Source organism: Mixophyes fleayi, chromosome 1 (genome assembly GCF_038048845.1).
Source record: "Mixophyes fleayi isolate aMixFle1 chromosome 1, aMixFle1.hap1, whole genome shotgun sequence".
In the NCBI taxonomy this organism is placed as follows: Eukaryota; Metazoa; Chordata; class Amphibia; order Anura; family Limnodynastidae; genus Mixophyes; species Mixophyes fleayi.
This window is the reverse complement of record NC_134402.1, coordinates 51,437,931-51,510,019: the sequence shown is the minus strand read 5'-3', so window position 1 is coordinate 51,510,019 and position 72,089 is coordinate 51,437,931.

Here is a 72,089-nt window from a genome sequence, read left to right as displayed (position 1 = left end):
CCCAGATCTTACTCCACTCATAAATCTCCCATATCTTTATACACTTATATAATCTAATAGATATTCCTACATTCATACATCTCCCATATCTTCATTCCCTCATACATCCCTCAGATCTACACAGATACATCTCCCATATCTTCCTCTACTCATATGTCTCCCAGATCTTCCTACACTCATACATCTCCCAGATCTTCCTACATTCATACATCTCCCAGATCTTCCTACACTCATAGATCTCCAAGAAACAGAACTGCACCACTTGCAACTGGTAAAAATGAAGGCAAGAGCCAAGATTTTATATAACCTGCCACATTCCTGCCACATAACACCTGTTCTCCATTCCCTTCATGGGTGACTGTAAAATGGTTAATCTATTTGGCTTACTGACATTCAATTTCCTACAATGCCAGTGTCGTAGGTACTTGAAGTAGCTTCTTATTCCCTATGGGGAGTTTGACTGGGGCGGTACACCTGTCAAACCGTAACGCAGGTGTCCTAAGGCGAGCTCAGGGAGGACAGAAACCTCCCGTGGAGCAGAAGGTTAAAAGCTTGGCTCGAGGGATGACTTTCAATAGATCGCAGCGAGGGAGCTGCTCTGCTACGCACGAAACCCTGACCCAGAATCAGAGCCCTTCTGCTCCACGGGAGGTTTCTGTCCTCCCTGAGCTCGCCTTAGGAGACCTGCGTTACGGTTTGACAGGTGTACCGCCCCATACTCCCATTCACTTACTTTGATCTGCAAATGAAGGTCTAATAAAAGTACCTATGATATCTCATACTTCTTTTGCGACTCAAGCTTTTAGCATTGCAGCTCTTACTCTCTGGAATTCACTGCCTTGCACAGTCCATTCTAGAAATCTTTAAAAACTGACTGAAGCCTTATCTGTTTACTCTAGCAGGCATTAATGGGAACTACATCACAGAAATGTGAGTGTTTTAATGTTATATTTCTTGGGAATAAATTGCTGTACTTCACTATTTTTGTTCCTCCTTTCTCTTTTTATCCCCCATATTCTATGTATGCGGAGGAAAACAAGGAGACAACATAAGGAGAACATTATACATCTACAAGCCAAGATACATTATACTACATACATACATATTAGATACATTACATACATTTTATTAGATTGATTAAGATAACGTGTTTTTTAGCGTTTTAAATTTCCTTAAGGGTTACATGATTTAGAGACGTGTTTTATGAGACACATTATACATTTAACATCATATCCTAACGCTTTTCAATAATCCTTTCCCAGTGCGCCTAATCCTAAAAGTTTCTTTTTAAGTTTTACTAAATTGGGAGTTGGAGGCACTTCTCTAACTAGGATAGTGGCAGAATCCTAATACCCTTTTACCATCTCTAAAGTAGCGCTTTCCGACTGCATATTCTTCTTTAAGGCATTAATGGCCCTTTATTTTCTAAAAAATTCAAATCAAAAAATAAGTTTAGCTTTCTTTTCTTTTTCTGTATTCTGTTAATGATTTATATGTTTATTTTGTATCCTGTGTTTTTTAATCTGCAAATGTAAAGTGCTTTGAGTCATATTGAGATAAAAGCGGTATATACAATTATTATTATTATTACTGTTATTTTTACTGCTTTATACACTTTCCTAATGTATCTATTTTGATATCTTGCGCTCCCAAAGCTTGTTACAGTGCATTAACGGCTGCCTTTCAGTCTTCTTATCATTCCCTGAGACGCTGATGTAGAGCTGTTCCAAGGCTGTCTCTCGCTGAAATGCAGTACATTTTTCTAGATCTCTCTTTCTTACAATCAGACTGTTTTTGTTTTGTTGTTTCAAGGCATTTTCTTTCAATGCTTCTAACTCTTCAATATGCGTAGCCATGCCTGCCAGTTATATGTCTGCCTTCTTATAACTCTGGATCCGATGCTGTAAAACACTGAAACTGTCTCTTTGTCTTGTTGACTCTGCAGAATGCTCTCTTCAGGCTCTTTTATTATCCGCTCTCTTTCTTTCACAGTCAGATATGTACTATCAAGGTTAAAATTATTCTCTTTTACCGGTTGCACTCTTGAACATTTACTCTGAGCTGCGTAAAATGCCTTTCTTACTGTTCTAAAGTAATACCTTGGGTTGACAGTGCAGTGAGAGCATGCTCCTACTACCAGATACTCTTTCCAGGTCTGTCTTTCAATTTCTAACTGGGAGCCACTTTTAAACAACTCTTGTCTAAGCTGCGTGACTTTATTCTACTTTTTAATTAAGTCTGCTGACAATGTTCTACGCTTTCTAATTTGTGACCCTAAGTATTCTGACTGATGACGTAACAATTGATTTTGTTAATTTTTAGTATGTTCAGTTCTTTTCAGCTTTTTCTTAGAACATCTAGTTCATGTTGTAGTAGTTCAGTTTCAATGTCTCAGGTTTTATTGTTATCTGTATGTTATTTTGCATCTTTTCAATAGTTTGTTATCGTACTTTTGTTCCATGAATAAATCAGACATTTTCTTTTGTTTTCCGACAAACTCAACAAAATATTATCAGCACTCGTTTCATAATGAAAGCGCTAATAACTGTTAGGCTAACGGCTATTCGATAAACTTTCAAAACCAGTCTGGTAGGGGTCTTCACCTTTAGCATCCACTTTTCCCGTAGAATTGGACTTGAGTATCAACCCAACCTAATCAGCCACAGAGGATTGCATTTACTAAGGGGGCCAGTGCACATGAGCGGGGAGCTGCAGAGAGTCCCGGCTGTTGCCCTGGAGACAGCCGGGATGAGTGAGCAGAAGAGACGTCCCGGCTGTCAGAGCAACTGCCGGGACGCTCTTCAATGGAGGTAGGCGCGCTTCAATGGAGATAGGCGAGCCGCCACCTGGTGGCTCGTAACAATAGCACACATATTTACACTTGCATTCATTACTGTAGAATTGAAAGAAAGTATTTCTCTTTAAAACTATTAGCATACAATATATAAAATATCTCTTAGCTTACTTGCTCTAATATCAACTGTAGGACCTTGAGATAAGCTGTGTCGATATTTCCAAACAAAAGTTTACAGTATAAAACGTTCGCTTTATAATGCATAAAAGATGCCACTTCCAATCATTTACATTTTATCTTCATACACACATGTTGTACTTTATAAGTAGTGTCTTTATCACCCTTGTATCAGAGTTGTTCCATAAAACTCAAAACACTTTCATGCAGCACATATGCTGTACATACAGTCTGCATATTCTGGTCCTGGATTTTATCATAAATATCTATTTATGGTTATTTCCGTATCTATCGTTTGCAATAAAGATTCTTCCATGCAATAGTTGTGGTTCAAAAGCACAAAATGTTTTATTCGCAAAGTTTTACAAGGCAGAGTTTGGCATACATGTGCTTGCGCCTGTTGACACCAACACAAGCATCTATAAGAACGCTCTAGTTTCCAAAGCCAGAGGTGACCAATTTTGCACAGTACAGTTGTAAACAGCAGTGACATCACAAAGATACACAATTACAGTATTTAGGTCCAGATTCATAGGTTTCTGGGTCATGACCTCACAAGAACTCGACGTTCCATTGGAGGATTCCCCTGGTCATTGTTCCTTCAGATTGTCGGGTGTCCTTCTTCAGGTTCCCACTTCTAGACCTGTATAAACTGGTTCCTTTATGAACCCTGTGAACTGGCTATTTGGTGTATGAAAAGTGATATTATTAATAACTAGCATTCGCAAGGTTCGACAGCTACATAAATAACACCTGGGGGTAAACGTATGAAGCTCCAATTCCTGCAAGTTGCCGGAAATCGGCGACTTTGCAGGGGAAATTTAAAGCGGCGATGGCTTGCAAAGTCAAATTTGCCTTTACAAGCCATCACCTCTTTAAATTTTGCAGAAATGGGAGTTTCATACATTTACCCCCTGAAATATTCTCATGCAATTGCGAACAAAATGATACCAAACTCGATGTAATGTAAATGTGGAAAAATTAATTAGCCTTATAAATCACATCGCAACTGATTGTAATGTACAGAAATTATTAATTACCACCTTCGTCCAATTACTAAACTTCAGCATTATATAGCGCCAGCAAATTCCGTAGCGCTTTACAATTGGGAACGAACATAGTAATAAACCAAAACTGGGTAATACAGACAGAGTGTAAGAAGGCCATGCACGCAAGCTTACTATCTATGGGAAGTTTGTGTCTCTCCATATGTAGACAGCACTACCAACAAATCTGTGTGAAACCATTCAGCTTTCTTAACAATTGCAAAGTTTGCTTTTTCTTACCAATGTTTTTGTCTGGACAATGTGCTCAGAAATGCTTTCTTGCCTTTACCTGCAGCTTAACCAGCAGCAAACATTATCTTCTCAGCTTTACTGATCCTGCATGAGTTGAAATACAATAACCATAACATTTTGACAGTAGGCTCCTTGTAGCTATTTCTTTACTTAATCAATTAAACTGTGCTATTCTTTAACATAAATTTCTGCACCACATTCAACTTTTATGAATGTAGGTTTACAAATCTGAGACTTCACAAGTGTAAATCTCATGTGAGTCTGTACTTAACCTCTTCATTGTCAACTGCAAGTAAGCAATTTTGAACACTTATCTAGGTTTTAACTTTCAGCAGTTATTTAAAAACGTTTCATTTCTTATTGCTTTAGCTTTTGCAAACAACAAATTATTAAACAGTACTTTGTAGTCACATGGAGAGATGCTTGTATGATCCAAGCCAGTTCCACGTTGGATGAAACTTGGCTAGTTCAAGGGACGCAGACATGTTCCCTGTACTTTGAAGACGTCCCCGCTGTGAAGAGTTGTCTAGACCAGCAGAGAACCTTACCTGGATGTCGCAACAAAGATAGGGATCTCTAGTCGTCTTCCGGCCCTGGACCAAGCAAATCTGTGAAGGTTCTCGTTGGTCGGAACACTGGCTGCCATGGTGAGCCAATTTGAGCACTTGGTAGGCAGTTTGAATGTTAAAGCCACAGCAAGCCAATCAAAGCTCAAGTTTCCATCAACCCACGCATCCGCAATGGCTTATATTTAGCTGCTGCAAGCATCAAATCAGTGCGGCGGCAGAGAGAGAAGACAAGGAGCTCTGGAAGAAGGTCCCAGCCAGGACCAGCAGAGAGCACCGAGTCAGCAAGACTGCAGGCTCAAAGAAGACAGTGGTTGAACATTTTGGATGGCGGCGGTTGGCAAGATCAAGCAAGAAGGCAGCAGGGATTATAATGAACTAGTAATTACAGATTTCCCCTGCTGATGCAAAAAGCTGCCAAAAACAGGTAAAATCTTCGGGCACTATTTTTCTCACTCATATTCTACATTTGGCAACAAGGTCTGTGGGCACATTTTTGGGCATTAGGCCCATGGTAAAGTTAGTTGGGCACAAGGCCCAAGGTCCCTTTAGATGTATGTTAGGTCATATTGGGCAAATTCAGGTGTTTGGTCTGTACTGCAATTATACCTAGGCTTATAGCCTGTGGGCCATCTATTAAGGCTTAGAGCCTGTGCAGTATGTAAATCAGGCTCAGAGCCTGTGGCAACATAGAATAGGCACTAGGCTTGTGCTGGCACTTCAGGCACTAGGCCTGTGAGCAGATAGGGGTTTAGTGTAGCACGTTGAGCGACCATGCCCAGTTCATTCCTGCCACTTTGTGTCAATTTTCATGCCAAAACCCTCGGTGGGCATTTTGTATTATAGATTACAGTCTGACCACCATTAAAGGTAGGCTACTGGTATACACTCTGTGCCTTAGAAACCTCAGTCAATGCAGAAGATTAATCTACGAACAAGGGGAGTTGATATGACTCACACTGAGTAGGATCCATGTTGCAAGCTACTGGCTTGCAATCGCACTTGTTCGAGTAAGGTGTTCATATGGAATACATTTCCATGGCAAACACCTGTAATCCCCCTTGCTCAGGCTTGCAGAAGTGGGACAGTATCAATGAGATATGGCAAAGGTGTACATCCTGAACACACCCAGTCCAGCTCATTTCAGGTTTTCATGCGTGTTTCTAGTTGCAGGTAAGGAGATTTTGTACCTGCGATCTGGTGACAAGTTTAAAAAACATATTGCAAATTTAAAATCTTTAGAACCGGTTATTATTTTTAATGTTATGATTATAGTTACTATTATCCTTTATGTATAGGGTGCCACAAGTGGTCCGCAGTGCTGTACAGTGGTGGTAGTCAGTTTAACGGTACTGACTACCCCGACACTGAAGAAGACGACATGAGGACTCCGATTCCATACCACAGCGACACCCAAAAAAAATACTTATCAGGATGCAGATGACTTGATGGGACGAATCGCTGTGTTGCTGACTCTACAAAATGACGTTAGTGTTAGAGTTAACCCTAACCCAAACCTTAACTCCTAACCCTAATACCCCTAACCCCTAAAATAATACTTACATGACATCAATGACAGGCGAGTCCATCCATCGCCACTTTAACACAAGTCGTCATTTGAGATAATGTCATTTTGTACAGTCGCCAACACAGCGAGTCATCCCATCAAGTCATTTGCACCCTGGCAAGTATTTTTTTTTTAGGTCACTGAAGTATGAAATCGGAGTCCTCATGTCGTCTTCTTCAGTGTCGGGGTAGTCAGTACCGGTAATAGGTACTACACCCCTGTACAGAGGGGAAACAATGAAACATTACATGGTATTACAGGACAATACTGTAAACACATAAGAATATAGTCACAACAAAGGTGCAAGGTATATTTTCAGTGCCAGCTGAAACCATTGCCCACGAGTATAGATGCGGCTAACAGCATCAGAGCCGCTGATTAATGTGCCAAGACAATGGAGGTGTGGAGTCTAGCTGCAGAGAACCCAGAGAAGAGGTGCAAAACATAACTGGTGTGCAGAAGGGATAGGTAATGAAAAGGGAAGGATGTGAGGGAAGAGGGCCCTGCTCACACGAACTTGCAATCTAGAGGTTCAAGATTCAACAACATTCAACAAACTAGTTCAAGAGCAACTATAAACTATTTTGAGCACTTTACTATAGTTCACTAACTGGTTTGACAGCTGACTTAGTGGCTAGCACTTCTGCCTCACAGCACTGGGGTCATGAGTTTGATTTCTGACCAGGGCTTTATTTTTGTGGAGTTTGTATGTTCTCCCTGTGTCTGTGTGGGGTTCCTCCAGGTGCTCAGGTTTCCTCCTACATTACCATAAAAACATACTGGTAGATAAATTGGCTGTGAAACTGGTGACACTATAAAAATAAATGCTGATGATGAACAGGCTAGTTCAAGAGTTACTGAAAAAATTAAATAATCTCACAGATACGTTACTGCTGCTTTTACTGCAGGCCAACCTATGCAACTTGTTATTACTGCAATTTACATACATCACTGACTCCCAGGATTCAGCCACTTCAAGTTGCTTTTGGTCAGTAATCCACGGTTTAAAAGAATTAAAAGAATTAAAGAAAGAATTAGAAAGAGTTAACAAACCTCAACCCCATAGGAAGTGATAACTCATTTATTCTCCCCTCTAACAACTTGGCTGCTTACTGTTGTGTCATAATATAAAATCCCATAATTCTTGTGCTACTGAAGTTCCCTCCTCACCCAGTCATTGTGGCCCCTTAACATGACACCCTCATGTCTTCAACCCAACCAGCCGCTGTAGTAGACTTGGGTCTCTGTAGCACAGGACCTCTCTGAACTCATGTCTGAAGGGAACCAGCTCTTAGGGGACCTTGTCTGTTACCAACTGATGCCAAGCCTGGTCTCCAGATGGGTATGGTCCAAACTGTTTCAATGCTGTTGGTTTATACTATTTTATTTGTGTCTTTATCTCATCTACACGTAGAACTTCAGAATAAAACTTCAAGGTCTTCTCTTTTTTTAACACTGAAAATATAGGCAGGCTGACACTAAAAATATAAAATTGTTATATTTTATACAATGTGTACATTGCTTTAGATTATGTATTACAGTTTATTTTGGGGGTGCCTATGAACATAACAACACATTTTGTTCCTTACATTTTTTATGATGATTTCATTAATAATCATTTCAGCTTATTAGACTCCATGGGGCCCTAGGCAAGACACTGGTTTGGTGCCCCCATCTCTTCTGCTACCCTGCCATATTGCCATAACCATGACAATGCCCTAATATTTTCCACCAGACCACTCTAATTACTTACTCTTGTTGATCTTTATATTCCCAAAGAGTATTCCCTTCCCACAACCCCAACAGGCTCCAGCTATTGTGGAACTAATATGCATAACAGTCCCACAATATGCACACAGTGAGATTATTTATTACTCGTGCCTCCTCAGTTAGGTATAGTGGGTGGCATTGTTGCAGAAGGCCTCAGGTAGTGAATGGACCAGGTACATCCACACCCAAATACCTCAGATATTTATTGCATTTTATTGGGAAGGTTTTAACCTTAAAAAAATGAGATGGCAGTGAGTCTTTTACCATATGTAGGAAGCACCCATGAGTTACAGATTGGAGCACATCTCTTCAGCACTCTGTAGACTCAGGAGGCCCTGCTTTCCTTCCCTCGAATAGTAATCTGGGCCAGCCAAAACTGAGGATCTGGTATCATTGTAATGGAGAAAAAAGGGTGAGTAAACCAAGTGTCAGGCAGAGCGTAGGCAGAGGTCTAGATCACCTGACGTGTGATATGGCTATTGCCCACCACTGCTCTAGAAAAACTAGCTGTTAGTAGCATATGATCGGAGATGAAGATGCCCTGGAGATGCTTCACCTTGCAACCTAATACTATTAATAAGCATATTAATTTGTTCACATGAGTAATTCACCGTATTTTGGTTGCTTTGGGGTATTTCAAAACAGGAAAATTTGTCATTGTCACAGATCTGGGTAAATAATTGTTTCACACTTTGACATTTACAGTGCCACCAATTAATGGGAGAATGGGGCACTACATAAATTCTTACTACAAATCGCATGGAAAGCTGCGAAAAAATATATATTTTTTGTATAATATTTCTTTCCATTTTTTCTTCTGAAACCTTCACTAATTGCATTGAAATTGCATATGGCAGCAGACAGGAAAAATTAGTTTTCTGATTAATGGCCAATTCAGAAGCGCAGTCATGCAAAACATGACCTGATTACACATAAGTCAGTCATATAAAATACATACTGTATATTTCCTTTTCTCTACTGTCTGTAAGAATAACATATCATTTTGTATTTTTCTTTAACCGTTAATGCCTGTCTGGTCTCTTCATTGCACCATCCCTGTGCCTGTAACACAGGACCTGCAAGAGCAGTGGGGTCTTCTACACAGCAGTTGTTCATCATATCAGGAGCCTGTTGATTTCTTGTCAGTGCACTGAACATTTATGTGTTTGCTCTAATGACTCACTGTTGCTGCCATTGTCCTGCTTATATTGCTGTGCAAGTTGGATTTCTCCACTAGTTTGACACAACCTGGCTTCCGTAGGCAGAAAACACCACATGCGTTCCAGCATGAAGCTAATATCTTTAGCACTCTCTGAAGACTCAGAAGGCGCCCCTCTCCTCCTCCTATACCTAGGAACCTGGGCCTGCTGGAGACTGAGGTCCTTGTTTCAATGTAATAAAAAATAGAGCAGCTAAAACCAGGAGGCCCATCGTGTCCTAGACAGGGCCTAGATCACCTAGTGGGGGATGCGGCCCTGCTTATAGTATGAATTGCTGTAAGATCACATGGTATGTTAAGGAAGGTAAGGTCCATTCAGGGTGGAACTTGCGAGCTGTGGGCCCCGGTGCACTTAGGCTGGGAGGAGGGAACCGGGGCCCCCGACCCACTGCATCTGCCATTCAATGGGCCCCATTATCTTCATGGACCCCGGTGCACTAAACCTGCTGCACCAATGGTAGTTCTGCCACTGGGTCCATTACAACACCAGTTAAAATGACATCAGCTGGGAATTCCCTACTACCTGCCTCTAACTTTCAGACATGTCAGGTTATTAAAGGGTGATAGAGGGGACACGTGTGGGGAGGGGTGGGGGAGGGGGTTACAACACTATATGCTTCATGATGGGTAAGTAGGCAAGTATGGCCTGCTGTCAGTAATAATATTTGCCATGGTGACTGAGCCTTTAGCTGAAGCACTAACATCTTTTCCGCTATACAAGACAAACTAATACGTAAAACTGACTTATTTGCTGAGGCTGTCATCATTGCTGTTACATCACATATTACATCAAGTATGTATTTAGAGCTATCCCCCTCATATCCCATTGGATATACAAAAACGTTTCCCATTTTATTTTTGGGGTTTGATAGATGAAGTGCTTCATTCAAGCAAGATTATCACCTTCTATTTATGTTACAGAATAAATTATTCTGAATATTTAATTATCCCTATGGATTCAGCATGGAATTTGAATGGTGGAAAGTTTAGTAAATGCTTAAAATGTTGTTCTCCTAATCCTGTACTACCTAAAGTAAACACAGGACTAGATACCTGACCAATATCTATAATCTGTAAAGGTGGTGGTGGTCAATAAATGAAAAGGCATGATGTCCTCAAACATAATGGAATTAATTGACCATCAAGTTTCAAGCTACTGTGTTTATAATTAATGTTTTATTTTGCTGTTCATAAAAGTTATATATTTACGTCTGATTGGAACCCCTGGATTACTACTACATTCTGTCTAAAAGTGTTGATAACATTTTAAGTAGAGATGCTCGGGCTCGTATTTCAGAAAACCGAGCCCACCCAAACATAGCCCTCGGAAGTGATAACGAGGCAAAACATCATCGATATGTCATCGGATCTCGCGAGTTTTAGATTTTCTAAGTACCGCCTTCCATGGAGATCCGGCGCCTTTTCACAGAAAGACACAGAGGGGTAGCGGGGATGTTCTCCAGTGCAGTTGGGCAGTGTCATAGATAAAACAGAAAAAGGAGTGTAACAGTGTTCTTCAAAGTCTCCAGTGACATTCTATAGAGATATAGCTCACCCAAAACAGGAGAGCTGGCAGTGTTCTTAAGAGTCTCCAGTCACATTCTACTGTGCTGTAGGTCACCCACAAATAGGAGAGGTAGCAGTGTTCAGTGCTGAAACAGCAATTCAATTAAGAAGGCTGGCAGTGTTCTTAAAAGTCTAAAGTCACATTCTACTGTGTCATCAAAATGGATTCACATCAGTCCAGGAGCACCAAGCAGCTGCTGGCACCAGTCATGATGATAGTAATCCCTCTATGTCATCTGCTAAAGCTTATGTTAAAGTGCATAGAGTTTATAAGTCAGGGAAACAAAAATGAAAAAAAAACACCTTTTACCTTGGTAAAGAAAAAAACACCTGTAATCAAGGCAAAGTTAACTGCAGAAAAAAATTAAATTTCCAACATGTCATTCTACACACACAGTGGCAAGGAAAGAATCAGGCATTCGCCTTTCTCTATGACTGCTAGTTCTGCAACTGTCACTGAGGCATCTTCTTGTAAGGTCAGTCATGACGATGCAAGACCTTGCTATTCTGACTCAAAAAGTGGTGTTCAAATACTTTTATGTGTAAAAGCCGAGCTGGAAAAAAACAGTAAGGCATTAGAAGGAACTGGATGTTAAGATTCAGAAATAACACAATAACACAAATTCCTGAGGAGAGTCTTTCCATAAGTGTAAATGTGTAATCCTGACCTTTCTGATACTGTACTTATAAAGAAGCCTCCTTTCTGCATTTCTACAGATGTATGGATCAGCAGCCCAAGTGTAGCCGGTGAGGATGCCACTTTGGAATTGCAACAGGATGAGGGGGATATTTGTGTAGCTGACGACGGCGCTAAGGAGGATGTTGATGTGGATGATGTTGATTGTGTAAGTCATGCATCAGGGAAAGCAGTTCTTGCACGTGATAAGAAGAAGGCTATTGTCATGTCTGGGTATAAGAACCCAAAAATCCACCTCTTATGTGTGGAATTATTTTTACCCAAATCCTGACAACAGTTTTCTTGACATTTGTAATGTTTGTAAAGCCACAGTCAGTAGAGAAGTAAGGACCTTAACCATCTAGGAAATTCATCCATGTTACGCCATTTGAGGCGAGTTCCTGGCAAGCTGTTTGGGAAATCTGAAATGTATGCTAAAAATAAAACAACAAGCAGTCCCGCATCAACTAGGTCCCTTCTCTCAGCTAGATCCCGGCACCTGCAATCTAAACCCACAACACCTTCCTCATCAATATTCTTAGTAGTAATTGGAGTTAGTCCTGCATCCCAGTATCTAAGGCTAGATGACTCCACTATCCAGGATTCCTCAGAAGAATTCTTGAGAGATTGTCCTGCAGCTGGTCCTGGGGGTGGATCTTCATCCCAGAAGGAGACCAAGAAGAAGACTACTAGTAGTTTACAACAATTGACTGTTAAACAATCCTTTGCAAGAGGAAGCAAGTATGAAAGCTGTCACCCAGTCGCAAAGCGGATCACAGACGCCATGGCGACTTTGCTAGTATTAGATCTGCATCCAATATCCACTATTAATGCAGCTGGTTTTAGACAGTTAATTGAGGTCTTGTGTCCCTGTTACTAAATTCCATCAGAACACCATTTTATTAGAAAAGCTATTCCTCACCTGTACAAGAAGGTTCGTAAAAATGTAATTATTGGGCTACAAAATGCCATTCTACCCACTGTACACTTAACCACAGATATGTGGACAAGCGGAACTGGGCAAACTAAAGATTATATGACTGTGACAGCCCACTGGGTTGGTATTTTGCCTTCAGCAGCAGCATGTACCCAAGTACATCACATTTTTCAGAGGTATGCTACTCTATTAATCACCAGCTTCAGTAGGAGACATACAGCTGACAATCTGCTACAAAAACTAAGGGATGTCATTGCAACATGGCTTATCCTGCTTGGACTCTCCTCAGGATATGCCTTTTCTGATAACACCACCAATATTGTGAGAGCATTACAGCTGGGTAAAATCCATCACATTCCCTGTTTTGCTCACACAATAATCTTGGTGGTGCAGAGCTTTGTGAAAAATGACAGGGACTCGCAGTTGATGCTGACTGTGGCCCCTAAATATCTGGACATTTTTTCGGCATTCGGCAACAGCATGTAGGAGACTGTAGCAGCTAAAAGAGCAATTTAATTTGCCCTGCCACCAACTGAAGCAAGAGATGGTAACAAGGTGGAATTCCTCCTCTATATGCTTCTGAGGATGGAGAAACAGCGAAAAGGCATCCACACTAACTCCACAAGCCATGACATTGGAAAATGAGGGGAAGGTAATTTAGTCTAGCGCAGTGGAGAATACTTTCTGTGTTGTGCAAGGTGCTGAAACCATTCAAAGTAGTCACCTGTGAAGTAAGTTCAGACACTGCTAGCTTGAGAAAAGTGATTCCCTTAATTAGACTTTTGGAAAAGCAGCTTGAGAAACGGAAGGAGGAGCTGAAACAATGCATTTACGCTAAGTATGTCGGACTTGTAGATCAAGTACTTCATTTGCTTCGCCAGGAACCAAGAGTTATCAAAATATTGAAATCGGATTACTACATTTTGGCGACTTTGCTTGATCCTAGGTTTAAGAGCTATGTCTTCTCTTTGTTTTCAACTGACCCAGATCTCAAGAGATGCAAGGAACTCCTGGTAACTAAGATACACGCTCAAGTGGTACCTGACACAACGGCGTCTCCTCCTTCAGTTTCTCCGACTACTGCAGCTAGGAAAAAACTAAGCAACTGTCACGGGCACTAGGAGTCTTTACCCAGGGATCACCAGGTGGTAAGCTTACCAGAGCAATGTAGATGGTAATAGTGTGCTCTGGTAGCAGGGTGATCACGGAACAGGCAATAGTAGATGATGAGATGCTCAGGAAAGTCTATGACTAGCAGCACTGGTAATATGGAGGTAATAATACACGAGGAACTGTATGGACAAGGGCAAGTGGAGGTAGTCAGTGGTCTGCGATAGCAAGTTGTACCACTGCTATAGTGAGGCGGAATGTCCAACAGAAACGAGGAGGTGATGAGAGTCAGCGGTCTGCGGATAGCAAGTGGTACCGCTGTCTGAGTGAAGGAATGGAATCCAAGTGGAGGTATCCGGGAAGTCAGTGGTCTGCGGTAGCAAGTTGTACCACTGCTATGTGAGAGGAATGGAACAGGTGATACCGGAACAGGAATCAGTGGTCTGCCTTCAACAAGTTGTACCACTGAATATATATGTGAGGAGGTGTACGGGGAGAGACTGCAACACAGGATGTACACGGGCACATTAAACACGATCCACAGTAATATGCACAATATATATAAATGACTGAACAGGTCTGCAAATGTAGGAAGTCTATGAAGTAATCCAGCACAAGGTAACACAGTCAATGATGGCAAAAGACTCAGCGGATTGCAGACTCCAGAGGAGAACCAACACAGTCCAGCAAGATATGCAATACACCAGCACAGTCAATGAGAAGTATGCATACCGTGGTTCAGAAGGCAGTCAGATAGGAATGCAGTGATACCTGGGCGGCAGGAGGCTGACAGGATGAGAAGTCCCTGGATGTAAGAGGCAGGGGTCTAGTAGGTGCAGCGCACAGGTAAGTAGACCAACAGGGACACGAATCCACAGGAATCAGTAAAACATGGAACTGGACTCATGGAGGGCCCAGGAGAATGGAGATGATCTAGCAGAGGAGTAGCAGATGAGATACGAATCCAATGCTGACAGGAGGGTAGAGACCAGCGGGAAACAGGAAGGCGTGGAGAGCGGATCAGCAGTAGATGGACGATAGTGCTGGCAGCGGCAGCAGGACTCTGCGGGCCCACGGGAGAGATGAGATGAGGCTGACGTGCACAGGAGCAGCGGATAGGAATCAGCTCACAGTCACGATGATGAACACAGGCGAGTTGCAAGCTGGAGACGGCAGTGCACGGAGGCAGCGGCTAGGAATCAGCTCACAGACTTGATGAACAGGTGAGTGGATAAGGAGAGAAGGCTGTAGTGCACGGAGGCAGCGGATAGGAATCAGCAAACAGTCACTATGGAATATAATAGCGTTGAAGTGGTATAGGAGACTGTAGTGCACGGAGGCAGCGGATAGGAATCAGCTAACAGTCACAATGAAATATAATAGCGTTGAAGTGGTATAGAAGACTGTAGTGCACGGAGGCAGCGGATAGGAATCAGCTCACAGTCACGATGATACAGTTGATGGTAGAAGTGGTATGGGAACCACAGTAGTAGAAGTGGTTTGGAAACCACAGAGGTAGAAGTGGTTTGGAAACCACAGGAATCAGCAGCGCTGAATACACGAGGAAACACAGGAACACCTTCAGAGACTCATGGGGAATGAGACTCCAAGATCAGGCAACGTGGTGTTGACCACAGGTGCTTAATATAGGGAGTGTTGCCTGATCTGCCAATTGAGTTAAAGGGACATACACTGAAGTATAGGAAAGGGCTGCGCATGCGCAGACCCTCAGGATGGAGGACGGCCACGGTTTCTAAATGTCCGGGAAGAGGCACTCACGGTCCGGTGAGTGACAGTACCCCCCCCTTTTAAAGGTGGGCACAGAACGCCTGGAACCGGGCTTGTCCGGATTTTTGGAATAAAACTTCTTCAAAAGGGCAGGAGCATTAAGATCTTCAGCTTTGATCCAAGAGCGCTCCTCAGGACCAAAGCCCTTCCAATGAACGAGGAAACGGAGTACTCCTCGCGAAATTTTTGCGTCTAGTACCTCAGTAATTTCGAAATCCTCCTCCTGATGAACTTGAACTGGCTGCGGAGCTGAGGGAGGTTTTAAAAAACGGTTGATAATAAGAGGCTTGAGTAAGGACACATGGAAGGCATTAGAAATCCGAAGATTCTTAGGAAGAAGAAGTTTCACACATACTGGATTGATTACTTGAATGATCCTATATGGACCAATAAAACGAGGGGCGAATTTCATAGATGGGACCTTCAAACGAATGTTTTTAGTAGATAACCAGACACGATCTCCAATTTTTAGTGGTGGAATAGCCCCTCTCTTCCTATCTGCGAAAGATTTATATTTGATAGATGTTTTCTTCAAACAGGTTTTGACCTGAGACCAGATATTTTTAAAGGTCTGACAGGCAGTCTCCACCGCTGGAACTTGGGTGGGCGGGAGGGCAGGAAATTCCGGAAAAGACGGATGGTGACCGTAGACCACAAAAAATGGAGTTTTGGATGATGACTCATGGTACATGTTGTTATGGGCGAATTCGGCCCAAGGAAGCAACTCTACCCAGTTGTCTTGATTGGCTGAAGAGAACATCCTTATAAAAGTCTCAAGATCTTGATTGACACGCTCAGTCTGTCCGTTAGATTGCGGATGGTAAGAAGATGAGAGTGCTAATCGTATGCCCAAGGTTTTACAAAGGGCTCGCCAGAATCTGGAAACGAATTGTACTCCTCTATCTGACACAATCTCAGACGGACATCCATGGATGCGGAAGATCTCTTTAATGAAATGTTCAGCCAGGATAGACGAGGAAGGCAAACCAGACAGAGGGACGAAATGAGCCATCTTCGAAAATCTGTCCACCACCACCCAAATAGTGTTATGATTCTTACTAGGTGGTAAGTCAGTAACGAAATCCATACTAATATGGGTCCACGGCTTGGACGGAATGGGTAGTGGTCGCAGCAACCCTGCTGGAGTTCTGCGGGAGGATTTGAACTGGGAACATAATTCACAGGAAGCAATGAACTCTTTGACGTTTCTCCTCATTGAAGGCCACCAGTAACTTCGAGAGAGCATCTCAAAGGTCTTGTGTTCACCGGCGTGTCCAGAAAAACGAGAGGCATGGAACCACGAAAGGATTTTCCTCCTTAGAGTAGGAGGCACGAGAGTCTTCCCAAATGGTAGCGTTTTGGTGGATGAAGCAGCCAGTGAGATACATTTGGGGTCTAGAATGGTATGGTTGGAAACCTCTTCTATATCAGAGGACGTCACAAAAGCTCTAGATAAAGCGTCAGCTTTTTTGTTCTTGGCAGCTGGTTTGAAGGTTATTATTAATTCGAAACGGGAAAAGAAAAGAGACCATCTTGCTTGGCGAGGGTTCAAGCATTGAGCAGACTGAAGATATGACAAGTTCTTATGATCCGTGAAGATCGTCACCGGATGGCGAGCTCCTTCCAATAGGTATCTCCACTCCTCTAATGCAGCTTTGATAGCCAGTAACTCCTTGTCCCCGATAGTATAATTCTTCTCTGCGGGCAGAAGACCCCGAGAATAGAAGGCACAAGGATGGAATTTTTGCTGTTCAGAGCGTTGGGAGAGAATAGCTCCCAAGCCCACATTAGAGGCATCTACTTCTAGAAAGAAGGGGAGTGTCACATCAGGCTGTCGAAGGATTGGAGCCGAAGAGAAGGACTCTTTGAGTGTTTGAAAGGCTTGAAGAGCCTCAGGCGACCATTGCTTAGGATTAGCCCCTTTTCGAGTCAGGGCCACAATAGGAGATGCAATGGAAGAAAAGTCTTGAATGAAGCGTCTATAGTAATTGGCAAAACCTAAAAAATGCTGAATAGCACGAAGAGTAGTTGGCTGGGGCCAATGTAGTACAGCATTCACTTTGTCTGGATCCATCTTCAGGCCAACTCCGGAAACTATATACCCCAAGAATGGAATCTGGGGCAATTCGAATGAACATTTTTCTAATTTACAGAACAATGAATTTTTTCGTAGCCTGGAGAGGACTTCTGCCACGTGTTGGTGGTGAGAAGGCAGGTCCTGGGAAAAGATCAATATGTCGTCCAGGTAGACGACGACACATTCATATAATAAGTCCCGAAAGATCTCATTGATGAAGCCTTGAAAAACAGCGGGGGCATTACACAGCCCGAAAGGCATTACCAGATATTCGTAATGCCCGTCTCTGGTGTTAAACGCTGTCTTCCATTCGTCACCGGAACGGATTCTGATTAAATTGTAGGCACCACGAAGATCCAACTTAGTAAAAATACGGGCTCCCTTGATGCGATCGAATAGCTCAGTGATCAGCGGAATGGGATACCGATTCTTGATAGTAATGGCATTGAGTCCACGAAAATCTATGCAAGGGCGTAATGATCCATCCTTCTTTTTGACGAAGAAGAACCCAGCACCAGCGGGAGAGGTGGAAGGTCGAATAAACCCACGCTGGAGGTTCTCCTGTATATACTCAGATGTAGCTTGAGTCTCAGGTAACGAGAGTGGATAGACCCGGCCCCTGGGGGGCGTCTTGCCAGGTAGAAGGTCGATCGGACAATCCCAAGAACGATGAGGAGGAAGACGTTCAGACTGAGCTTTATCAAACACATCGGCAAATGAAGCATACTGAGGAGGGAGTCCCGGTGAAGTAGATGAGATGGAAGATTGCTGTACTTTGAGAGGAATAACTTGGGAAAGGCAACGATGGTGACATTCAGGCCCCCAAGACGTGACTTGAGGGGTGCGCCAGTCAATCTGGGGAGAGTGACACTGAAGCCATGGAAGGCCTAAGACAATCGGACTTGTCGTAACAGGAAGGATTAAAAACGATATTACTTCATGATGCAGGGCACCAATCTGAAGTGTTACTGGAGACGTACTCTGAGTGATGAGACCGTTGATGAGACGTGATCCATCTATAGCCGTCACAGTAATGGGTGTTTTTAAGGTAATCACTGGTAGAGACCATTGATTTACTAATGATTTGGAAATAAAATTTCCTGCTGCTCCGGAATCAATTAATGCCTGTGACTCAAAGGTTTTGGTAGCAGAGGAAATCATAACATCAAAAGCGCAGACTTTAGATTTCATGGAAGATGGAGAGGACTCCAGGGACCCTAACTTCACCTCTCCGGAACTAGTTAGGGCCTGGCATTTCCCGATCTCTTAGGGCAGGAGCTGAGAATATGAGTGGAATCAGCACAATAGATACAGAGTCTATTCTTTACTCTTCGTTTTCTCTCCTCGGAAGATAATTTGGAACGTCCTATCTCCATGGGAATCACAGAGGGTGAAACTGGACGAAATTGAGGGTTAGAACGAAGAGGTGCTTTAGCAGAAGTTGTTTTCTCAGCCTCCCTTTCACGAAATCTCATATCAACACGATGGCATAGAGAGATCAAATCTTCAAGTGACGAAGGAAGCTCTTGAGTAGTCAGTGCATCTTTAATTTTATCGGAGAGCCCCTGCCAGAAGGCGGCAACTAGGGCTTCAGTATTCCACTGAAGTTCAGAGGCTAAGATCCTAAATTGAATGACGTACTGTCCTACTGTATGAGGTCCTTGTCGCAGGCGGAGGATGCTGGAAGCAGCGGAGGTCACACGACCTGGTTCATCGAACACACTTCGAAATGTAGAAATGAATTTGGCACTATCTTGCAATATAGGATCATTTCTCTCCCACAGAGGGGAGGCCCAAGCCAGGGCTTGTCCTGAAAACAAAGAGATAAGATAGGCCACTCTGGAACGATGGGTAGAAAAATTTTGAGGTTGGAGCTCAAAATGGACTGAACATTGGTTAAGGAAACCCCTACAAGTTTTGGGGTCTCCATCGTACTTTGACGGAGTAGGCAGGTGAAGCGTGGAAGCTGTAGACACCTGGGATGGCACTGGGGAAACGGAGGAAAGCACAGAAGCCTCAGGAGTAGCTGTCACAGTCTGTCCAGATGTTCCTAGGGAGGTTAATGACTGATAACACTGAAGTAACAGCTGTTGGCGGGCATCCTGTTGCTCCACACGGCTGACCAGATGCTGCAGCATCTCTTTGGCGGTAGGTTCCGTATCTGGGTCTGTCATGGCCTGATCTTACTGTCACGGGCACTAGGAGTCTTTACCCAGGTATCACCAGGTGGTAAGCTTACCAGAGCAATGTAGATGGTAATAGTGTGCTCTGGTAGCAGGGTGATCACGGAACAGGCAATAGTAGATGATGAGATGCTCAGGAAAGTCTATGACTAGCAGCACTGGTAATATGGAGGTAATAATACACGAGGAACTGTATGGACAAGGGCAAGTGGAGGTAGTCAGTGGTCTGCGATAGCAAGTTGTACCACTGCTATAGTGAGGCGGAATGTCCAACAGAAACGAGGAGGTGATGAGAGTCAGCGGTCTGCGGATAGCAAGTGATACTGCTGTCTGAGTGAAGGAATGGAATCCAAGTGGAGGTATCCGGGAAGTCAGTGGTCTGCGGTAGCAAGTTGTACCACTGCTATGTGAGAGGAATGGAACAGGTGATACCGGAACAGGAATCAGTGGTCTGCCTTCAACAAGTTGTACCACTGAATATATATGTGAGGAGGTGTACGGGGAGAGACTGCAACACAGGATGTACACGGGCACATTAAACACGATCCACAGTAATATGCACAATATATATAAATGACTGAACAGGTCTGCAAATGTAGGAAGTCTATGAAGTAATCCAGCACAAGGTAACACAGTCAATGATGGCAAAAGACTCAGCGGATTGCAGACTCCAGAGGAGAACCAACACAGTCCAGCAAGATATGCAATTCACCAGCACAGTCAATGAGAAGTATGCATACCGTGGTTCAGAAGGCAGTCAGATAGGAATGCAGTGATACCTGGGCGGCAGGAGGCTGACAGGATGAGAAGTCCCTGGATGTAAGAGGCAGGGGTCTAGTAGGTGCAGCGCACAGGTAAGTAGACCAACAGGGACACGAATCCACAGGAATCAGTAAAACATGGAACTGGACTCATGGAGGGCCCAGGAGAATGGAGATGATCTAGCAGAGGAGTAGCAGATGAGATACGAATCCAATGCTGACAGGAGGGTAGAGACCAGCGGGAAACAGGAAGGCGTGGAGAGCGGATCAGCAGTAGATGGACGATAGCGCTGGCAGCGGCAGCAGGACTCTGCGGGCCCACGGGAGAGATGAGATGAGGCTGACGTGCACAGGAGCAGCGGATAGGAATCAGCTCACAGTCACGATGATGAACACAGGCGAGTTGCAAGCTGGAGACGGCAGTGCACGGAGGCAGCGGCTAGGAATCAGCTCACAGACTTGATGATGAACAGGTGAGTGGATAAGGAGAGAAGGCTGTAGTGCACGGAGGCAGCGGATAGGAATCAGCAAACAGTCACTATGGAATATAATAGCGTTGAAGTGGTATAGGAGACTGTAGTGCACGGAGGCAGCGGATAGGAATCAGCTAACAGTCACAATGGAATATAATAGCGTTGAAGTGGTATAGAAGACTGTAGTGCACGGAGGCAGCGGATAGGAATCAGCTCACAGTCACGATGATACAGTTGATGGTAGAAGTGGTATGGGAACCACAGTAGTAGAAGTGGTTTGGAAACCACAGAGGTAGAAGTGGTTTGGAAACCACAGGAATCAGCAGCGCTGAATACACGAGGAAACACAGGAACACCTTCAGAGACTCATGGGGAATGAGACTCCAAGATCAGGCAACGTGGTGTTGACCACAGGTGCTTAATATAGGGAGTGTTGCCTGATCTGCCAATTGAGTTAAAGGGACATACACTGAAGTATAGGAAAGGGCTGCGCATGCGCAGACCCTCAGGATGGAGGACGGCCACGGTTTCTAAATGTCCGGGAAGAGGCACTCACGGTCCGGTGAGTGACAGCAACCCAAGGATGATTCCGATGATTTAGCAAAACATTTTCACATCTGGTCTGGTCTAAAAGAATTGCCCAAAAATCATAGCACATCTGCCGTAAAAACAACTGAGCCTACAGTCAACATCAAAAGATTGGTGGAAGATTATTTTAACGACAGCATAGAAATAGACAAGTCAGACAGTCCCTTTACATACTGGGAGGAAATAAAGGGAATTTGGTACAGAGATTTCTGTAATAGTGGGATCCAGCAGTGATTAATTATTATTGTGAGAATGATGTACACACTGATGAGGGTGACGATGAGGCTGAGGATGATGACAACAACGTTACCTCAGGTGTCTTGAGTCCATTGTTAGCTTGTTTTGTGGGGGCCCAAACAAACCAAACACTTCAGCCACAAAAGTGGCACTCCTTGTCGCTGAAGTGCCAGGCTTGTTAAAGTGTGCATGTCCTTTTTAAGACCCAACAAAAGAGTAGGTAGGAGGGCTCAAGGACAATTCTATCTTGCACCACTTTTCCTTTCAGCTACAGTTGTGTGCCAATGTTAAATACATGTGCTAAATACTGTTGTGTGCCTTGCAAAACTAATAGACACCCATTGATGATCCAGATGACTCAGCACAACATTTTCAAATCTGGTCTGGTCTACTCTAAAAAAATTTACCAAAATTAGTGACACCTCTGCTGTAACTCCACCTGATCCTACTATCAACTATCAACATCCAAAGAATGGTGGAGGATTATTATTAATTTTTTTTGAACGGTATAAAGAAAACAGTTTTATTAACAAAAAACAACATTGCTTAAAGAAGTAATGTAAGCATGGATGCCTAAATAGACGTGTATATGCATAACTCAACCTTACACTTGTTTCATCGGTATTGCACAAAGTGTTTGTAATCTGCAGTTTACGTGAATGATACCTAGAAATATTTTTATTTTATGGGAATTGGGGCCGATTCGAAGCTCAGTGATGACCTTGCTTTTTGCTGTGAATTTCAATGACTCTTTTTAGTGCATTGTCCGGAACAAGATCCGATATACTCATGTCAGAGTGATCACAGCCAGTTTTTTGAAACCTGGCGGATTTACCCTTCTGAAGTTTGTTTATAATCAGTCTTTCAATTGCTTCTTTCTCGCACCTGTGACCACATACTTTGTTTTTCACTGGGTTCACCATCTCCAACTGTGCTCTGAGTGACGGCGATCTCCTCGTCTTCTTCCAAAGCTTAGTCTGCAGGGGCCAGTGAGACACCCATTTGTTTTCTCAGGTCTCTTAGCTGGTCTTTAAGCTGGACATATTTATTGTCCTGTCTCAGGGCCTCCTCTGTATTATTCTTCTGAAGCGCAGTGTATCTCTTGTGTACAAGCTCTCTTAAATCCGGGGTCTCATTCAGTGGGTCACATTTTAACTTAAGTACGGTCTCCTTAACTGCATCTATACATTGGTTTAAATCTCCATTCAATGCAGCGTATTTCAACATGACGGATTCCATGCTGCCCACATGTTCTGTGCCACAGTCTGTCTGAAGCAGATCTAATGCCACTCCCAGTTGTAATATCCATTTCTGTGTCTACATAAGTTTGACAGTTCTTCAGAAATGATAGGGAGGTATCCACAGAGAAGGAGATTAAAGAGCCAGCACGAGCAGACATGGTTTAATAATGTAGAGTTCATTGACAGAACTGTTGGGCTTAAGGCAGCTAAGATAATGGTAGCTTGTTTTGTAGGGGGCCAAACAAATCAAGCACTTCAGCCACAAAAGTGGCACTGCTTGTCGCTGGAGTGCCTGGTTTGTTAAACTGTACATGTCCTTTTCAATATCTTACATAAAGGTGGTGGGAGGGCCCAAGGACAATTCCATCTTGTACCACTTTTCTTTTCTGCCACTGCTGTGTGACAATGTTTCGTAGATGTGCTTTGAACTGCCGTGTGTTTGTGTCGTTGCTCTGTCGCTTAGCATCCAGCCAGCACACTGCAGTCTATGTATGAAAGTGTATGAAAATAATATTGTCACCTGTGAGGTGTTCAAAATTGACTGGAAATGACTGGAAATTAGTGTTACTGGGGTTAATAATAATGTGGGAACAAAAAAAAGAGCAAAATTATGTGATTTTAGCATATTTTAGCTATTTTTCTTAAAAATACAGATCCAAAACCAAAACCAAAACACAAATTTAATCCAGATCCAAAACCAATATCAAAACATGGGGGTCAGTGAACATCTCTAATTTTCAGACATAATGCTTAGCATATAGACAGGCTCACTGTGACAAATTTGTTCAATTTAGGCCTGTTTTTGTTCTTTTTGGTTTATATAATATTACTGCTGTTATTAATCACATTGTTCCAAAGCGTGCAGCACTTAGTGACAAGTGTACTTCTATTTAAAATATGCAAATCTAAATTTAAAAATAAAAAAGATTACAGTATCTATGAACAGATTTGTTTGTATAGTAGAAAATATTGACTTTATATTCAAATTTGAATTGATATGATTCCAACAGACCAAGAATTTGTGGTAAAATGTAAAATACTTACAAGCGCTCTGTAATGACCTTTTTAGAATTACCATATTGGGCGTAAAAAGGTCACATTGAGGGCATTCACCTTAGGTAAAGTTATCATTGCTGTCTCACAGAGCGGGGTCATGGTTTGTATGTTCTCGTGTGTTTGCATGGCCTTCCTCCGGGTGCTCTCGTTTACTCCCAAAAACATACTGGAAATTTTAGTTGATGTTAGCAAAATTGTCCCTTGAAAGCTGACCCCTGAAAGCTCCAATAGGGCAGGGTCTGATGAGAAGGATTAAATATTCCCTGTAAAGTGATATGTAATATAGTGGCACTATATATCTTATACATATATATATATATATATATATATATATATATATATATATATATATATATATATATATATAAAAGAAGAAGATTTTATGTTTGTTAGCTGGCGAATATCTTCCACAGCTCTCAAGGTAAAGCTGCCAATTCTTATGTAGTTATTTAGCATCTAAAAGGTAAGCTATTAGACCACATAACAACAAGGCAATAATGCAACAAAGGGCAGAGCAACAAACATTAAAAAAACATAAATTTTGGTTGTAAACAATTGTTTAACTGCTTAAGGAAACCTCGCACACAACACGACATAACGACAACGCGACAAAGCAACAAATCTTATTTTCTAAATACCATTTGGCTAATATATAAAAACTGCTACACAGTAGAAATTGGACCAACGTAACGCCGGGTTGGATTACATATAAAATTCATTGGTCTGTTTGTCTGTCCGGTTCTGCATTTCGGACACCCTAAAACGATTGGGATGAAACCAACAAGAGGTGGTTCGGTTGGATCCTGCTCAGATTTTAGGAGGGCTAGCGTCCCGGTCGGACCTCCCGTTGCTGTATGGTGTGCAGAACTTTGACTCAGGGAGCCTGTTCTGAGCCTTCCATGGGATGAATTTGGATGAAAGTTTTACAGAGGGGTGGCAATTGGTCTGGGATGCCTAATGGAGTGGTTAAGGTCCCGGTTGGACTCCTGTTGGTGTACGCTGGGCAGAACTTTGACACAGGGAGCCTGTTCTGAGTCTTCAACTAGATGGATTTGGATGACATCTTAGCTGCTAATTATTTTTAAAATGCTCACAGTTACTTAATAAATTCTTAATAAATTGAAGATTTAAAGTGAAGATTTAAACCCAGGCAACACCGGGTACTTGAGCTAATATATATATATATATATATATATATATATATATATATATATTATTTTTATTTTACATTGTATCCATATCAGTGTTCTTAGCCTACTTCAGTTGGAGCACAAATTATGTCTGTCAATCAGCTTCACAAACCAATATTTAGTTCTTAATTATTGCTATTTCTTCTCGTTACTTTACAAATCTCTTCAAAATAACTATATTATAGCTAAATGTGTAATGAATAGAAAATTGTGGACTCTATTGTGCTAAATTTAGGTGAAAATACTCGTTTTGAATCTTTTATTTCACATAATTAATCTGATTCAGTAAACAAGGTTTGGAAAGTGTTCTGAAATACAGAAGGTAATGGCAGAACACTAAGTAAACTCCACTTTTATTTTGCTTTATAAAAGGTTTGTAGCCTCACGTAAGCAGGGAAACAATGAATGATTTTCAAGTTCTTTAGATTCTCCAATACCCCATGCATCAAGGGGTCAATATGCATCAAGGGGTCAATAATTAGATGACAGAGAAGACAGAAGACAGAACCAACAGTGGAAAAGAATACCAATAAATCCATATAAAGGGACTTAGGAGAGGTGATAAATATATCTGAACAACAGTATTGATGGTCACTGTGGAACAAGGAGAAGGGGTCAAAAAGAGTCAACACTCATTCAGCTGCAGAAAATGGCTTAAAATGCAATAATAACTCAGTTCATATGGTCTAGAATCAACATTGGGTCCGTTTTCAATGGGAGTATTTCTTTGACATTGTCACTGGCCCTAAAATGATGTGAATCGATAACCTTTGATCCTCACATAACTCCCTTTATTACCATAGCCCTGGAGTAATGGCAAAACTGGTTCTTTGTTGGTTTTTCTTTCATTTTTTTTCTCTATAATGGGGTGAGAGAAAGAAATATACAATTTTTTTTATTGCAGTGAACCAACAAAGAAGCAAGGAGTTTGATCAGTCTGGTTCTTTCAGAGTATTAGATAGATAGATATAGATAGATAGATAGATAGATAGATAGATAGATAGATAGATAGATAGATATCCCATTAAGGAATGGATCACTATAGATCCTTATATTATATTTAAAAAAAAACTCCTCTTTATAAAACATATAAATCAAATGTGAGTTTTCCAATGTGAAATGTGGCACGATTATAAATAACTTATGGCCAATATAATGGATACAGTTCCTAATGGCTTGCCACTTAAAATTTTATATAGATACCAAAGGGGATACATGAAGCATATGGCAAATTGTCCCGTTAAACCTTGGGGTTGCACTTTTAACCAATTTGATGCTCTTTCTTGAGCTTTTATGACCCCTTAGCGTTCTCTGCGTTCCACCAGGTGACACGCATATTATATTTCTACATCCGAGTGAGCTAAAACGCACTGCTCGAACTGTTTCTTAGGCTGGAATTGCATGTCCACACTTCCGGTTTCTGCGTTCCATGATGCTCCAATTTGCATATCGTGACCCACAGCTGATACACATTTGGTGCCAATAAAGAGCCAGGTAAGTATACGTTTTATGCATGCCTTTTCTTCAATGTTATACTTACTGTATGTGTTGACAAAGGTCCATTAGACTGACTGAAACATTGACATTTGATTAATCTGTTTGATACAAATAAAGGACTGACTTGGTATGGTCCTCTCTTTCTATTATATATTTTGACAAAAGGAGTGGTTTTCCAGAGGCCTCTAAGAAAAAAGTTAGGTATTCAGATGACATTCTGCAGGGCAAGGCTGCAGACAGGGTTACACATTTGTACAGCAGTGCACCTAGCTTAAAGATATACTGGTGGAGGACATATGTGCAACAAAGTAAAAGTATAAAGTGTGATTTAACTTACATATTTTGAGGTGGTTTGGATGCATTTTTCTTTCACAGCTAACAGCACCTGAAAGGGTGTGACTACAGTGAGACTCATCACCTGAAGAGCAACTGAAGAGACCTCTTCTATTAAGACCAGGTGGGAGTGTCACCAGTCCATCAGGCTAAGGGGGGGGGGGGGGGGTAGTGTAAACTATTTAAACATGCATTATTGTATTGTAAGGTGCAACTGATGCCGAGCTAGTTGGCCTGTGGCTAGGCAGGAGGCTATGTCTAGCCAGGGAAGGATTGCCTGGTATCATCATGACAAATGTGTGCTGTGTATTTTTGGTGACATATACAATAAAAGCACTGCTATTCAAGAGCGATGGCGCTGTGTCTGTCACCTGCGGGGTGATATAGATAGATATATATATATATATATATATATATATATATATATTCCTAAAACATCAAAAAAGAAGGGGCGCTTCCATGGTGTGTTATCCAAGTTAAAAGTTTTATTCCAAACAATAAAATTGCACGTACCAAATGGTAAAAATATTCAGGCATAGATAATACAACAGCTCAATTCTGATATCCACATACGAACGGCTCTATCTGAAGCAGCTCGAAATCAGAGAGTCCTCACGATCACCTCTACGCGTTTCATCACTCAGGACTTCATCAGGAGGCGTGGATTATTACATCACAGCTCACCTATTTCATAAAACACGTTGCTTCCTTAGTCACAGTTCTGCTGGTTACAGCGACGGGTCTCTGGTGTCTGCAGTTGCCACACTGTCAGCTGACTGTTTGTCTGTCTGTGTCTGTGTGAGTGTGTGTCTATATTAGGGAATTTAGACTGTAAGCTCCAATGGTACAAGGACTGATGTGAGTGAGTACTCTGTACAGCGCTGCGGAATTAGTGGCGCTATATAAATAAATGATGATGATGATGATAGATATATATATATATATATATATATATATCTGTATCCTTTATCTCATTGATGACTATGGACCATTATACAGTACATGGAGATTATTTTCAATTTGGCAAGCACTTGCTATTAATATGAGGCGGGCAGGCCTATTTCCTGTTCATGTTTGTACCTAAGATGCTCTCAAGTATAATGGCATAATAGTTGTAATAATAGGCTTAATGGCTATAAAGTTTAATCAAGCCTGCTCATTGACCTGACATTTGTAATAACTCAAAACGAACATATTGGGCCTAATTCATGGTTTGTCCAGGAGAAAACGTACTCATTTTTTTCGCCTTACTTTCCTTATTGAATCAGGCTCAATGTGCACATTCATCGGGTATATGCACGTCCATATTCAACTACAAGTGGACCTGAAGAAACGTCTGCTGTTGAAAATGGGTCTAGGACCGTCTAGGAATGCTTTGTCAAGCATTACATTGCAGGATACGTATAATACATATGTGGAATATAAAGTCCCATGAGAATGCACAGAAAAACAAAGTATTCAATTACTCTGATCTGTCAATAATACAGTCATTAATGAAAAAACATAAAAAAGTGGGAGGGGTTTTACCCCCGTCCCCGCCATGACATACATTAATCAGGATGTTATTAATGTCTCCTTCATATAAAATGCATTTTTACAGTTGCTCCTGATCGCAAACACATGTTATAGCATGCATACCTGAGTGTCATCACTATGACATTGTACTTACATCAGTCCTGTTGCTGTGACATGACTGAAAATCACATACCTTAGAGATTAGAAATTGAATTGGATGCTGTTGAGTGTGCTCGGGCACTCCCTAACTGTACATTATTATTATTATTATTATTATTACCATTTATTTATACAGCGCCACTAATTCCGCAGCGTTGTACAGAGAACTCACTCACATCAGTCCCTGCCCCATTGGTGTTTACAGTCTAAATTTCCTAACACACACACACACACACAGACACAGAGACTAGGGTCAATTTTGTTAGCAGCCAATTAACCTACTAGTATGTTTTTGGAGTGTGGGAGGAAACCGGAGCACCCGAAGGAAACCCGCGCAAACCAGAGCCGGATTTAGACCTCATAGGGCCCTAGGCAAGATATTGGTTCCAGAGCAGCCTCCATCACACATGCCCCCCCCTGTGCCAGAGCAGCTTACATCACACATGCCCCCCCTGTGCCAGAGCAGGTTCCATCACACATGCCCCCCCTGTGCCAGAGCAGCTTCCATCACACATGCCCCCCCGTTCCAGAGCAGCTTCACACACACACGCCGCCCCTGTGTCCTGCAGCTTCACACACACATGCCCCCCCTTGCCCTGCAGCTTCCCACACACATTTGTAAGGTCTGTAGAAGAGCGGTGGCTCACAGGGTGACTAGCTCCTAGTACCTAAGAAAAACCTACAACGATTCGTGTGGATGACTGTATCCTGCCTTGGTTCTGAATCGGGGAGCTCTCCGTACACCCACTGGTATCGCCTACGAAGAGAAATGGACAATTAACCCGAGCCTATCAGGAAAGAGCTGTCCGAGAACACGGCAAAGAACGAGGACACTCTCAGTCCAAGCTCACTCGCCGCCTTCTCGCTTTGCTCTTGCCAAGGCACGGGGGACTACAGGCACTTGAGACCAGGACTGGTCCCGCCTCAAGTACCTGGACCCTAAGGACCGGCTACTTTAAGCCCGGCTGAGGCTCAGTGGAACAGCACACTAACCCGCGGGCCGACTGCCGCACGGAACTGAACCGCCCGACTGCCTGTACTCGGGTATCTCACACGTGTCCTTACGTCCGGAACCACAGGTCCACCTGCACGGAACAGGCCTGTGGGGCCCTCAATCAGAACCACGAGCCGCCCCTGGAACTGCCTCAAGGTGTGCTGCACTGCCACCAACTCACTCAGCCACCCCCTCTGGGAACCAGCATGACCCCGGGGACCTAAGGGACAGGAAAACTACGTGTGGTCTCCCCTGACTATGTGTATACTGGTAATCTACACTTGTCCCCACAGCACGGGTTAGCACAGAAAAACACAGGAGCAAGAGCCTACCTTTAATGGGGGCCTGACGTCTTGCCCCTGAACACAGTTATGTAGCACACCCCAAAATACAGTAATACAAACAATACTCGCCGCACAGACAAAATAAATGCAGTGTACAGTACTTTGCACGCTACTCACCAGAGCACACCGCTGTTAGCCAACCAGCCAGTTGCAACAGCACCACAGGAGCCTCCGCTCTACTGTACCTCCTAACTCCGTGTGCTCACCTCACACAGGACCGTGCCTACACTCACGAGGCTCTCACGCCTCTATCACACCACCACCAGGGCCATCTGCCCTTCACACCATGGGCCTCTGCCCAGCTACACACAGAGCCTCGTGCTCTGTTTAATGGGCCTCAGTCCCCTCTCTAACTCAGGGCTCTGAGCCCACTAACTGAGGGCCTTGTGCCCGTAAAAGACTATGGGCAATCAGCCTACTGGCCCACTACTTATTCGGGGCCTAGTGCCCAAGTCCCTGGGCCTTGTGCCCCTAATTTAATCCGTCCCACGGGCCTTGTGCCCGACCGTGGCCACGGGCCTATTGCCCGACTCTAGTAGGTGTGCTGCGGGCGGGGGCCCAGGAGAGAGGTTGCCTGACACAGGCCTCACCTGGTGCTGTCTTCGGGGAGCTTCTCCTGGACTCCTTCCCCATCTGCCGCTGCTTCCACACTCTGCCGCCGGCTTCTGGTCTTGATCACGCCGGTCTTCAGGCAGCAGAGGCGCTCTTAGCCCTAACAAGGGCTCTCTGCCGCCACTGCTGGTCTCCGCTGGCTTCTTCTCTTCTGATCTTGATCCCGCAGCTCTCCGCGACACGTCCTGCTCCCTCTCACTCCGCCGGCGAACTGAAGATGGCGACGCGCGCGCCGACTTATATAGTCGGTGGCGCGCTAACGCCGTCACGTAGCGTCGACGCAACACTACGTGATGACGTGGCGGGTCCGGATTGGCCCGCCGCCGTTGTAGACTTTCAAATGGCCGGGAGGTGAGCCCTGATTGGCTCACCTTCCCGGCCGAACCGAGGGGACCGCCGCCGCCCGAGGAACGACGACGGCCCCGGACAGGTAAGCCCTCCACACATGCCCCCCCGTACCCTGCAGCTTCACACACACATGCCCACCCCCCTGTACCCTGCAGAGACACACACAAATGCCCCCCCCCTGTGCCCTGCAGACACACACACATGCCCCCCCCTGTGCCCTGCAGAGGCACACACACACACACACCTTCTTGTTCTTACCTTTTTTTTACAGGAACAGAAATGATGGAAGTTCCTGCACAACTGCCATAGACTTCCAGCAGCCCGCTGCGATCACATGGTACACTGTGATGTCATATTGCCGTGCCAAGGTACCTAGGCTGAAGGGGATTTAGCCACTACAGCCTCTAACCCTAGCTCTAACACCAGCCCCTCCCCCATCCCCCCCCCCAGCGGCTCGTGGGGGGGTTATTTTATTTTTTTTTCCTCCCTTGTCCCCCCCATCTGGGCCCCCAGAGAGCCGCTAGGCCCTAGGCAGGTGCCTCGGTTGCCTAGCGGTAAATCCGGCCCTGGCGCAAACACGGGGAGAACATACAAACTACATTGACTATGTGCATACGCCCATTCCTCTCCCTGTACTGCCCTTGAAATCATAGCCTGTCTTAATTGTCCTTTTGTGTTCAAAGATTAGTTGCATACACTTTTATTCTCTGGAGTAATGTTCGTTTCTGGGCATGCGCAGATCAATTTATTGCAAAATACTGCAAGTATCAGCATTTACGTTTCCGCAGTGTTTTGCTTTCAAATACAGGGCCGTCTCTTCCATAGGGCACGATGGGCAGGTGCCTGGGGGCCCTGCAGCCCAAGGAGCCCGTCAGAGGCAGCTAAAAAAAAAAAGTTCCTGAAAAAAAAAAAGAAGAAAATACTTACCTTGCGGTCAGCTGGCGATTCGGCTCCCTCCCTGTTCTACTCCTCCGTGCTGCGCTCGCAGTACATGTCAGGGCGTGACATCATCACGCCCGCCCGACATCCATTGCGGAGCGCAGCACGAAGGAAGACACCAGGGAGGGAGCCGGATCGCCAGCTGACCGCAAGCTAAATATTTTCTTCTTCTTTTTTTCAGGAACTTTTTTCTCTCGCTGCCTCTGACGGGCCCCCTGGGCTGCAGGACCCATATATATAATCATTTTTTATTTTTTTTATATATATAGGGGCCCCGGTGCACTGCTTTGCCCGGGGGCCCCAAATGTTGTTGAGAGGGCCCTGTTCAAATGGAGACCATCTTGCTAATGATTAAAGGCCTCATACTGTATCAGTGTAAATTTAAAGCATTGGAATTTAATGAGACATCTGTGGTATTGTATAATACACCTCAGAACAAGAGCCTAAAGGGTTTTAAAAAACACAGTAAAGTGTTTAACATATAAAAAAGCACTTAAACATCCTCATAGGTTTTGATGTAATCACCATTCACCACTGAAAGTAACACCAAGTACATTTTTGCTAAAATGTTCTTTAGAAAGAAATATTTGCCTTACTTGAAACAAATTGAAAGGCACGATCAGATTTTGGCAGACAAAGAAATTGGCATCAGTACCACTAACATTGACATCTAACAGAACATAATTGGTCCAGTGGCTATATTAAATAATTCACAAATAAAATACAGTATATTACTGTTATTTTTTTGAGCAAAAGCAAGAAAATCATAGCAATATTTTATCCTGTGGAGTTTTATTTCTTAACTTACAGAGCGCTGTGGTGTTGAAATAGTGATGTGCAAAATTTTCAAAACTGTTCTGCAGAGAATTTGTCTCATTCTGAATTTGGACTCACAATTTTGCACATTGTTCTGGCAGAATTTGACCTTAATTGTTCCACACAGAATTCCTCCTTACATTTTGTTCTGCTTGGACTGCCTTACGTAGCCCTCACATCACCAGAAGCAGCTAAATTTCACACTATTTTAGTCTACCCCGAGTTCTTTCTTTGGGGTTGCAGATCTTCACAAGGTCTATCACAGGTTGATTTAAAAACCTTTGCTCGATTTACAATAAGTAACTAGGGATGACTCACACAAACATACACACACACACACACACACACACACCAGGTAAAAAGGCAAAAAGCCCATTGGCACGCTTATTAAAATGTATTTATCTAGTGTACAGATATTGGGCCTGATTCATTAAGGAAAGTAAGGCAAAAAAATGAGTACGTTATCTCATGGACAAAACCATGTTACATTGCAAGGGGTGCAAATATTTTTTTTATTTTGTACATAAGTTAAATACTGTCTGTTTTTTCAACTAGCACACAAATATTTGATTTATAGCTTTATTTTGACACTGACATTTGAAGTTGATGTAGGGCATGCTCTATCCCAACTATAAATCTGTCCCCACATTTTAAATTTACCTCCTGCTTCCAATGCAACATAGTTTTGCCAAGGTGAAAAGTTACTCAATTTTTTTTGCTTTCCTTTCCTTAATGAATCAGACCCATTGTTTTGTTTTATCAATTGCCTGCAACCACTGCATGCAGTCCCATTAGATTTGATGTAAAATAAATATTTAATTTAATTGGATTATCCCTTTCATTTACTATTACACAGATTTATTGATATATTGATAGAGCGCTGGTTGAGTTTGTTTTTATTTTTGTGAATGTCACCATTTTGTAGAGAGGCCATATCTCTCTTGTTCCAAAAGTCTCATCGATGACCATTATTAGGTGACCTGAAAGTCTATTTATGGAGTCACAATGAAATGGAAAAACACAAGAATTTAGAAGAATTAAATGTTTAGCATGAACCCATTCTCTGAGGTAGAAAATGATGAGGGAGGCACATGAAAGGATGATGAAGACTTACCTTGAGTCCCTTTATAAATAAAGCAATGAAGAAATGGGACTTTTCTCTTGAAAAATAAGAATAGTGAAGTAGTACCAAAAATAATGCTTATTATTATTAAGGAGAAGCTGATGGTGATGTAGGTAGTAGTTCCAACAACCGTAATAACTGTTAATAGGAAGAAGATAATGATATAGGGAGCAGCCACATCAACAGGAATAAGCACATGTTTGCATAGAATATGAGTGGAGTTCCAGCCTGGCATTGTTAGGCCATTCAAGGCCAGACTCTAGCTCAGGCTGGCTGCAGAACCGCTAATGAGCTCCTTGCATGGTGCAGTGCAGTATTTAATTGGTTACTCATACTTGCCGTGGACACTGACCAGTTTAAGAAACCTGAAGGACTGTTGAAATGCAAATCTCAAGCCTTTATGGGTCCCCAGTAGCTCTCCTCAATAGACTATATGGCAGAAATAGTAGCAAAAGCAGGTCCCTAGAACAACTGGAACAAATGGGGACACTCTGCAAATAACTGTATCGGTTCCAGATTCCCAACTGTAAGGGTTCCAGACTATCTGGACTGAACCTGGACACCCTCTTGGCTTCTGGCAGCTCGCAATCCACCTCTGACAGCTTAATCTCTGGCAATGCAGACTTCCAAATTGAAATGGCAGTTCCCTCTGTGATTCTGACCACCTTATCTGGTAACCCCGGCAGCTATACCGGTTAGATTGTTATATTGGCAGCTCTCATGGCAAGACTGTCAGTTCTCTCTGCTACACTTTCAGCCTTCTCTGTTAGCCTCTCAGTTCTTTTGAAATGGTTTTCAGCCCTCCTCATCGCTTTCAGTCTCCCAGTAATGACACCCTTTTCCATAGTACTCACTTTCCCAGCATCTCTTATACTCCATGTCAGATTCTGTGGACTTAGCTGCAGTGCATCTCTCCCTCCATTGGCTACACTTAGTAGGGCTCCAGGCTTGGCAATGTCTACTCTCCCACTCTCACTCAATGTGTAGAGCAAATCTTCCTGAACTGGCAAAATCTGATGTCACTTCCCGAGTCTCCACTCCTCCTGCATGATGGGAAGTGTAGTTTTCAGTGCCTGAGGAAGCATTGGGCTGCACCTCAGAACAGAATTAATAGACACCATCTTCCCAACTTTAAACACTATGAATTCCAAAATTTGAATGTAGTGCTTACAAATACATTGCCGTGAACTTACCAGTATAAAAGATGCACTTTTAATATCCATATTGTAATGATTTCAATGTACGCTAATTAAGATCATTTGCAAAAACTCTAGGAGACTCAAAAGAAAAAAGATTGTTTCTGTATATGTCTATACTGAACATGCACAACAGCACAACACTAATGAGAGGCTGTCTCATTATCTCATGTGAATTAAAATGGCACAGATACTATGCCAGATAATTACAATAAAAGCAACGATCACAGTCTCTTCATTACACAATGTTTACACATGCAGACACAATGTCAGATATCCCATTACATTTTCACTGATGTAACTTACTCCTTTGACATCTGGAAAATTTAAAGCCAAATACATATTGCAAAAGATATATTGGTATCAATACAATTATTTCATGACATTAAAATTATTGACCCCGTGTGAAAGTTAAGATAAGTCTGTAGTGGCGTAATGACTGTTGTAAATTATCCATATGAATTCGCTAATTTAATGCAGAAGGCCACGTCAGTTCGTAGCATAGATGATGTAATATGTTTTTGCCAGTTTTGTAAACTATGATTAAATGTAATTGGATGCTTTCACTCGATGGAACAGTTAAATGTCTTAATTAACTCTCACAGTGTAATGAATTAATGTTTAATAAATATTGTAATAGTAAGGTCAGGTTACAGAGGTCTTGTGATGGGGTGACTATATAGATTTACATTGGTTTGAAGTTAAAAGTTGTGACTAGGGGATACGGAATGCCTGCATCTTGGAATGCTTTTGATTGGTTTCCCTGGTAACTTCTATTGCACAATCGGAGGTTCATACATAGCAAAAGTGAAGTAGCATTTCATCTCCGATAATTACTTCATTGCTTGACATCTGATCACGGTGTATCATGCATAGAGCCAACACCACTTTTCTGGGAATAGATTGGAGAGCATAATATCCCTTAATATCTTGAGAATCCCTATTTAGTTAGTAAAGGGTTATAACAATCAAAGCACAGTCTCCAGTCCTAAGAGTTTTTGTCCCATAACAACAACCTCTTTAAAAGTTGTGTATTCTATAGCATTGAATTATTGACACAGATTACCCTTTGTACTGTATTGTACAGGGTAAGTGCAAATGTTATCACTCTAATGGAGCACTTTTATTGTAGATGGAGCAATCCAAAACATGATGTATAAGGTTAATATGCCAAATCAACTAGTTCCGCCAAGCCATATACAAGCATATATAAGGCAGCGTGGCTTGAAGTAGGTGGCCGATCTAAATCAAAGAAAGTTACTAAACCTATATATCACTTTTCTATTGTACATTTGTGGTTCCCCCAAGTTCTTTTGTTGGACTTTCTGTCTTTGCCTTCCAAGAGGTAACACCGCTGACTCAGAGAGAGGCAAGACCTCAACCAAAACAAGAACCCAAACAAGCTTGAGACTTTTAAAAGGGATAATGCTTTTATTTGTCTCGATAGGGATAATGATGAGATAGGGAAGGTCACAAAGGATAGGTAAATTGCAGAAGCTGTACTTACTAAGTTCAATAGATATTTACTACACCCTCCCCAGAGTGCTGCCTGTCGGCTGTAAACCCTAACTCCTAACCCTAATATCCCAAACACCCCTAACCCCTGAAAACAGTACTTACTTTACATAAATGACAGGCGGCTCCGTCCATGGCCGCTTTAAGCCAAGTCCCGTTTGCTCATGAAGTCATTTTCTCCAGTCGACAAGACAGGGAGTCGTGATGTGAAGTCATCTGCATTCCGGTAAGTAGCTTTTTTCATAGGTCGGTGTAGTCTTCATTCGGAATCCTCATGTCGTTCTGTTCTGTGTCCGGGTAGTCAGTACTGTTAATAGGTACTACACCCTCCCCAGAGTGCTTCCTGTCCGGTGTAAAACACTAGGCTGCCCATTAGAAACCTCCCTTCCTCTCCAAACACTGCAGCATGCACCAGTAGCAGGTGCTCTACTCATTCTCCGCTGCTCTGCTGTGAACAGCAGCTACCTCCCAACGACACCATCCCATGTGGGACAGCGGACAGACCCATACAATTGGGACAGTCCCACCGAAATTGTGACATTTGGGAGGTATATTTTTTGGTATATCATCTGATTAACTGTCCTTAGATGTCAGTCTTTCCTATGCTTCAACTGGCCAGTACTCAGGTATGTACATTAAGGGCTTAATACATAGATGGTGTAATTTTCACTTAAAAAAGCAGCACATAAGAGTAGTGTATTATCCCATATGCTGAGCCGTACGCATCTTAAGATCCATGCAGGTTTGTACCAGTAGTATATGTGCCTAGTTTAAGCCAAACACATGTCACAGACATTTAAGTCCTGCTTGCACCCATGTTTTTATCCATTTTATGTGCAACAAATTAATTCACCAATAGACATCAAGAAAACTTAAAAACCATCCAATGCAGCAAAAACAGCTCCTCATGTACAAAAAAAAACCCAAAAACATTTTAATTAAACACGCCCACAAAAGCATAATGTATGTCCAAGGGACAGAGAAACCACCAATCACCATCAGCAGTGCAATAGCCAATTACAAGCGGTATCATCATACACTATTTGCATGTGTCCTTGACCTATAAAATAATAATCTTACTTAAATTACCCCATCATTTAATGCCACGAGCTGAGAGAGACTGAAGCATCGGGCACTCCTGGACAAAGGACAATGCACATAAGTTGGGTGTAAGTGTCTCGTCATAGTCTCACATATAATAACATGCCTTAGCGCTGCTTTAGTATATCCTGGCTACAGATGTGAAGTGTTTTATTGGGAGAGTCCAACCACTTTAAGTTTGTTTGATTAGGGACAGATCATCTAATAAATACACGAGACATACATATAAGATTAGATATGGATAAGGAAACAATGGTAGTAGCATAATATTTACAGTTATCAACCAGGGATAATAAGATAAACTAGTACCAGGCATAAGGGGAGATCCAGCCAGAGTTATGTGTAGGGGGGGACAGGGGGCATTTGCCACCAGCCCGGTCACATACTGGGCTACCTTGGACTGGGTCACTGGGCTACTCCCATTTTGTTCCTTTAAAATGTTCCTAATAGGCAGCTGAGCTGATTCTCCAGGCGATGTTCAGTCTGAAATCTCTACTCATTTCCCATAGAGGTGTGCAGAAGAATGAGTGGAGATTTCTTACCGCAACAGGCAGCAATATGTGCATCCGAACATCGCCTTTATATTTGACGGCACCTTACACTGAATTGAATAGGCCCCAAAGAGTATTAGTGAGCAGTATTATTTAACCCATAACCATATCCCGCCTTAAGCTCCAAGCAGGTTACTGACCCCCTCCGCTTCCCAAACTAATTAAATACTAGAAATTCATAGTAGAATTCAGGTTATATTATAACATTTATATTACAAAATCTGCTAATAAAGGGAGAGAGGGTGTAGAAAAACACAGCCAGACAGCAAGCTTCCAGTCATTCAATGTTAAGACACACTCTACCCAACACGCCAAGCCAATAATTTTAGCCTTCCCACATAAAATGACTATCCTGTTGCCATGGTTTCAGCTCTCATGGTTTCTTCTCACTTATACGCAAGGAGAACTCTTTCTTTTAAACAGTAGACACAGAGATGAACAGGAGATAAAGCATATTTATCAACTTTTCCAGAATGTCTGGGAGACTCTCAAATTCCAGGAAGATAGCTGGCAATCCTCCCACATCCTGCTCGTAGTGAGCCTACATGATGCGATTCGTAGTGAATGGCGTCATTATGGCCCCGGCACAAATAACCCCCCATGACCCACCGCCTTCCACCCTCCCACCACGCCCCCCTCCATGACCTCCCGGAGTCCACCAGCAGAAAGGTGGCAAGTATGAGATAAAGTAAGTGAGGCTAGAATAACCTGCTGCCAGCAAGGGTATAAGAATTATAACTGCTTCATGGAATTAACCCAAAAGTGTTTGCAATTTTGAATTGGGAGGGGCTAAACAAGCAAATACAAGCACCCAACAACAAAAGCACAGTGTGAGGGTACCGTGAAACTGATGGAGGAAGACCTGTAATGTGAATAGCAGTCTAGATGAATCATATACATCCAGCGCGTGGAAGTTGAGATTGCAGTACTATATCTTCTGGAAACAATACAGCAGGTCTGGCCAACCTGTGGCTTTCCAGGTGCTGTAAAACTACAAGCCTCAGCATGCTTTACTAGTAGATAGCCAGCCAGCCGCTGGCAGGGCCTGCTGGGACTTGTAGTTTCACAACACCTGGAGAGCCACAGGTTGACCAAGCCTGGGCTACAGTGTGCTGGGCCACTCTGGTAGGTCCTGGCTGCAGAAAAGCCCTACTTGAGATGCAACAGGGGACATCTGTCCTATTTATGATCTCTGCTATTTCAGCTTCCTAAAATGGATCTTTGGTACTATTCCTTAGCTGAATAAGCAAATAATTCTTTGCAATATTTCATGTGATTTTTTTACGTACATATATAATTAATGGGATACATAGGAAATTTTGCACATGAAACAAGGCCAAAAAATGAGCAAAATACTTCAAACATGACAGTGATAAATAGATGCCTGAAGGGCCAGGCAAAGAAGAGGAGCAATACACATTCATGCATTGCTATGTTTATTCTATGAATAATTACAGATCAAGTGGCTTTTTCTGCCTCTCCACTGCCATAACACGGTTAGACTGTTCCACTTAACACAATCATAATCACAGGGTGCATGAGAGATAAAACAAGGGAGTAAAGATGGTCAGACATAACAACACTTTCTATTAGCCCTTAACAACTAAAGCAGCACTCCAAAATGTGATTTAAAACAATACAAAAACAGGCTTTTATTTGCCATTGACATGCTTTGATCTTTTCTAATGGTTACAGAATACTGCAATATTATAAGTGTTCCTGTAACAATCAGCAAAGGATCACTAATAAGTAACGGAGGGAGAACAGAATACTAGGGCAGTTCCACTATGCATGCGGAAACGGCTAGCTGGGTCATCTACATGTCCCTACGCTGGCCTGGCAAAGCAGGAAGAAGCCTTACTGCTCCCAGCCAGTATCATCGGGCAGCGGAGTATCAGGATAGTAGATTTTCTATCACAGCGATAAGCCACAAATTAATAAATAGGGCCTGAGACTGAGATGCAGCAAGCGCAGATCCAAGGAGACAAAGCAGAGCTGGGCATAGGGACAGTCCATAATACTACAGCAGCTCCAGTCTTTTTTTAGCATCCCTTATATACTTCAACAGGTTACAGAGAACTCATTACACTGAGCTTATTAGGGAAAGAAAGTCAGATGCAGAGAGAAGACACGCGAGAGAATATGTAGGGAGATGTACCACAAGACCTTCTCCAATAGTCTAGTGCAGTGGTGGGCAACAGGTAGCTGTCACCGAGCCTCCACCTGCGGGCCCCCAGCCATTCTGGTCCTGATCTTACTCTCTGCTTTAGATATCATTTTAATGCAGAGCTTTGGAAGGTTCAAAGAAGACAGAGTTGCCCATCACTGGCAGAGGTACATGATTGTAAGCTTGTGAGCAGGGCCTTCTCTTTGTCTGTTTTACCCAGTTTGTTTATTAGTTTACTGTGTTTGTCCCCAATTGTAAAGCGCTACGGAATATGTTGGCGCTATATAAATAAATGTTGATGATGATGATGAGTGCAGAGGTCCTGGGCCTAATTCCTGACAGAACCTTACAGTTCCTCAATGGTTTTAAATAAAACAAAGAATTTGATTAACCAAATAAAGATCAGTAAAATATGACAGCATCTGACACTACTAAAATACACATAGCCTTCGTTACACCAATGAGATGGCACCTAAATAGAGTTAAGGAACCCTTTAAGGCACCTAAATAGAGTTAAGGAACCCTTTACCCATTAGAACCTACTGGCTTTAGTTTTTTATACACATTAAAATTACATAAATAATGTTTCAGTGAAAAATGTCTGTCAGCATATTTCTTTTTTATTATCAGTAAAATATATTTTAAAGAGTTTTTGTCCATGGGACCAGCTCTGTTATCAAGTGTTTCAACTTCACATTGCATAAAAACCTTGAAAGGACTACAAACACTTTTCAGTCTATTTGGGTTTGGCTGAATTTTCAGGGATCAAAGGGCCTATGTATTAACATTACATTTACTAAACTGCAGGTTTGAAAAAGTGGAGATGTTGCCTATAGCAGCCAATCAGATTCTAGCTATCATTTTGTAGAATGTACTAAATAAATGATAGCTAGAATCTGATTGGTTGCTATAGGCAACATCTCCACTTTTACAAATCCGCAGCTGAGTAAATATACCCCTTAGTGTGGTGATAAAAAAAAGACTTATCACCACAATTTAATGCTATTTTTTCTCAGTGGCAGCTGAGTAATACAAAAAAAATCCAGAGTGATAAGAGTAACTCACTGTACTGGAGTCCTAGCTCTGCTATACTGAGTTCAGTTTGAGCTTTCAGTTCCACTGTTAGAGCAATAAAAACAAAGCTTATATATATAAAAAATATACGTTAAGTATCATCCATAAGTTATATTGTATTTGCCATTTTGTTTTTTTTCCTTAAAATTAAAAAAATGTATTTACTTGGGTTGAGGCGATAGCATAATTCATTTTAAAAATTAGCAGATTAAGAAAAAAATATGTGTTGCATCAATAAATAAGTACCACAGAAATACTTGATTAATTGGCTTTAATTGTAATGGTGCTTGATAAATTGACAGTAACCCCTTACATCTATAGTGCAAGCAAGAAGCCTATTGCCAATGTTGTACTTCTTCATTTTCAGGGAATATAACAGCACTGCAACAAAACAAGCATTAAATAGGATATTATTAATATTGTTATATGCAATTGCCTACAGAAGAACATGCCTGTAAAATACAGTTACTGAAAATAATTTAACACCATAAATAAAGTAAAAGTGGAGAATTTTTTTTTTTTAGCCAACACCCAAATCTTGCCCACGTTGACATTAATGAGCTACAGGTAGGACTTGAATTAGGACTTGGGCTAATTTTGTCAAGGTAAGAGTTCAGGCTAATAGGCCTATATATTAAACATGGAAAATCCCTATCTCAGATGGAGAGATCTCTCCAGTGAATGCTCCCCCATACAATGCATGGGGGAGCCTATTTAATAAAGATCACGGCAGTACAGGTAGGGCCACAATCCTCTTTTTGCTATCAATATCTCAGGATGGCAATAGCAAAAATTAATGAAAGGAAAAACAACTTTATTTTGTAAATCAATCATTTTTCGAAGGGTAAATATTTTAAAATTATATATTTTTAAATGTATTTTTTTATATATTGTTATAAAAAAAATCTAGGTTTTTTTTCCCCACTGAGTCTGAAAGCCCAAGTCTGGCTATCAGTTCCACCGCGCAAATGCGAGCAGGCTCGCCAGGTCACGCAGGCCTATGTCTTCCCCCGAGACTGGCCCGACAAAGCAGTAAGTGAAGCCTTAGCACTCCTAGCCAGTATTGTTGGGCAGCTTAGTATCACTCAGCTGCTTCAACGACATTGTAATAATAAATTGCAGCAAATGCATATTTTCTATTGCTGCAATATACAGAGATCGAAAATCTACGTTATCGCAGATTAATAAATAGGGGCCAAAGATTATTAGGCTGAAGTTTAAGGGATTTTTCATATCCAGATACATTCAGTGTTCCTCTACACGCCAACCTGCAACTTTTTCTAAATCAACTATTTTATCTGTCTGATTTCCTATTGTGCTTTTTATCCTTTTATTTATATTACCATTTTTTTTTATTGCTCTACAATACAACACAGCTCTGCTTATTAATTAGGAATACATGTCTGAAAAGCACAGAAGTGTTTTTTATTTCATTTATATTTTGTTCTAGTCCTCTTAGGGCAGCAGGGGGTCCCATTAAAAGCTTTCTAGAGCTCCTCCAATTCAGACTTCATTGCTAGTAAGTCCAATGGTGGTTATCCTGTCCTGTTGCGCTTAAGACTAGTTAGTGCCTTACACGCCCTTACGCCAAAACTTAAATATTTTTGTTATTTCGTTACAATTTTCTGGATGTGGCAATGTTATTTTTCTAAGTAGACCATGATGTTATATAACCCTTCTTGGCAGGCATTAAGACCTACAAAGCAATCATTTACTGTACCAAAGGGGATAAACGATCTTCCAAAGTATTAAACGGCTGAAATAAAGTCATAATAATCTCTCATCAATAGAGATAAGGTTTCAGAGGACACAAACTCCAAACAACAAGGTTACAGGCTTTAAACTTTTAAAAGAAAAAGTTGGGAAGCACTTTAAACAAAACTCTGCTGGCATTTACCTTTTATCTTAAAAAGAAAAACTTACCATAGTGTTTTCTTCTACATTATTGAACCAGTCTACTTTTGTAGTGTTTGAAAAGAGTACATTCAGAAAACCTTGTCAAATGCTTCCCAAAGTACCCAGGGATACATCTTTGGTTAGGATTTCACATGGCTTATCATGCCTTAAGATGAAAACGCTTTTTTTTTTATATATATTCTTATTGTTTAGTTTTTGCCCAAGAAAGCTTGTTTGATCTAAGCATATTGAGTTGAGCTTCATTTGTTGAATTGTAATGATGAGACCCAATTGGTTTCTCATTCTCTCTTCAGTACTCTGTATCTTATTTATAGAAAACTAATATTAGTGTTCACAGTAACCTAGAAACTGCTAGACTTTCAGAAAGAATCAATTAGCAAGATTGTATTTTTTTCTGTGCAAATAATTAAATCTACAATCAATAGCAGGCTGTGGTTTTATAATGCTGTTTTGCCACAATAGATTTGTAAGTTATAATAAAGATGTTTAGCAGCGAAAATATGATAGCGTAAGAGTTTTTACAGTTCTAACCTAGTATGAATTAATAGTAGTGCATAATGGAGCTGACATAATAAGAGTGTGTTTCTGTGTGCTTTAAAAAAAGACAAAAATGTATGACAGTAATTATTACTGCCTGGTATACAAGGCTTTTCACCTGGCCCTTTAATTCACTTCAAAACAAAAATAATATTAAGCACACCTTTACAGTATGAATGTTAGAACACTTTATTATTGTCAATAAACCACGAGCTTTTGCAAATCTCAAACCAAATCCTCCTCAACCAGACACACAATGCAAAAGAATATATATATATATATATAAGCAAGGTCAAAAGTACAGAAGAATTCTTCTAAAAGTTTCACAGTGCTCTTACCGTAATGTTTTAGAAGTTGGCAGAGCAGAACTCAGGCTGCTGATGAAAAGTCAATGTCTCATGCTTTAAACGTCTGTGTTTGTTCTGCCAACTTCTACTGTCTATTCTATTACATTAGAAAAATGCCAAACGTCTATACCTTATGGCACTCAGTTACTTATTATATAGTGTGTGTATATTCATGCACATATACATAATTGAAAACAAAGTTGCTAAAGGTATACTTAAGGTTCATCCAAACAGAACAAATATTAACTTTGGACCGTTAGAGTTCCGTGTAAGTCTTTCCTGTTGATGCCATTAATAAACTTGGTTAATGACAGAATTAATCATGTTCTGGTGATCACTCTTAGAATACTTTAAACATTCATACAAACATCGCTGATAGCACATCACATGCTTTATGACTTCTCTGGTTACAATGCTAATCACCTTGAACAAACAGGACGTCATAATAAAATGTTGTTCGGAAAAGGAAAGTACAACCTGTGCAGTAATGTGCACCATGACAGTTATTCAGTAACATCAACAATTAGCTTTTACCTGTTTGCTGCCGGTTGGACAATTACAAGAAAATATCTAAGTGGTTGCTATAGAGTTGGTCAGATTTGCACCTTTAAGCTATGTTAGTAAATAGAGGTAAAATATAATGTAAATGTTAGTTCTTACCACTGCATGTTACTACGGACTCAAGTAAGTGTAAGGACAGGGGCAGCTTGAAGTCAGAGGACCTCATTTAAAGTCGGACGCAAAGTCCGATTTAGGCGCATCTAACCAAAAAACACTACTGCGCATGTGCAGAAAGCTCCAAATCCGCCTGCATCTTAGACGCAATTAACACTTGCGACAGCTTGCGACTCACTACGAGAGAATGGGAGGAACGCGGAATTGTGAAGGCGGGACCATGTAAATACATCCTAGTCGCAGTGAGGCGCAGACGCAACACACGTCAAAACAGAGCTAAAGCTGTGCGGCAGAAATTAGGTGGCGCAAGAGTTAGCTGCAGGAACTGCTCGCAGCTCGATAGGGTATTACGAGTGGGACGCAACTGGGTTTTGCTTGCAACTCGTAATACCCTACCAAGCTGCGGCACACTCCCACTTCTACACTCCTTACACGGACTTGGCGTCCGACTCTAAATGAGGTCCAGAGAGTCTCCCAGGCGATCAGGGAGAGTAGACAAGTATGTGTGTTCTGCAAATACAAAAGGAAAAGTGCTACAATCAAATCACTCAAACTAACTCTGAAATGAGCAGCTCATAGGTAGAATTCCCAATTCAGCAGAGACAATATGACAACAACCCTAAAGCGCTCAATGTCAGATATAGAACAACACATTGTTTTATTTTTTATTTTATTTTCTTTTTTTCATTTTTGTGTCTTGTGTTGTTCTATATCTGACATTGAGCGCTTTAGGATTGTTGTCAAGTATGTGTGTTCTGCTCCTATAGATTCCACTGTTAGCTTTTACAGTTAAAGGATCACAAAACCCAGCATTTTCTAGATCTGAAGCTTGAAAGCAAAATGCACGGCTCAGTGTTACATTCACATGCATCTCTGTTAAAAAGTAATGTATTACCTTCCCACACCAGTACAGACAGCTACAGTTAAACCCCACATCTTTAGGACAGTGTCAGACATAGGTCACAAAGCTGTCAACGCAGTCACATGCGCTACTATGACACCGCTGGTCCTGCTGCTATACACGACTCAACCAATCCGCACAGTGCATTTCTGTAAAACAAACTGCAGACATCCATTGGCAAATATTCAAAGTGGATTTTCTTGCTCTTGATCTTTCTCATACTTGGAAAAACAAACATAGGGGTCCATTTATTAATAGGTGAAGAGTCCTAGATACAGCAAAAACAGTAGCCTTCAATAGGGGTCTCTGGTGAAGCATATTTATCATGAACAGCGGCAGTACAAGTACCACAGCTGTCTTCCTATAGCTATCGCCATCTCAGGACAGCAAGTGCCAGTGGTCAGCAATGGAAAAAAGATGCTTTATTATTAAAATAAAGATTTTTTTTAAATAAAGTTTATTTTATTTTTCTGTTTTCTTACCTTTTTCATTTCCATAATTTTATTTTGTTTATTGAATCTGGAGCTGGAAGTCCTGCACTGCCTTAGCGAGCAGTAAGCCTCCTCTTACTGCCTGTCAGTCAGAATCGCCAGGGAGCTGAGCGTCACTCAGCTGCCTCGGTGACATTTTATGGATACATTGGGTGACCGAACATTTCCTATTCCTGCGATAGGAAGCGAAAGAAAATCTTCAAAATACCTAGGCACACAGTCTGACACAAAAGCTTCATTCGTGCCAAGTTACATAGATAACTTTTCTTACAGTCTTTAGTTTGTAACTAAGTTTCAATAGGAAAATGTGCTGAAAAATCCCCCTCTATTATTAAAACTGTTCTTTCTCAAAATTGGCTGAATAGATTCGCTGAAAGAATCACCTTGCCAATATGTCTCTGCAGGTCAGTCTTCATGCAGCTGAGATTTAATATTCAAGGGTTATTAGCAACTACACCTAGAGAGTTATAATAGAGGACTCAAACCTTAACTAAATTGATGGCTACCTCCGTCATTATATTAGACATGTGAGTATATGTAGGCTAAATAGTTGTACAACCTGAGCTTAAAATGCTTTTCTGCCTTTATTATTAATCGGAAATGAAAAATAAAAAAGAATAATATATGAAACTAGAACATACACAGTGGCTTGCAAAAGAATTCAACCCCCTGATAAGTCAACATATTTGACTGTATTACAACACTTACACAGATTGTTCCAAACAGTATTTTTTCTGCGAGCCTGTAGGCTCTTAAGGTAAACTTGTAATTCATTATTTGTCTACAGATTTAAACAAAAATCTGAATGGGGCTTGCATAACTATTCATCCCCTGCAGGCTAGTATATGGTGGAACCCCTTTTGCAGCAATAACAGCTTTAAGTGTGATTAATGGTTAGGGTTTCAAATGAACAGTTATGGAAAAAGAAGGGTTTTCTGTAAATTATGAATTATATATGTTGAATTTGCTGTGGTTCCCTTCTTGGGAAAGGCACGCTAGAAATAACAAGAAACAAAAACGGTAAAAAATTGCTGTTATTATTACTTTTTGATGTAATGTTGTAATATCCTCTAGGAAAACAGGGGTATAGTACTTGTGCACAGGGAGAAAGGGGTTAATTCCCAACATGTGTTTATTATTTGTAGTCTGTGGGATGTATAAAGGACTGTTAAGTTCACTACTAACCATATCTCTGAAGAAATCACCTTTAAGGGGATGAAACGCGTCAGTTGGAACACTATAGCAACATAGTTGCCATTTACCTATCAGTGCCTTTGGTCCAGTAGGATTTTTTCCAAAACAACTTCATACTCCTTTTACAAAGAAATCGCAACGGAGTTTCAACTGGTGCGCACCACAGTGACGTCGGCTGCATGCTGAGAGCAAGCGCCTTCCACCGCGATCAGCGTGGAACAGTGAGAGCACACTACGGAGCTCTGGCTCTCTGAATTAAGAACAAGGAAAATACTCAACTATAGGATCCACAATTATTTGCAAGTATTGGTCTCTTTTTACTACATCGCCAGGGATCTGGTAAGAGACTTTATATCTTCATCTACACAGAATTATATGAGATCCGCTATACAGTGTTGTAGTTTTTCTCCTCTGAAACAACAACTACAGTCTCATACTGCAGTGACTTATGCTAAGTGAGAATATCTTGGTTGGTGGAGACCCTCTTGCGATTATATATTCAGTACAGGAGTATGTGGCTGGAACTAGCTGGATTGCACAATACGTGAATAATATAAAAATATATTTGGACTATTTTTGTAGGTGCACCTACTTTGAGATTTGTCCCATGTGGCACTGATGCAAGTTTACATGGTAACATGTGGTTTAAATTTTAATACCAATTTTATGTGACCAAATTATGTGGTTTATATATTGTTTTAATAAATCAATTTAATAATCTTTGTGTGTGTAACCCCCTGTCACTGTGTGTAGTGTGGGGTGCAAAGGGTACACAGTGCACCTCCTTCTCAAGCCCTGGCTAGCTGATGGGCATGGGTGTAAATGATCAGGGGGTCCCTGCACATGCAGGTGTTTCTTTGTAGTTAGTGGGACACAGGTAATGTCACTTTGGTGCAGTGTAATAGAAGTCACAATAATTTGGGCGCCAGACCATCTCTATAACAAACTCAACTCTTTATTTACACTCTTTCTCCAGCACGATAATCATAATGGTTGCAGCAATAAAGAAATATATGTACAGCTCCTTACTCTCTCCAGCACAGTTCTTAATGAGCAATACGAATATGGTTGCAAATATATCTCATTACTCCTCCTGCACAGTTCTTAATGTTATCCAGATGTTATGTAACATAAATCATTGGTCTCTCTTACACTCCATACTCACTGCAGATACCCTTTCTGCAGGGGCACATGCATGGATGCTAATAGGCAGGCAGCCTCTCCTCCATGCAGCTCTGACACACTCTGTGTACCTCTCAACTGCAGCTCACCCCTCCTCTGCGGGGATGATGTCTCCTGTGCTCTGACACGTCACTCTGTGTACTCTCAGCCTCAGGATCTGACACTACAGCTACCAGGCCTCTTGTAGCAGCCCTCACTCCAGGGCCTCTTCCATGCAAAGTGTCCCCCTCTCTCTTGGGTTCTCTATAGTGGCATGGAGTTCTCCCCCTCATCCAGTGCACACATTCCTTGCCCTGGCTCAGTCACCATGCTCAGACTTCCAGGCAATGCTGGGGGAGCCTGGGAGCTTCCACCCCAGGTCCCCAGCTACAACTCTCCTCTTGTGTCTCCCTTCTCAGTTCCTATCCCCCCTTAATGACAGCCCCTCCTTCCTCTCACTTAGTCTCACTGGCTGGGCTGGGTTATCACCATGGTAACCAGTTTATGTAACTTTTCAGAAACTTCTATCTTACCCTCTAGGTGACCCCTCCTCTATTCACTGAGGTAAAGGTTTAACTAAAACACCACTAGGGGGGTGTTACATGTGCACAAGTACTTTTACGGCAGACTGGGTATACCATCGCAATTTTGTGGCTGTTGGGGTAAGTATCTGTCAGGTTTTCACACTGTTTGAGAGTGATTTTTGCCGTTCTTCCTTGAAGATTTTCTCCAGGTCGTTCAGGTTGGTTGGATGAAGTTTGTGGACTGTAATTTTCAAATAGTGCCATAGATTCTTAATTGGATTGATAGCTGGAGTTAAATGTATCAAGCTGTCATTTTTTTCAGCGATTTTAAATTGCTGCATATCGCACTAGATCACTGGCGATTTGAACCACCAAGTCGCCATATGTATAAACTAGCAATGCTTAGTCTCAAATCAGAAATCGCTGTCAATCTCGAGCATGTTGAAGCCGTTTTACAAACTCTCATATCGCCCATGTTTAGTTTTAAAATCACAATTTCCAAACCAATACTCATTTCTGATTGGTTAGAAATTTTACATGCAACACTCGCGCCATTTTGACCTCACCCATATTATAAAAAGTAGGAAACTTACTTATTTGAACTGATAGGGGTTTTAGGAGTAAGAGAGAGTAGTAGAAAGAGCAGGAGATTTTTGATTGTTGGTAAAGTACTGTTGAAAGTGATATTTGTGGGGGAGTTTCTTATTTGGTTTATCTGCCCTTTATCTCATAGTCTGTGTGTTTGGATGTACTTTTTTTTGTATTTCACCTGTGTTTTGTTTGTGATTCAGGGTGGTGAGTGGAAAGAGAGGTGAGGAGTCTAGGGAGAGTAGGGAGGAGAGAGGAGCAGGAGATTGAGGAAGAGACAGAGACTTAATTTGGCAAGACGAAGTCTGAGCGCAATATGCGCTTTAGTTTTGCAGAAAATTGTGCACTGAAACACAGCTTAGTGCCAGTTTATGGGCAGTCTAGCTGCAAAAACAGTTTTTGCACACAAAAAGCAGCAGTGAATTATTTTATGTGATGCGGTAGATGCAGTGGGCCCCATCAAAAGGTCCATAGAAAACTGCCGCAAAAGAATACTTGATATCAAAAGGTAAGTGAAGGAGAAGATGTCAGAGGAGAGCAGCTGCAGGGAGACTGGTGGTGGGCTCGCTCTGGTGGTAACATGCTCCTCCTATTTAAGCAGCTCATCCCAATTGAGCTCCTAGAAGGTACAAATGTGTGGGACATGGACAGACCTCTGTCCCACCCTCAGGCTGGTGAGCTGGTGTATCGTGCTTAAACTGTTATTCCTTTATGGTAAAACAGTAATTCTGCAGCATGTAAATATTTGATTGTTCTGCACATTGAAAACAGAAGCCTGAAACTTTTTTAATAATGTTCTAATGTTTTTAGTTTTATTTTTTGTTGGTCATTTTTTTCCTCAATCAAAATATATTAATATCAAACATGTCCAAATGTTCAACACACAGAGTCCTCTCAAACACAGACAGAACCAGCAGCCACTAGCCAGTAAGATGATAACCCCATAGAAGGTAAATTCACCTATGTTAAAGTGGGGGGCGGGGGAAACACTGACATTACACTCTGCCTATAAGCAAAATCACCAGTGACTGCTTTTGTCCTGATAATGTTTATTAATTATTATTTTTTTCCATTTACTAAGGAACATTACAAGGCCCAAGGGAGGCCAATGTGGACACAGCACAAACAGAGGCACCAGACGTTGAAAGTGAGGCATATATAACATTAGAAACTGTTCTAGCTTCCCAGAGGTTCAGGAGTGTGTGCGGCCTACACCAACAGCTAGTCCACCAACTTCAACACCCAGCCATGCTCAACCGGCAGCAGTAATACATTTGGCAGAATCAATTCAGCACTATAGTGAGGTACAAACGAATATGGTGGCATTCCATCAGGACTCCATGAGTTTTAGATATTTGCGCAGACTCTACAGGATGCACAACACAGGATGTGTACTCCGTTGGAAAGGATAGATGCAATCTTAATCCAGCTTAAAATAGCTAGTTTAACCATTTACTATAAATAAGTGTCCTCACTTTATTCCTTACACTGATAGCGGCAGATTTGACAATGCACTTTGTTGTACTAGGCCTGGTATGTGTATGCACTACAAACGCGGTATCCTCCTCCAAGTAAATCTTGAAATAGGGATACTTCGAATTTGATTGTCATATGTCATGAATGGCCAAACCCTAATCAGGTTCACTTCATAGAATGGATACCTTTAATGCAGGTCATTGAAGAAGCACACACTAAACCATACAAATAGTGTGGCAAGTAAAAAAGGTTAAACTATATAAAAATTATATAATATGATGAATATGTCAGAAAAAAACACAAAAAACGCCCCTAGCTTAATATAGAAAAATAAATTTATATAAAACCATTCACTATATGTTATAGAACTTCAATGCAAAACTGTATGAACATGAGAATTAAAACTGCATTATAAGGGGATGTATTACAGATTAATCATCCATATTAGTATAAAAAATAGCACTCTGAGAACATGAATAGCTAAATATCTTGTTATAGGAATAATCCAACATGCACAATCAATTGAATGCTGTTAATACTCAGAGAAATAGTCCAAACATTTGGAAGTGAATAAAACTGATATTGTAATTGGCTGTTTGTAACTCAGGAGATACACAGCATCCACAAAGCCCTCAGTTATGCAAGTGGTAAACGGTATATCAATACTACGCAGAGGTGGCGAGGGGCCAGCTCACCTCACTCTCCGCTGCTTGTGATCTGTGGGCAGATGTTAAGTTCTGTCGCGACACAAGAAGAAAATTACTTTTTAGGGTCAGCTCGTCCCCCCCCGTTGTGAATAGTGAATCCGCACTGTCTTACTTCATCCTACGCTGTCAATTCCTGAGAGGGGAGTTTGAAATTAGCTGCCATGGTATATACTGCATCTTCACTGGATAATTAATCTCTTACTCCATTCTCCGTTAATTAGTATCTCGATTGTGTTTGACAAACGTGCTGTTGATATTCTCAATTATAGCAAAAGAGACTTCCAAAGGCAGTATTAGATGTCAGACTCCCCTGCAGATTTGTCCGACAATTCACTGACGCGTTTCATCACATCTTTGAATTTTTCAAAGATACATTTACACAACACACAGAGGGGCATATTCAATTGACGGCGGAATCCCGCGCTCTAAAAATATTACAGTTAATACGGTAATATCTCGCTGAATTTCAGCTCGCAGCTCCCTGAGCTGCGAGCTGAAATCTAGCGAGTAAATTACCATATTAACGTTTTTTACGCGCAGGATATACCGTATTAACTGTAATATTTTTAGAGCGCGGGACTTTCGGCGATCCCGCCATCAATTGAATATGCCCCAGAGAGTTGTATATTGTCCGTAGCCCACTAGTCAACAGGACTGAGCTGAGCAGCTAATTAGTGAGAGTTATATATTGTTCGTAGCCTACTAGTCAACAGGACTCAGCTGAGCAGCTAATTAGTGAGGTTCTGAAAAAAAAAACTGTTTTAATTCCAAACATAAAAAGTATATTAATTTAAAGGATCTACAGAGATGAGCATCAATTTATGGTTTTTAGTATTTGCCCACTATTTGGCTCTCCTCTGTTGCTGTCTATTAGTATAATTAATTTTGCATATATAGAATACATTAACATATACAAATAAATAGAGAAAGATCTTGATTTTCTATGTCATGTACATTACCTTCCTCTATTTATTTGCATGTGTTAATGTATTCTGTAGATGTAAAATTAATTATACTAATAGACAGCAACAGATGAGAAACAAGCAATGGGCAAATACTAAAAAAAATAAGTGGCTGCTCAATCATTAAGCATTAAGCTGTTTATTTAGTAAAAGCTTATGGGCAAGAGGGTAAGTGAGAAAAAAGCTGGTTGGTAAGGGGGCTTGTAAGAGGAAAGCAGTTTGAGAAAAGCAGGTAGGAGGGGGGGGGCATTTAAAAAAAAAGGTGATGTTATATTGTTATCAGTGCATCAGTGGTGTTATATTGTTATCAGTGCATCTAAACTTCAGCCTTACCAGCCAGCCAGGAGGAGGTCAGAGTTATTATTTTATTTTACAAATGTCAAGCTTGTGAGGGGCTGGGAGGTGATTATTGGGGGAGGACGGGACAAAATAGGCTGAAGCTTTGCCTAGGCCATGATATAAAGTGCTAATGTGAATACAATTGCAGTGAATCTGCAACAATCTATGCTGCCACTATGACTTATATATAACAATTGGTATTAATTACATAAAACTTCCCCGTTTCGTTTTTGGTACCAATCTGTAAATTCCACAAATAGTATGGATTTCTAATAAAACCCAACTATAAGGAGACAAAGACGCAGCTATATTGCTGTGTAGATATAGGGTTGCAGAGACATCTATATTGACAGTCTTGCAGTCAACATAAGGGTGTATAATGATATCCCACCCTAAGAAGTCCCCTAATAGTGCAATAGTAACGGTTATATCCCAATGATCATGGGTATATGTGAACATTCCCTGCCTATGATAAGACTGGGGATGATCATGGGATAAGTCTTTGAGGTAAAGATCAGTAACCTAAATTCCCACACCTTGATAAAGTATAGGTTGGTAGCTATATCACTATGGTCAAAGGTAATGTGAAGGTCCCTGTCTATTATAAAACTGGGGATGACCAGGGGATAAATATAGCTAATGAGAATATAGAAGAGAAAGCTCTTGAAGCGAAACGCGAGTTGGCGTTCACGCTGCTGCCACTTATCCCCGCTTCTATATTCTCATTAGCTATATTTATCCCTTGATCATCCCCAGTTTTATAAAAGGTAGGGACCTTCAAATTACCTTTTACCATAATTGAATTTGTATCAGAGTTCTACCCAGAGTGCCCCGATTTAAACACTCCCTTTTCTCCTTTTTGATTTGCAGCTGTGTAGCGAGAAGAGCTACTATTACTGTTGTTTTAATTAGTACTTGGAGCAGAACTGCAGCCTCTAGCTTGCCAGCTGCTGCTCAGTGTGTTGTTGAGCCTGATTTAGGGCAACAGGTTGTGAAAAAATGCAACTTGGTGGTATCACATGCGGTCCCGGTACCTGCTCCACCCAGGGGTACATGCATTGGATTTGGGTCTATGCATGTGCAGACCTGATCTTCTTTTAAAACCTCCTCTTCTTTATTATTGGTGCCTTTCTCATTAGCAGGGTATTTAAGGCACTTGAACCTGCAGTCAGGTGCCTGTTCTTTGTGTGTCAAGCCCTAACAGTGCACAGACATGGTTCCTATTGCTCCTGCTGCTTCAGCTCGCTTTTCCAGTGTTTCTTCAGTTGCTGTTCAGTGCCTCTCATCCACAACCATCCTCTCCTAGTGTTCAGTCCGCTGTTCCAGTGATTCCTCAGTTGCTGTTCAGTGCTACTCATCCTCAGACATCACTTCCTCATATTCAGCTCGCTGTTCCAGTGATTCCTTAGTTGCTGTTCAGTGCTACTCATCCACAGACATCACTTCTACATGTTCAGCTTGCTGTTCCTGTGATTCCCTGGTTGCTGTTCAGTGCTACTCATCCACAGACATCACCTCTTCGTGTTTAGCTTGCTGTTCCTGTGATTTCCTGGTTGCTGTTCGGTGCTACTCATCCTCAGACATCACTTCTCCGTGTTCAGTGCGCTGTTCCAGTGATTCCTTAGTTGCTGTTCAGTGCTACTCTTCCACAGACATCACTTCCACATGTTCAGCTTGCTGTTCCTGTGATTCCCTGGTTGCTGTTCAGTGCTACTCATTCTCAGACATCACTTCTTCGTGTTCAGTGCGCTGTTCCAGTGATTCCTCAGTTGCTTTTCAGTGCTACTCATCCTCAGACATCACTTCCTCATATTCAGCTCGCTGTTCCAGTGTTTCCTCAGCTGCTGTTCAGTGCTACTCATCCTCAGACATCACTTCCTCATGTGGAGCTCGCTGTTCCAGTGATTCCTTAGTTGCTGTTTAGTGCTACTCATCCACAGACATCACTTCCACATGTTCAGCTTGCTGTTCCTGCGATTCCCTGGTTGCTGTTCAGTGCTACTCATCCACAGACATCACCTCTTCGTGTTTAGCTTGCTGTTCCAGTGATTCCTCAGTTGCTGTTCGGTGCTACTCTTCCACAGACATCACTTCCTCATGTTCAGGTCGCTGTTCCAGTGATTCCTCAGTTGCTGTTCGGTGCTACTCATCCACAGACATCACTTCCTCGTGTTCAGTCCGCTGTTCCATTGATTTCTCAGTTGCTGCTCAGTACCACTCAAACACAGCTATCTCCTTCTCAAGTCTTTTCATCTATCTGCAGACTATTCCTGTGTTCTCCATACAGGTTTCGTCTAACGCGCTCCCTGAGGGCTGCGACTTGCGGTGCAGTGTCTACAAGGCCCATGCCACCTTGTAGGGGTTCTTGGTGAAGCCAACTGGCCCGTTAGACTCCACACCTCTGGGTAGAATAGTACCAAGCTAGTCAGACCTGGGGATCCTATATTTCATTCGAACCGTGACAGGTGGATGTTTTGCCTCCTTTTACCTTATCCGCCGTTTTTGCTACATCTAGAAGTAGTGCTATTTTGAAGGAAGTGACAGCTTTTCAGGATAAGGGCCGGGCAAAACAATTTTTTGGCCTGGTATGCAAATTTATTCTGCTACTGTCAATTGTGCCATTTGGCACATTACTCCCTGTAATTGATACAAGCAAGCCCCTCTACAATGTAAGGCTTTGTCTTCCAGCCATGTCCAGTGACACATCTGTCTGTAAAGGAGCCATAGGCTTTAGAGGCGCTGACTCTGGTGTGACAAAAGTTAATAAAATACTGCCATACGTTTTTCCATACTGTGTATGGGCAGTAAAATGGCATATGTCTAAGTCTGCTAGTTGCGTCCCTCTATGTGCAGAGAGGAGGAATGAAGGAGGAAAGGAGCGGGCTAACATAGCCCAAGTACAAAAAGGATGTTCCATGTACCTTACCTGTAGAGTATGAAGCAGCTGCAGATACAACTCTTAGGAGGCGTATGTATTATGGCTGCTTCCCCCGTATGTATTATGGCTGCTTCCCCTGTATGTATTATGGCTGCTACATGAAAAAAACAGTCAATATTTAGCTTATGTGCAAAACAGAATACTAATTTGCACCCCTTGCATTGTAACATGGTTTGGTCCAGGAGACTTAAATAAGAAGCTTCTTAAGTTAAGATCCTTAATGAATCAGGCCCCAGGAGAGTAAATCAGTGATGCATTGAACCTTCAAGAATCTGTGCTTGTAGTGGACCCAATGACTGGTCATTTTGAGCAGACTAGCTGGCACATGGGTGGGTGAGATAAGGCATAGTCACTAGGATTATAAATGCTGTTGCAATGTAAGAGGTTAAACTAGCATCCATGGAAGTTTTAGGGGGGTCTGGCACACATAACTTTGCTTTTGAATTACCGTATTTGCCGGCGTATAAGATGACTGGGCGTATAAGACGACCCCCAACATTTCCACTCAAAATTATAGAGTTTGTTATATACTCGCCGTATAAGACTACCCCCTCTTCCGCACACCTTCCACACACACACTGCATGAAGTCACTGGCCCCCACACACACACACACTCATATATGCTGATCACACACACACTCATATATGCTGATCACACACTCTGCATTGACATGACATAACATAAAACAAACATAACACTTACCTTCTTCTGCTGTCACTCTCCTCTGTCCCCCTCCTGTCACTCTCATCTGTCCCTCTCTCCCTCTCTCACTTTGCCCCCTCTGCCGCGCCCCAGCCATAAAAAAATAAAACAGAAACACTTACCAATCCGCGCGGCGCCGGGACCCAGCATCCTCCTCTCTCACGCAGCCTGTCACTGATATATGACAGGCTGCGTGAGAGAGGAGGATGCTGGGTCCCGGCGCCGCGCAGATTGGTAAGTGTTTCTGTTTGGTTTTTTTTATGGCTGGCCCGCGGCACCCCTGAGACCCCTGAGTTTGGCACCCGGCGTATAAGACGACCCCCCCCACTTGGAGGCATGTTTTTCAGGTCAAAAAAGTCGTCTTATACGCCGGCAAATGGTATGTACATTACATGCTTCTTTGTAACACTTGAAATAACAATTCCCCTCTTTCACATTCACTCTCTTATCTATTTAAGCAAGTTTGTTATGTAAATGTTTCTGCACTTTCATATCCAGGCTCCCACACAAAGGAAATTGACGTTTTGATCTGCACTTGTTAATTCATTCCGTCTCACTACATACTTCAGCGCAGGCATGCTGTGCAGAGTACTGACTTGTTTTCTGCTTTCAGTCTTATTCTCTGCTTCATAAGAAAGCGGAGAATAAGTCAACGCGGCTTCCACTTCACGCGATCACCTCTGCACACTGCGGCACATCCCATTGAAGGGGGAGAGAGTGCAGTGCATTCTACACCACATGCTCTCCCTCATTCCTCTGTGGACTGTGGTCTCCGGACTAATGGTAAGTATTTTGACTAAAGATCACTAGATAGGCTAGTGAGCGGTGAAGTTTGAGTGACATTTGGAATGGTCCGGGTGGTATATCTGGAGGTCTGGGTGGCATGTGGGGAGCTATGAGTGGTATATGGATGGCATTTAGGGAGGTTCAATTGTTAAGTGCGTATTATGTGGGGAAGTCTGAGTGGTATATAGATGATATGTGGGGAGGTCTGAATGGTATGTGGGGTCCATGTTAGGTGGTCGGGGTGGCATGTGGGGAAGTCTGAGTGTTATATAGGTGATATGTGGGGAGGTCTGAATGGTATGTGGGGTCCATGTGAGGTGGTCGGGGTGGCATGTGGGGAAGTCTGAGTGGTATATGGGTGATATGTGGGGAGGTCTGAATGGTATGTGGGGTCCATGTGAGGTGGTCGGGGTGGCATGTGGGGAGGTCTGAGTGGTATATGGGTGATATGTGGGGAGGTCTGAATGGTATGTGGGGTCCATGTGAGGTGGTCTGGGTGGCATGTGGGGAAGTCTGAGTGGTATATGGGTAATATGTGGGGAGGTCTGAATGGTATGGGGGGTCCATGTGAGGTGGTCTGGGTGGCATGTGGGGAAGTCTGAGTGGTATATGGGTGATATGTGGGGAGGTCTGAATGGTATGGGGGGTCCATGTGAGGTGGTCTGGGTGGCATGTGGGGAGGTCTGAGTGGCATGTGGAGATCATGTGAAGAGATTTGAGTGCCATGTAGGGAGGTCAGAGTGGTACGGGGGAGTCAAGTGGAGAGATCTGAGTGCCGTGAGTGAGGCGCATATTGGAGGTCTGAGTGGCATGTGTGGAGGTGTGAGTGGCATCTGGGCAAATATGACCCTTGAAGCATGTCAGGTTGCCCATTACTATTCTAGTCTGTACTAGAATAGTGACAGAATCTAATTGGCTGCTATGACCGACATGTTCTTTTCTGCCTAGTTACCTGTAAAACAATTTTTATAACTACTCCAATAATGTTTTAATATAAGTATAATCTCAATACATTGTTCCTTAAAAAGGGTTGTCTGGGCAAACATTTGTCTGGACTTCCTTTACAAATTGACACTGTTCTTGGAAATCAGGGACAGCTGACAAATTAAGGTTGAGTTGCTAATTGCTGCAACACTAATGCTTCCAGCCCTGTTGAATAAGGAATGCATTTCAAAATCTGCAGCAAATGATATTCACCTAACAGTGCCTCCAGCACAGAGACCAAGTTCATACTGACAGCATATTATCACTTTAGAAAGCCAGGTTTACAAGGCAGTCATTGTTAATTGAAATGGAGTTAAAATACTATCAAGTTTAATGTATTGGGGCTTGCATAATCTCAAGGCATTTAAATATTTACAATTTCTAACTGGTGTGCAATATATTGCACGAAAAAAGTAAGCTATGCCTGACTGGTCAGGGAAGACTGAGGCTTATACTATAAAATAAAAAGCGTAAAATAAATGAAATAAATAATATATTTTAAAACATTTCAATACAGAGCTTTGCACATAACTTTGATAGGATTGCTGTCTTTTTGGAAAATAATACCTGCTTCCTATATCTAATCTGTCTGCCCTATCAATGAGGTACAGAGTCCAATTTTAATAACCAATCAATAATATACTGTCCTGGTGGCAATCCTACATATTAAAATCGTAAAACTAGGCTTACACATTGTATTGAGAGCTTTACACCAATGCTTCCATAAGCGATCCAGCTATTGCTTGGTATGACAGTGTTATTGTAAGTGTTAAACCAGTAATGTGACAAATTGTGTCTTTTTTTTGTGTATTTGTAGGAAAGTGTTTCCCTTGGTTTGCAAATATGTATGTATGCTCCATGTGTCCACATGCAACTGTATTTCCCTGTAAGATTTGTTAAGTGTGTTATTAATGTTTGTGTGTGAATACATACAATGTGCATGACATTTCATACCCAACAACAGTTCTTGGGTATGTGCAATGTTGGACCAGGCTGCCTATGGCCAAATAGTCAATGGCCACTACTGTGAGGCAAACAAAGAATCCCCAGCTGTCCCGATTGTGTCTAAATTAATAACTGGTACAGCCATTGACTATCTTCTACCTGCATCACAGAACTGTGATGCCGCACAGTTACTGGGTATGCTGTCATACACAGTAGGCAGCTGCTAGTTTGCTGATTGGAGGATGACGCTGGTCGTTCACCAACCAGGGTGTCCAGATGTCCCCACATACTGATTGGTGGATGGCTGTAACTATACAAAGCTGTCTGCTGAGTGTGACAGCATCCTACCCTAGGGGCCAGGAAGGTAAGTTATTGATTTGGGTCACGAACAAAGACCTGGGGGTAAATGTATCATACCCCGGTTTTGTCAAGTCCCGCGAGTTCGGCGTCTTCGCAGCTTAAATTTAAAGCGGCACTGCCTTGTAAAGGGAAACTTCCCTTTACAAGGCAGCGCCGTTTTTAAATTTAAGCAGCGAAGACAGCGAACTAGCGGTACTTGACAAAACCGGGGTATGATACATTTACCCCCTGGGGTCTGATTTTGTCACCAACAGAGATTAAAGGAAGTCAGGGTGTGTGCATTATGAAGCCCTCAGAGATATAGGGTCTGATTAGTAAAGTCACCATAGGACTGGGGTCTAAGATGCCCTCTGTATTTTATATTGGTTACTAGGATTGGCCACGCTTTATATTTTGTATAGAGATCAATAGAATACTTTGTATATTGTATGTCAATCACTAGAATAGTCTCTATTTACTCATGGGTGTTGTATTTGATTATACCCCTTCAACATCATTTTTCATATATTTCATTGGCTATATGTAGCGCCCCAGTCTGGTATGAGCTGAGGAGAAGTATGTGATGAGAGAGACAGCCAGAGATCTTGGACAAATAGGAGGGGGGCCCAAGATCCCCCGGCACATTTGGCAGCGGGGCTGTGGCCTGCTGCCAGGAGAGACCAAAGTACATAATGACCGAGAGAATATGAGGGAAATGGGTCAGATATGAGAGAGGAATGACCTCAAATGGTGGCTGCCTATATAGAGAGGAAGGAGTCCCCAAGTTCAGAGATTCACAAGAAGGGAAATGAGTCAAACGAGACAAATGGGGGACATGAATAAAGATGAGGGTTAGTGCCAAAGCCGTGTGAAGCCAATAGCGGCTAGAGATGTTTACTGACCCCCATGTTCTGGTTTTGGTTTTGAATCTGGATTAACTTCATGTTTTGGTTTTGGTTTTGACAAAACCACTCTTGCGTGTTTTGGTTTTGGTTTTGGATTTGAATCCTAATTTTTTTCTAAAATCCCTATTTTTTGCTAAAATAATTTTGCTCTTTTTTTCCCCACAGTATTATTAACCTCAATAACACTAATTTCAAGTCATTTGCAGTCAATTTTGACCACCTCACAGGTCACAATATTATTTTCATACACTTTCAAACAAAGACTGCAGCGACCTGACTGGATGATAAGCGACAGAGCAATGACACAAACACACGGCAGTTCACAGCATATCTAGGAAACAATGCCACACAGCAGTGACAGAAAAGAAAAGTGGTGCAAGATGGAATTGTCCTTGGGCCCTTCCACCCACCCTTTTCTAAAATATTGAAAAGGACATGTACAGTTTAACAAAGCAAGCACTCCAGCGACAAGCAGTGCCACTTTTGAGGCTGATGTGCTTGGTTTGTTGGGCCCCCACAAAACAAGCTAACAATGGGCTTAAGGCACCTAAACAAACAGTGCTGTTAATGAACTCTACTGTGGAAAGTCATGCACCAGTAGAAGCAGTTCTTGCACGTGATAAGAAGAAGGCCATTGTCATGCCTCTGGGCATAAGACCAATAAATCCACCTCTTAAGTGTGGAATTATTTTTACCCAAATCCTGACAACAGTTGTCTTGCCATTTGTAACGTTTGTAAAGCCACAGTCAGTAGAGGTAAGGACCTTAACCATCTAGGAACCTCATTCATGTTACCCCATTTGAAGCGAGTTCATGGCAAGCTTTTGTGAAAATCAGAAACTTATGCTAAAAAATAGCAACAAGCAGTACATCATCAGCTACCTCCATTCTCTCAGCTAGATCCCAACACCTGCAATCTACACCCCCAATACCTTCATCATCAATATCCTCACAAGTAATCGGAGTTAGTCCTGCATCCAAGTTTCTAAGGCGAGATGACTCCTCGCCTATCCAGGACTCCTCAGAAGAATCCTTGAGCGTTAGGCTCACTGCTGCTGCTCCTGCTGCTGGGGATGGATCTTCAACTCAGAAGCAGACCAAGAAGAAGACTACTAGTAGTTTACAACAATTGACTGTTAAACAATATCTTTGCAAGAGGAAGCAAGTATGAAAGCTTTCACCCAGTCGCAAAGCGGATCAGAGACGCCATGGCGACTATGCTAGTATTAGATCTGTGTCCAATATCCACTACTAATGCAGATGGTTTTAGACAGTTACTTGAGGTCTTCTGTACCCGTTAAAAAATTCCATCATGACACCATTTTACTAGAAAAGCTATTCCTCACCTCTACCAGAAGGTTTGTAAAAATGTAATTATTGGGCTACAAAATGCCATTCTACCCACTGTACACTTAACCACAGATATGTGGACAAGTGGAACTGTGCAAACTAAAGATTATATGATTGTGACAGCCCACTTGGTTGGTGATTCACCTTCACCAGCAGGGAGAGCAGCAGTAGGTACCCAATACCAGCACATTTTTCAGAGGCAGGCTACTCTGTGTATCATCTGCTTCACTAAGAGGCATATTATTATTATTATTGTAGATTTGTAAGACATCACATTGCTCCACAGCGCCATACAGTAGGGAAGACAAGGACATACATAAAACAGGACATACGTAAAACAAGGACAGGCAAGGCAGACAACATGAACGGAGACATGAAAACAAAGGGTATGGAGGACCCTGCTCATTAGAGAGCTTACATTTTAAAGGAAAGAGGGCACAGCTGAAACAAGAGTAGCGAGTGTGGCTCAGAGTGGAAATTGGGATAGTTGTGAGGGTGTATTAGTGTGAATAGTGTTATCGAGGATAAGGTCATCTTTAAAAAAGAGATGGGTTTTCAAAGAACATCTAAAGATTTGAAGGCTGTGGGAAAGTCTGATTGAGCATGGTAGGGAATTCCATAAGTGGGGAGCAGCACGGGAGAAGTCTTGAAGGCGGGAGTGAGAGGTGGTTATCAGAGACGAGACAAGGCGTGGGTCAGAGGTAATACCGCTGACAACATGTTTGAATAACTAAGGGATGTCATTGCAACATGGCTTATCCTGCTTGGACTCTCCTGAGGATATGTGATTTCTGATAACGCCGCCAATATTGTTAAAGCATTACAGCGGGGGAAATTCCATGACATTCCCTGTTCTGCCCACACAATCATCTTGGTGGTACAGAATATTTAAAAAAAAATGACAGTGACATGCAGGAGATGCTGTCTGTGTCCCAAAATATTTAGGGTCATTTTCGGGATTCTGCAACAGTACGTAGGAGAATGCAGCAGCTGCAAGAAGAATAGAATTTAGGGGGAATGTACATTAGTCCAGCACAGTGGAGAATACTTTCCGTGTTGTGCAAGGTGCTGAAACCACTCGAAGTAGTCACCTATGAAGAGAGTGCAGACACTGTTAGCTTGAGTCAAGTGATTCCCCTAATTAGACTTTTTGAAAAGCAGCAAGAGAAATTGAAGGAGGAAATAAAACAAAGCAATTCCGCTAATTATGTTGGACTTATAGATTAAGTACTTTATTCACTTCGCCAGGATCCAAGAGTTATCAACATCTTGAAATCGGATCATTACATTTTGGCAACTGTGCTTGATCCTAGGTTTAAGAGCTATGTCTTCTCTTTCTTTCCAACTGACCCAGATCTCAAGAGATGAAATAAGCTCCTGGTCAGCAAGCTGAGAGCTCAAGTGTTACAAGACCCAATGACGTCTCCTCCTTCAGTTTCTCTGGAAATTGCTTCTAGGAAAAAACGTAGCTTTTCCAAGACACCCAGTAGTGATGCAGATGAGTCTTCACAACATTTTGATATTTCGTCTGGTCTATAAGAATTGCCCAAAAATCGTGACAGCTCTTCTGTAAAATGAACTACAAATTCTACGAGGAAGGCCATTACTGGCAATTACATCAAGGTACACAGACTTCTGTGATGGTGGATTCCAGCGGGGATAAATTAGCATTGTTTGAGGATGATGTACACACTGATGAGGGTGAATATGATGACAGTGTAGATTGCAAGTGCTGAGATCTAGCTGAGAGAAGAGAGCTAGCTGATGCTGGTATGTTTGGAAATATTTTGGGTAGAATGGCATGTTGGCAATTTTATGTTTTTCTACAGTAAACTTTCACCTTATTAGAGAGGTGTTTTTTTTCTTTAAAAAAATACAAGTTTTTTATTTACATTTTTGTTTTCCTGACTTAAAACCACTATGCACTTGAACATAGGCTTTAGCACATGAGGTAGAGGGAATAGCATCATCATGACTGAGACTGGAGAGTGACAAGAACAATGTGACTGAAGACTGGAGAGTGACAAGGACACTGCCAACATGACAATGACATTTTGCCTCATTTTCAATTTCGAGGATTCACAAGAGTACCGAGCCGGACATGTCTCGGTACTTGGATCTGCTAAGTTCGGGTGTGATCGGTTCTCGTGGAACCGAGCCTGAGCATCTCTAATATAGGGAGGGAGACCCTTTTAGAGAGAAGCCCAAGAAAGAGAGCGGGAACTCTGCATGTAGCAGTGTGCCTGCAATAATGAAGCCTATCCTGAGTGAGAGACCCTATGGAGAGGGAAGCTGCAGTGAAGCAACATCTCATGTGACCCAGAGGGGCAGAAAGGACATCAAAGAGGGTGTTATAGCCCAATAGGTAACTAAAGAGGCTGCTAAAGCACACCAGTGAGTGTGAGATTCCCAGGAGAGGCAGAGAGAGCACAGCAAGCATGTGTTATATTCCAAGGAATACTGACCCCGCCGAGGAGAGGCGGGTTAACTGTGCTGGAGTGGGAAAGGAGATGTACATATTTATTTTAGCATTCTTTGCAACTCAAGTAATGTGCTGGAGTGAAGAGGAGTGTAAATAAAAAGTTTTTTTTATAGAGGTGGTCTGGCACCCAAATCATTGTGAAATCTGTTTGCACTGCACCCTAAGTCACCACACCTGTGTCCCAACACCTTTCAAAAGGCTTTGTTGAAAAACCTGTATGTGTGGGGCTCCTCTGGTTTTTTATACCCATCATCATCATCACCATTTATTTATATAGTGCCACTAATTCTGCAGTGCTGTACAGAGAACTTATTCACATCAGTCCCTGCCCCATTGGGGCTTACAGTCTAAATTCCCTAACATACACATACAGACAGAGAGAGAGAGAGAGACTAGGGTCAATTTTGAAAGCAGCCAATTAACCTACAGTATGTTTTTGGAATGTGGGAGGAAACTGGAGCACCCGGAGGAAACCCACGCAAACACGGGGAGAACATACAAACTCCACACAGATAAGGCCATGGTCGGGAATTGAACTCATGACCCCAGCGCTGTGAGGCAGAAGTGTCAACCACTAGGCCACCGTGCTGCCCATACCCATACCATAAAGCTAGCCAGGGCTACTGAAGGAGGTGCTGAACCTAGCCCATGCTCCCCAGTACCGCACACACAGTTACACAGGATTACCTATTAAAAAAAACAAAAAAACACATCCACGTTTGACAATAATCTTCGGGGTATATTTACTAAACTGCGGGTTTGAAAAAGTGGAAATGTTACCTATAGCAACCAATCAGATTCTAGCTGTCATTTATTTAGTACATTCTACAAAATGACAGCTAGAATCTGGGTGGTTGCTATAGGTAACATTTCCACTTTTTCAAACCCGCAGTTTAGTAAATATACCCCCTTAGTGTTTGCCTTATGTAATTATGTACTTTTGTGAGTATTTATGTAATTATGTAAGTATTTTTGAATTTAAAACATTAGGCCTCCTGCTTGTGTTTGTAACCCAGGCCTAAAATTGCCAGCCAGCGCCTGGGCAGGGGATCACATCCCAGTCTGTCACCCAGGATAGCACTTATGCACAGGTGGCCCCCAATCATTCTGGTCACTGGCCAATCAGAGCAGAGGATATTTTAAGTGAAAATGTATGGCAATGTATGATAATAAGGCAAAACGAACGTGGTTGAGATTAGAGATGAGCGGGCTCGGATTTCGCTAATCCGAGCCCACCCGAACAGTGCGGATCCGACGGGATCCGAGCACTGTTCGGGAACTTCCGGGCGCCAAATGAAGCCAAACCGAGGCTATGACATCCAAGTCTCGCGTCGGATCTTGCGAGACTCGGATCTCATAAATGTCCCGCTCGCGGCCGCCATCTTCATTCTCCCTGTGGTTAGTGAAGAGGGAGGTTGATGTGCTCTGTCCTGCTGGTAACTTTACTAAAGTGGTGCTTTGTCCTGCTGAGTGCATTAGTACTTTGTCCAGTGCTCTGTCCTGCTGATTTATTTAGTCAAGTGGTGCTTTGTCCTGCTGAGTGCAGTAGTACTTTGTCCAGTGCTCTGTCCTGCTGATTTATTTAGTCAAGTGGTGCTTTGTCCTGCTGAGTGCAGTAGTACTTTTTCCAGTGCTCTGTCCTGCTGATTCCAGTGGTGCTTTGGCCAGTGTCTGTGCTGCTGAGTCCAGTGGTGCTTTTGTCCTGTATTTGTTTCTGATAAGTCCATAGCAATTTGTTAAGCAGCCAAAAATCTTTTTAAAAAAAATAAAAAAATCTCTAAAAAATATTTAAAAAAAATATATTAAAAAAATAATTGAAAAAGTATAAAAAAATATTATAGAGCAATATATTCTTGCAGTCCAAAAAAAGAGGACCTGCCATTTCTATTACTATGTTCATTGTTTCTGTAGTTCCCAAAAAATAGGAACTGCCAGTTCTATTACTACGGTCATTGTTTCTGTAGTTCCAAAAAATAGGAACTGCCAGTTCTATTACTATGGTCATTGTTTGTGTAGTTCCAAAAAATAGGAACTGCCAGTTCTATTACTACGTCATTGTTTGTGTAGTTCCAAAAAATAGGAACTGCCAGTTCTATTACTACGGTCATTGTTTGTGTAGTTCCAAAAAATAGGAACTGCCAGTTCTATTACTACGGTCATTGTTTGTGTAGTTCCAAAAAATAGGAACTGCCAGTTCTATTACTACGGTCATTGTTTGTGTAGTTCCAAAAAATAGGAACTGCCAGTTCTATTACTACGGTCATTGTTTGTGTAGTTCCAAAAAATAGGAACTGCCAGTTCTATTACTACGTTCATTCTTTGTGTAGTTCCAAAAAATAGGAACTGCCAGTTCTATTACTACGGTCATTGTTTGTGTAGTTCCAAAAAATAGGAACTGCCAGTTCTATTACTACGGTCATTGTTTGTGTAGTTCCAAAAAATAGGAACTGCCAGTTCTATTACTACGGTCATTGTTTCTGTAGTCCCAAAGTGTGTGTGGTTTAGGGGTACGCTCTCTTGTGCTGCACATAATGGAGTACAAAAATTTTGAGGATAAAGTAGGGAAAGATCAAGATCCACTTCCTCCTAATGCTGAAGCTGCTGCCACTAGTCAAGACATTGACATAAACGCTGAAATGCCATCAACGTCGGCTGCCAAGGGCGATGAGCAATCTCATAGTACAGGGTATGTAAAATCCAAAAACCCAAAGTTCCCAAAAATTAGCAAAAAAAGAAAATTAAAATCATCTGAGGAGAAAGGTAAACTTGCCAATATGCCATTTACGACACGGAGTGGCAAGGAACGGCTTAGGCCCTGGCCTGTGTTCATGACTAGTGGTTCAGCTTCACCCATGGATCTAAGCACTTCTCCACCCCCCCCTAACAAATTTAAGAGACTTAAGCTGTCATCAACAGCTAGTCCAAGTCCAGCGAATCCAAGGGCTTTTGTGGTTGCAAAGTCTGACCTTCCCATCACTGTACGGGAAGAGGTGGCTCCTTCAACCATTTCTAGCACACCCTCTGCATATGCTGGAAGGATCACCCACAGTCCAGTTACAGATTTGGCTAATGAAGGTGTGAATGTTGTACACCGGGAGGAGGATATTGATGTAGCTGGCGCTGAGGAGGAACTTGACGAGGAGGATGCTGATGTGGTTATCATAAATGAGCCACCAGGGGAGGAAACAGTTGTTGTCCATGGGATAAAAAAGCCCATCGTCATGCCTGGTCAGAAGACCAAAAAATCCACCTCTTCTGTCTGGAGTTATTTTTATCCGAATCCGGACAACAAATGTATGGCCAAATGTAGCTTATGTAAAGCTCAAATAAGCAGGGGTAAGGATCTTGGCCACCTAGGGACATCCTCACTTATACGTCACCTGAATAACCTTCATAATTCAGTGTTTAGTTCAGTACCTGTAGCTAGGACCGTCAGCAGTCCAGGGACACCTAAATCCCTTGGTCCTGTTGGATACATACCACCAACACCCTCCTCGTCAACTTCCTCCACGATCTCCATCAGATTTAGTCCTGCAGGCCATGTCACCAGCCAGACTGAGTCCTCTTCAATACGGGATTCATCCGAGGAATCCTTAAGCGGTACGCCTACTACTGCCACTGCTGCTGTTGCTGCTGGTAGTTGGTCATCTTCCCAGAGGGGAAGTCGTAAGACCGCTACGTCTTTAACCAAACAGTTGACCGTCCAACAGTCATTTGCCCTGAGCACAAAGTACGACAGTAGTCACCCTATAGCAAAGCGGATAACTGCGGCGGTAACTGCTATGTTGGTGTTAGATGTGCGTCCGGTGTCCGCCATCAGTGGAGTGGGATTTATACGGTTGATGGAGGTATTGTGTCCCCGGTATCAAATCCCGTTGAGATTCCACTTCACTAGACAGGCGATACCAAAGATGTACAGAGAAGTATGAACAAGTGTCCTCAGTGCTCTGAAAAATGCGGTTGTACCCACTGTCCACTTAACCACGGACATGTGGACAAGTGGTTCAGGGCAAACTAAGGACTATATGACTGTGACAGCCCACTGGGTAGATGCATTGCCTTCCGCAGCAACAGCAGCAGCTGCATCAGTAGCAGCATCTCCACAACGGCTGCTCGTGCCAAGGCAGGCAACGTTGTGTATCACAGGTTTTAGTAAGAGGCACAACGCTGACAACCTCTTAGAAAAACTGAGGGAAATAATCTCGGAGTGGCTTACCCCACTTAGACTCTCCTAGGGACATTGTGCGGGCATTACATATGGGTAATTTCCAGCACGTCCCATGTTTTGCCCACACCGTTAATTTGGTGGTGCAGCATTACCTGAAGAGTGACAGGGGTGTGCAGGAGATGCTTGCGGTGGCCCGCAAAATTGCTGGACACTTTCAGCATTCTGCCAGTGCCTACCGCAGACTCGAGCAACATCAAAAAAGGCTTCACCTGCCCTGCCATCACCTCAAACAAGAGGTTGTGACGCGCTGGAACTCCACCCTCTATATGCTGCAAAGGATGGAGGAGCAGCAAAAGGCCATTCAAGCCTACACCGCCACCTACGACATAGGAAAAGGAGTGGGGATGCGACTGAGTCAAGCGCACTGGAGACTGATTTCCGTGTTGTGCAAGGTTCTGCAGCCGTTGGAACTTGCCACACGAGAAGTCAGTTCCGACACTGCCAGCTTGAGTCAGGTCATTCCCCTGATCAGGCTGTTATTTTTCTGACACCATCCAAATAGACATGTCAGACAGTCCATATTGTTACTGGCAGGAAAAAAAGCCAGTTTGGAAGCCCCTGTACAAACTGGCTCTATTTTACCTGAGTTGTCCCCCCTCCAGTGTGTACTCGGAAAGAGTTTTTAGTGCAGCGGGGAACCAGGTCAGTGAGCGGCGAAGGAGGTTGCTTCCGCAGAACGTTGAAAAATGATGTTCATAAAAATGAATTATCAATTCCTCAATCAAGTACAGCACTGGCCTCCAGATACTACAGAGGGACCTGTGGTTGTGGAGTCCAGCGGGGACGAATTGATAATGTGTGAGGATGAGGAAGTACATACTGAAGGGGGAGAAGAATCAGAGGATGAGGATGAGGACGACATCTTGCCTCAGTAGAGCCAGTTTAGTTTGTACAGGGAGAGATGAATAGCTTTTTTTGTGTGGGGGCCCAAACAAACCAATCATTTCAGTCACAGTAGTTTGGTAGGCCCTGTCGCTGAAATGATTGGTTTGTAAAAGTGTGCATGTCCTATTTCAACAACATCAGGGTGGGTGGGAGGGCCCAAGGACAATTCCATCTTGCACCTTTTTTTTTTCTTTGCCAGCTCGTTTTGTGGGGGTCCAAACAAACCAATCATTTCAGCCACAGTTTAGTAGGCCCTTTCGCTGAAATGATTGGTTTGTTAAAGTGTGCATGTCCTATTTCAACAACATCAGGGTGGGTGGGAGGGCCCAAGGACAATTCCATCTTGCAACTCTTTTTTTGGCATTATGTGCTCCTTGGGGCCTAGTTCTATCTCCATCAGAGATATTCCTGCAGGCCATGTCACCGGCACAGCTATGTTGGTTTTAGACGTGCGTCCGGTGTCCGCCATCTGTGCAGTGGAATTTAGGCTAGTTGAAGGAGGTTGTCTTTGTTTCTGTAGTTCCAAAAAAGAGTAACTGCAATTTCTATTACTATGTTATTTGTTTTTATAGTTCCAAAAAAGAGGAACTGCCATTTCTATTACTATGTTATTTGTTTTTATAGTTCCAAAAAAGAGGAACTGCCATTTCTATTACTATGTTCTTTGTTTTTATAGTTCCATAAAAGAGGAACTACCATTTCTATTACTACGTTTTTTTTTTCTGTAGTTCCAAAAAAGGGGAACTGCCATTTCTATTACTATGTTCTTTGTTTTTATAGTTCCATAAAAGAGTAACTGCCATTTCTATTACTACGTTAATTGTTTGTGCAGTCCCAAAAAAGAGGAACTGCGGCCTTAACAGCTATGTTGGTGTTAGACGTCCATCCGGTGTCCGCCATCTGTGCAGTGGAATTTAGACCAGTTGGAGGAGGTAGAAGCAGACATCTGTGCAGTGGAATTCAGACCAGTTAGAGGAGGTATTTTGGCCCCGGTACCAAATTGGGTACCGGGGCCACTCCACTACGCAGTCCAGATAGCTGCGTATCAGATATTAAACTACATTCAGTGTTGGGGCCAAATCCAAAAATAATTAAAATGGACTGTCATGATCGAAAACAAGAGGTATTGATACGCTAGAACTCCACCCTCTATATGCTGCAGAGGATGGAGGAGCAGCCATATGTGCAGTGTAATTGAGACCAGTTGGAGGAGGTATTGTGGCCCCGGTACCAAATTGGGTACTACGCAGTCCAGAAAGCTACCTCGGTGCAACGTTTTGGACTAAAAACAATATTGTGAGGTGTTCAGAATAGACTGGAAATGAGTGGAAATGATTGTTATTGAATGTTATTGAGGTTAATAATAGCGTAGGAGTGTAAAAAAAACCAAAATAATGTATTTTAGCGCTTTTTATGCTTTTTTAAAAATAAATCAGAACCCAAAACCCTAAATCAAAACCAAAACCTTTCGTCAGGTTTTTTGGCAAAACAAATCAGAGCCCAAAACCTCAAGCTAATCAGAACCCAAAACCCAAAACACTAAAAGTGGCCGGTGCACACCCCTAGTTGAGATAGACGGCAAATACATTTTTATATAATTATTGTACAGTTTAACATAAATAAAAACTATGTAAAGAATGAAACTCTATAATGAAAGGCTTTCACTGTTCAATTTTGTCTTTTTATTGCTAAAATAAAAAAAGTAACAGTTTTAATAAATACACACAAGAGACTTTTTAACGCTATTTAAATGTAGTTACTTTAAAAGATTCTGTATACTTTTAAAATCAACTTTTTAATGTTAAGATAGAACAGTGGCTTCAATATTTTACAGAAATTGAAGAAATTTTATCTTAACATCAAATATAAAGAAAACTTATCATAAAGGTCATTTACATATTTTATATAGATTATGGTATAATTCTAACCCCAAAATATAGTTACACCTTTGTTAGTCAATTTGTCTTCCATTTAGTTTTTGTATAGAATAGTAAACTTAAAGTAGTTAATGTATCCTGCCCATTCTGTTCTATTTTACTGGTAAAGCTTTGTAACTGGGGTGAACATCAGCGTGATCAGTGTGTGATCACTGTGTCACTGATGCTCGATCACACCACTTGTCCCAGTCTGTCGGCATAAATCACAAGCTGTACCAGATGCTCTCCTG